The sequence below is a fragment of the Lynx canadensis genome, chromosome D1 (assembly GCF_007474595.2).
Source record: "Lynx canadensis isolate LIC74 chromosome D1, mLynCan4.pri.v2, whole genome shotgun sequence".
In the NCBI taxonomy this organism is placed as follows: Eukaryota; Metazoa; Chordata; class Mammalia; order Carnivora; family Felidae; genus Lynx; species Lynx canadensis.
Genome location: NC_044312.2, coordinates 87015467 through 87087555, shown reverse-complemented (window position 1 = coordinate 87087555; position 72089 = coordinate 87015467). Strand labels below are relative to the sequence as shown.

Sequence of the window (72089 nt, the reverse complement as noted above, 5' to 3'; positions counted from 1 at the left end):
AAATGGAGAAAATCCAGTATATTACTCATTCTTCAAGGCCTGCCTTCTTTGTTCAGACTTCTTTCATTATTCAGTATATGCTGATTGTTCTCTTTGTACCAGCCATTAATTTGCCTGCTTTTCTAAGCATGAAGTCCTGTCTCTTGACCCATGTTTAAAAAAATTTTTTTTTTATTTATTTATAAACATTTATTTATTTTTGAGACAGAGACAGAGCATGAACGGGGGAGGGTCAGAGAGAGGGAGACACAGAATCCGAAACAGGCTCCAGGCTCTGAGCTGTCAGCACAGAGCCCAACGTGGGGCTCGAACTCACGGACCGCGAGATCATGACCTGAGCCAAAGTCGGTCACCCAACCGACTGAGCCACCCAGGCGCCCCTCTTGACCCATGTTTTACTTTAGCAGTCATTTTAGTCAGTGCACATATCTAAAAGGGACATGTGAACTAAGACCAGTTAATTCTTTCTTCTGGATTTTGAACTAGGTATTGAGTTATGATTGGGTGAAGTTTTCTCTGGGCAGCTGAAGCTATAACATGAAGAACTCTGGAAGTTTTGGCAGCACTATTTTCTGCTGTTCCTTTTTCAGCTTCCTTGATATTACACTCTTGATTTTCCACCTACCTCAGTTGACTGTACTTCCTTCTAATATTAGCTTCTTCTCTAATCCATGAGTGTTGGAGTTCTTTAGGACTCAGTCATTTGCCATCTTCTGTCTTCTAACTAATAACTCTAAGTGATTGCACCTGTTTCCATGGCTTTGTATTCTATTATATACTATATTATACTACATATGTGTATATACTGTACTCTGATATGTGAGAAATGTGTTTATTTTGAAAAAAATACTAATCAGTACAATGAAGAAAATAAAAATTTCCTGTAGTCTTACCACCCTAATGAACTTTTTTTTCCCCTTCAGAAGAGTTGTTATTATTTATTCAGTTCTTACAGTCTTTTGTTTTTTAATTTTTTTAACAAATTCTTTTTTTTTTAATTTAAATCAAAGTTACTTAACATATAGTGTAGTGATGATTTCAGGCACAGAATTTAGTGGTTCATCACTTACATACAACACTGACTGCTCATCCCAACAAGTGTCCTCCTTAATGCCCATCGCCTATTTAGCCCATCACCCCATCCAATACCCCTCCTGCAACCCTTAGTTTGTTCTCTGTATTTAAGAGTCTCTTATGGTTTGTCTCCCTCTCTGTTTTTATCTTATTTTTGCTTCCCTTCCCCTATGTTCATTTGTTTTGTTTCTTAAATTCCACATATGAGTGAAATCATATATTTGTCTTTCTCTTACTTTGCTTAGTATAATACACTCTAGTTGCATCCATGTTGTTGCAAATGGCAAGATTTCATTTTTTTTGATAACCTAGTAACATTCCATTGTGTGTGTGTGTGTGTGTGTGTGTGTGTGTGTGTGTGTGTGTGTATGTATCATATCTTCTTTATCCATTCATCAGTCAATGGACATTTGGGATTTTCCATACTTTGGCTATTGTCAATAGTGCTGCTGTAAACATTGGGGTGCACGTACCCCTTTGAATCAGCGTTTTTGTGTCCTTTGGATAAATACCTAGTAGTGCAATTGCTGGGTCATAGGGCAGTCCTATTTTTATTTTTTTGAGTAACCTCCATACGGTTTTCCAGAGTGGCTGCACCAGTTTGCATTCCCACCAGCAGTGCAAAAGGTTCCTCTTTCTCTGCATCCTAGCCAACATCTGTTGTTGCCTGAGTTTAGCCATTCTGATAGGTGTGAGGTGATATCTCATTACGGTTTTGATTTGTATTTCCCTGATGATGAGTGATGGTGAGCATTTTTTCATTACATACCATCTTTTAAAAGTTGAAGTGTATTAAGATTCTTAACTGTAAGTTGATATTGTCAGCAAAAGAATTTAAAACTTTTTTAAATGGTTATTTTTGAGAGAGAGAGGAGAGAGAGAGAGCATGCGCGTGCAAGTGAGTGGAGAAGGGGCAGAGAGAGAGGGAGACACAGAATCCAAAGCAGGCTCCAGGCTCTGAGTTGTCAGCACAGAGCCTGATGTGGGGCTCAAACCCACGAAGTGCAAGCTCATGACCTGAGCCAAAGTCAGCTGCTCAAGCGACTGAGCCACCCAGTTGCCCCAGCAAAGGAATTTAGATGTTGGTCATCTCAGACTTAGAAAATGGTCAGAAAGGGAACCTATGCAGTATTGAAGAGCATGCCATAAAATCAACTTCCAGTCCTGAGTATTGTATGTTGTCACTATTGACTGTAATGATGCTGCTACGCTACTGTGGTGTCATTGTTGCCCATGGAAACTTGATGTTACTAGCATCGCCCCTGCAGACTGTCAACAGATGGATTTGCAACAGTTCTTGTTCTTTGTGGTATTAGTTTCTGATCCAATATCCAGGACAGGTGTATCTGATTAGCAGAGTCTGGCCTCATGCTCATAAAGCTAGTATCTGCCATGTCTGGCTTCTCTAGTGGGCAGTGGACTCTTGTAGAATTCCTCCAGAATTCAAAGGGAGTTCAGATACTGTGTAGTTAAGAATGTGAAAATCACATTCTTGAGAGTTTAATATAGTGAGTATACACAGAACAGCAGTATAATAAATTATACACCAATTCAGAAGTTGGTATTTCAGAATTATAATGTGTTTGGATGATATCTGTTAAGCTCAATGGATATGTAACTTCACAAATGAAGACTTCTTTTATATCCCCTGCGATTCTAATAATCTGCAGTGATGCTAGAGTTATTTTTTTGAGTTACAAATCTTATGTCTTTCTCCTACTCAGAATCCTTCAATTTTTTTTTTTTTTTTTTGAGAGGGAGAGAGAGAATCTTAAGCAGGCTCCATGCCCAGCATGGAGCCCAACATGGGGCTAGATCTCATGACCCTGAGATCATAACCTGAGCCCAAATCAAGAGTCAGACACTTAACTGACTGAGCCACCCAGGTGCCCCCAAATCCTTCAATTATTACCTCATTCACTAGAGGATAAAATTAAAACTTTTTATCTTGGCCCACAAATCCCTTTCAAAATTTGTATCTTGTCAAATTTCTAGCCACAATCACAAATACTCTACCCCTCCCCCTTACCCATAACATATAAGCTCCAACTATATCCTATTCTGGTTCCCTGAAAAATACCATGCTCTTTTATGTTTCTGCATGTTTGTACGTGTAGAATCTTTTTGTCTGGAATGTGTACTCCTTTTTTGCCTTCTTTGCAAATTTATCTTTGAAGACTCCATTCAGAAACCGCTTTTCCTAATAGTGCCTTCTTGATGCCCTCAACCAAACTCCTTCTTTCTTTATGTTTCTGTGCATTCCTATACTTTAGCAGTCATCACATTATATTGTGATTATTTCTTACAGAAACTTTTATTAGATGCTAACAAACTTGGAAACTGATAATCTTTTATTTCCTTTTTTTTGTCTCAGAAGATTTTTGTTAAATAAGTAATAAATGAAAACACCCTACTTCCGGTTGGTTAGTTCATTTGGTTTGTGTGCTCTTTTTAATAGGAAAAAATCCTGCATTCTATCCTTGTATCATTGTGTCTATGGTCATAGCCACAAATAGCATTCCCACCTTGGCTAATTATCTTGCAACAGAACTAGGGGAAATAGACCTTGATGGACCAGTAATATTGTCTTAAATGATAGGTTTAAAATGGTCTTTAAAACTGTCAGAAAAGTACCTTGCTGTGATGAAATGTTTATACTGAATTTTCTGTTTATATTTCTCATGTTAAGGAACTTAAAAAAGTTACCTCAGACTTGATAAAGTCCAAGGTCACATGTCAACAAGAGATAGGAGAAGAAAACATCCATTTAACAATTAAAGAACAAAAATTTCAAGAACTTCAAGAAAGATTCAACATGGTATTTAATTAAATGCATTCATGTTTGTATAATTGTTTTTGTAAAATTTATGGGAATTTCAGGATTATAATATAAAAGCATTACTTTGTAAAGTTAATATATCTAGTAAAAAAAAGGTATTATGAATTATTTTTCACTCTAGGTAATTTTTGCCATTATCAGCAAGAATTTAAGACAATAAAATTTGTCTATAACCATTTTATTTCCACTTTGATGTAGTGTCAGGTAATCTTATGGTACAATGGTGTCTCCAGAAAAGCTTTTGGAGATAAGAAATTTTGTAGTTTTTTTAACATTAATATTTATAAATTTGTACACCAGCCTGTATTGGGTGTCTAATACAGTCTTTATTTCACTAGAACCACTACTTCCCCAGCAAACAAAGGTTGGTACTCTGGGGTGGTAAGGGGTCATGGCACTCCTAAACTTGTTGAGCACTGAATTAAATGTAGAATTTTCTGAATTTTATGTCATAACTTTAAAATTACTCAATTTTTTAAAGGAATTGGAATTAAATAAGAAGATTAATGAAGAGATTACGCATATTCAAGAAGAAAAACAGGCAAGCAATCATAAGATATTTTGGAAGCCAGTGAATATTTTTAAAACTGATATAATGTGAGAAATAAACAAGTTCAGTAACAAATGGAATCATGTGTAGGTCAGTTGCTAGCACATAGTAAGCACTCAGGGTCATTTGAATGGATACATGTGAACCTTTATAATCAGGTCTCACATATGCTCCCATTAAAAAACAAATCAGAGAAATGGGAAGATGTTTGTCATAGGGGACAAACTTCCAATTCTAGTATGAGCAAGTTCTTGGGGTTTAATGTACAGCATGATGATTTTAGTTAACAGTACTGTATTACATACTTGAAAGTTGTTAAGAGAGTAGATCTTAAATGTTCTCACCACACACACACAAATAGGAATTATGTGAAGTGGTAGAGATGTTAATTAATCTTATGGTAATTATTTAGCACTATATACGTGTATCAAATCATCATGTTATACAACTTAATTTTACACAATGTTATGTGTCAATTATATCTTAATAAAGTTGGGAAAATATTACAATATTTAATTAATAAAAAGGATAAAAATAAATCAGTTTTTTCCTTGATAGTTTAGACCATTGGTACCCTAGCAGGTAATTACTGAAATGTGTGTATGCTTAGAGCATACATTTACAGGATGTTATACTCTCATTTAAATCTATTTGATATTTATAATTTTTCTATTTAAAAAAAAGGTCCATGAAAGAAAAGTTCTGTTTCTTTTTTTTCTTTTCTGCTTTTCTTCCATTTCATTATGAATGCATATCATGACATTTTAGCCCGTTAGCAGTATGACATTTTAGTAGTGATATGTTTACCTTTTTTAAGACAAGCCAACAATAATTTTAGTTTTGAATTCTTCACATTTTTCAGTAGTGTCTCATAATCCATGGTCCATTTCAAAAAACTTTGTTAATTATTTGAAGAACTCTTGGAAATAGTACTTTGTAACAAATTATACAAGTTATTTTAGATACTAAGTTAGTAAAATACGCTATTAGTTTATTTCAGTATCTTGTTATGGTATTTAAATTAAACTATAAAGATAATAAGTTAAGAAATTAGAGAAAGTACTTTAAGAATGAATTTAGAAACATACCTACAAAATTTTTTCAACTAATATATTATACTCTTTTAAAGGATATCATCACTTCTTTCCAACATATGCAGCAGTTACTTCAGCATCAAACTGAAGTTAATACTGAACTGGAAGCAGAGTTGAAGGTGTTGAAAGAAAATAATGAGGTTGTATATAGATACATAGATATAGATATAGTGTATTTATATCTAATGAGCTTTACCTGTTTAGTTGCATTTATCTGCCCAACTTTATCTGGGATCATTTTGAATTTTAGGGGTAAGATACGGCCTTCTTCACCAACTTGGTATCAATGTCTAAAGTAATGAATATATGTGTGTATATATATTTTTTTTTAATTTAAATTTAAGTCACTAGTTAAGTGTTAAGTTTTATCAAGTATCTGACTTAATTTTGTAACAGATTGGATGAGATTTTTTTTCTTTGTCTTAGAATTGTGGCAAAGACCAAAACTGAAAATAGAAGGTGATAAGTGTCACCATATTCTAAGAGAACAGTCAGTGAACTCCCAGAAATTGAGGCAGACCCCTCTTCATGGGTTTAGGTAGAACTGGCCCTGTTATCACAGCAATCACACCATCATCTTATTTCCATATTTTCAAAAAAAATGGATAGAGGAAGAAATTATGGTCACTGATGTTTTGGGAGTAACAGTTCCATAAGAGAGGCTTTTCTATTACATCCCTAGTTGGGAGGGGTCATACATTTTCCCTAATAAGCTAAGTGAAGGAGTCTATATGAAAATCATGTAAAGATTAGGGTACAAAAAGGGGAAAGTGCCATCTTGTTTTGTGGATGGATGCTTGAGATGCTGTAAAAACTTGAAGGTTCACTCTGGTGTTGGCAGTAGAATAAAATGTGATAAGTTCATGTGGAAGAACTGGCATATGTTTTTTGAAGTTTGGAATTATACCAAGAGCATATAGACTAGTGCACAGTTATGTTCCAGAAATTTCAAGGGGGAAAGTTTTTGAAGTGATCTTTACCAATGGGGCTTGAAGTGTATTATGCTTGTTCCAATACTGTATGGCCCAGTAAGGGTGCAGAAGAGAGACATTTGGCGGTTTCTTGGTTCCACATGAAGGAACATGGAGGTTAGTGGAAGGGCAGAAATTGCTCTGTGTCCCCCTGGCCAAGTGATTGGATGTCTAAGTCAAGAGAAGGAGGTGGGGACATGTTCCACTGGGGTGGCCAGTGGAAGATATTTGTGTTCCTCTGAAGGAAATCTTGGAAATGAAGGTAAAGCTGAACATTTTTCAAGAAAATTACAATCACACGGTACCTGGGTGGCTCAGTCAGTTGGGCATCTGACTCGATTTGGGCTCAGGTCATGATCTCACGGTTTGTGGGTTCCAGCCCTGTGCAGAACCTACTTGGGATATTCTCTCTCTCTCTCTCTCTCTCTCTGCCCCTCCTCTCTCACTCTCTTTCTGTCTCTCTCTCTCTCAAAAATAAGCTTAAAAAAATAAAAAGAGAAAACTACAATCACTTCCCATGGAAAGACCACCATCAGCAGAGGCCAAGGCCAACTTCCTGGGTATATAACCAGTGCAGTTGCATAGGGATCCATACTCAGAAGGGCTTTTTGCTTCAGGTTTAATGTTCTGTGTTCACTGTCTTGAAATTTTCATCTTTAAATTTATGTTTTGTAAATTAAGTCTGATGGGAAAATGGAGCATGCACTGGAGTCTTGGAGCCTCAGCTCAGGCTTTGCTGTGTCTCCTACTGCCTCTCAGGATGAATTTTTGGCTGCTGGTTCTGCCATACTTTGGTATGCTAGGCCCTGCCTGGCCTCATCCTCTCTGCTTCTGCTCCACCACTGTTGTGGTCACGTTCCTGGGGAGAGGTTTGTGTTCTACTGTTGCTCTTTATGTTTGGTGGAGGGCTAAATATAGCAGGGAGGGTCTGGGTCCATTGCATATGTCTGCAGCATCATCTGTCTCAGGTTGGCAATACCTTGGCACACTAGGTAGGTGACTTGGCAGGGGGTGAGTCCTCAATCCAGGTACTGAGATGTATCCCTGCCTGGCATTTGCAATCTGTTGGGGGTTATCCATCTGCCATGGGTTGGGGCAGAGGTCCCATGGGACAGGAAGATTGACTTCCTCACCCCCAGCCAGGACATACATGGGTCCAGCAGCTTGCAGGAGGTAGAACCCAGTAGTTGGTGGGTCTACTAGTGTTGAGTTGTACGGTGAGGCCCTCAGGCATCTGTGAGGATCTGAATTTGCCCTATGAGTATCCCTTTGCCCAGGGGCCCATGACATTAAATAGAAAGTAAAAAGCACGATGACATGATAAGCTCATAGGGAGAGAGAGAAAGGGGGAGTGACCATGAAGGAAGGAAAAAGTTTTGTATTTTCGTATCTTCAATAGCACCTTTTCCGTGCTTTTTAAATTTTGCACTGGGCCCCACAAAGTATGTTGAATTCATCATCATTGACTGGAGCCAGACTTAACCTGAACAATGCCAGAGTTGTCTCCTCATCATTGATATTCTATGAATAATTATGTAAAGAGAGTTTTGGCTTTTTTATTTCTCTTGCCTGCCCCTAATATTATAAAACTTAGACCTGGAGGGACGCCTGGGTGGCTCAGTCGGTTAAGCATCCAACTCTTAATTTTGGTTCAGGTCATGATCTCACAGTCATGAGATTGAGCCCCCTTGTAGGACTCTGAGCTGACAGCACGGAGCCTGGTTGGGATTCTCTCTCTCTTTCTCTCTGCACCTCTCCCTCCTCAAAATAAATTAACTTAAAACAAAAAACAAAAACAATTTAGACCTGGAAGAGAGAGAGGGAAGAGGTATGCCAGAGTCAAACTCCTCCTTCCTCTTAACCTCTTCACCTCTTCCAGTAAGACTAGTGAAAAATCTCTGAAAGTCCAGCTATAAGCAAGTATCCCCCACCTCCTTTACTTATCTACAGATAGATAGCTGGGACTTTCTCTAATATTTTAAACCTTATCGCAAGAAACATGGGATAGAATTTACCCAAATTCTTTATGAGTAGCAGTTACCAGGACTGTTTTCTAGTCCATTTAGAGGAGTTGAAACAGATTTTTAGGATGAACAAAATATTAGTAATCAGCCAATCCAATCATTTCATTTCATGATGAACTAGAGATCCGGAAAGTGTAAGCAATATAGTTCAAGGCTTCTTAATTAGTGGCAATCCTCAATTTAAATTTTTGTCCTCGTTCTACTCCAGCACTATCTCTACATTACATTGTTAATGTATTCTTCCTAGATCAATGAGAGCTGCCACTTTTGTTAGATCAGTTATTTGAAAACTACAACTTTTAAATTGCTATTCATGAGTTCTAAATGCAATGTTTTTGTGTTGCTTAATTTTGTTGGGTGTGAAGTGTATATGTATGTGTGTGTGTGTGTGTGTGTGTGTGTGTGTGTGTATAAGAAACATGTGAATATATACTAATATATATTTATATATATACACTGAATTAATCATGACCTTAACTATAGTTCCAAGATCTTTTAACTATAAGTGCTAATATGTTAGATAATCCAGGTGCCTCTCTCTGTAACTAGTACCATTATTATTTGAGCCTTGATAGTATGTAGAGAAACTAGATGTCATACAGAAATTTCATGCAAAGTATTGGCAAGAACAGGATAGAATTGTCAGCTTTTTATTTTTATAAGTAACAATATTAAAAATAAACACCATCTACCATCACTTTCATTTTATAAAAAAGAATATTTTTACACCACATATTAAGGATATGATCTCAGAATAAAGATAATCTTTTACAGGAAAAGACATTTGATGATTTATAAAGACTTTTTTTTTTTTTTTTTTTTTTTTTTTTCATGAACTAGTGACATTTTGTCATGGATCAGTACTTGTTTGCAGACTGGTGTTGGAGAACCACTGATATATAGTATAACAAAATATTAATGTCGAACTGTTGCTGCAGACTATGCTGCATAGATATCTCAAGTGTTTTCTCAAGGAGCATTCTAATTCCACCTGTATTAAAAGGGGTCATTACTCTTCATAATGGCCTACTGTTTTTCAGTGCTCTGCAATCATGCTGTCATCTGTCTCATTTTTTAATAGTAGTTTGGAGCATAGAGACCTGAATTCCCATGATAGACAATATTTCCTACTATAATTTAATCATAGTTTAGTCTAGATATGAGTCTAGTTATACTGCTATAAGCCTAGCGTTAACAAGAATAGTTTACTTAGTTTGCTCCTATAGTCGTAGTATTAACCAGAATAAGTTACTTAGTTTTTGGTATAGTAAAATATTAACAGATGGTTTATTTTGACTTTCCACAATATCAAGTTTTTCAAAATGTTTTTCAGATTTGTTAATCCAGGTGCAAATAATAACAAATAATTTTCTGAAAGAGTAAATTCCATGAGAACAGTAACATTTTCATGCATTTAGCATAAGAGCTAAAAGAGTATCTGGCACAGAGTAGGAACTCATTAAACTTTATTAAATTAATGAATGATTAACAATGAATAAATTCAGAATCTTTGTAAGTTCAGATATTGCCAGATCCAAGCTTCTGGTTAAACATGTTGAATTGAACCCACACATTCACTTCTATTTCCTTCTAAAACTGAAATAAAATGACAGTAAATCCACAAGGACAAGTATATAAGGAAACAATAAAAATTAAGGTTTGAAAGTTGGAACCAGGGGCGCCTGGGTGGCTCAGTCGGTTAAGCGGCCGACTTCGGCTCAGGTCATGATCTCGTGGTCCGTGAGTTCGAGCCCCACATCAGGCTCTGTGCTGACAGTTCAGAGCCTGGAGCCTGTTTCAGATTCTGTGTCTCCCTCTCTCTGACCCTCCCCCGTTCATGCTCTGTCTCTCTCTGTCTCAAAAATAAATAAACGTTAAAAAAAAAATTTTAAAAGAAAGTTGGAACCAGATGGAAAATTTGTAATTTACCTAGCAAATGAAAGAAAGTAGAAACCCAAGGCAAAGGTGCAAAAATGCTAAGGAATTGCAAGCATCGTGTGCCTCTAGAAACTGGTGTGCACCCGAAGCCAAAGGCTTCTATATAAGAAGCTAGAAGCTATCATACCTCCAAATTCTCTTTCCTACCTTGCCCAAAAAGGCACTGCCTGTCTCCTGCTTGACAGAAGATTGGAGATTTACACTGGAGAGTTTGAGGGACAACAGGTTGGGAAATCCAGTGGTTTGCTGGTGACCGCTTATAGTAGGGATTGCTGGTTGTCAGAGCTGTTGTCATTTGTGAGCTGCCTATTAAACTAATGGTAGTTTTGAATCTGCCCATGGTGGGAATATTTAAAAGTGCCAAATGCTGTACCAATATGCTACTGAGACTGTTATATTGAGAACAGAGTGGGAAGTCTAAACACTGATATCTGAGCCCTCCCTGCTCTGTTTCCCCATTTAGAGGACAGCTAGCCTTATCACTTCCAGGCAGGAGAATGGAAGATTCCTTTCTTGGGAAACTAACTTGCTCAAGAGAAAAGACTGTAGCTACTGCAGTTAAGCTCTCCCAGTGAACTAGCTCGGCCAGATCAACCTACAGTGAAGCCCATCATTTGACAAAACTTTCAACCAGCTTTTTAGTACTTCATTCTTAATACGAACATGCAGTTAAGGATCACTAGGCATAGTGAAGAAAGTCTCCACCATGCAAATCAGGCAAAGCAAACAGGGAGATGGAAAAAAAAGAAAACAAAACAAAAGAAAAAAACTTGGAGAAACTAAGAAAATATACTCAGTAAAGAGAAACATATTTATTAATCCACAAAACAAGAATTAGGAGTCTATAAAGAAACACTGATAGAATAAAAGAGAACCCTTAAAATAAATATTTTAGGAGACATAAAAAGTATAGTGCAAAGTTTGGAGGATAATATTGAGATAATCTTCTAGAAAGTAGAACCAAAAGACAAGAAGATGGAAAACAGGAGGGAAAGAATATTAGGGGTTCAGTCCCTGAGATTTAGTGAGTTTGAGAGAGAACAGAGAAAATGAAGAAGGGATGACCAAAGAAGTAATTACTAGAATGTAACCTAGAACTGAAGAATTTGAGTTTGTTTTGCTCAACACCAATACCTATCATTATGAAATTGAATACACACTTAGAAGATTCTAAAACTCTTTGTGGAAAAAAGAAGTAGGTCATATACAAAGGATTAAGACTAGGAATAGCAACATAATGACTTTAGACTTCTCACTGGCGGTGCTGAAAGATAGAAGATAATAGAACCATGTCTTCAGTGGTTGGAGAGAAATTGATTTCTAAAGCAGAATTGTACTGTATTCAGCCAAACAAATCACTATGTATTGGTAGAATAAAGATATTTTCAGACATTTAAGTCCTCAACAAAAGAAGCATCCTGTATCTCCCTTATCAAGAAGTAATGGAAAGTTTCTTTACCAAGACAAGAGAATAAACCAGGAAAGAGGAATCAATAGGATCTAGGAAACTGGAGACCCATCCCAGAAGAGAGAAGGAAATCCTCAGTGATCACCTGATCAGTGTAGTGGACTGAAAGAGCAATGGGTCCAAATTGTAATGGAAGAACGGAATGTCTCCAAAGAGTGGAAACTGAGAAAATATCTGATATAGGTAGTTTCTTTTAGATGAGGGTATGGGTCGGGACAAGAAATGATTGACATATGTAATACACTGTTTTAAGAACATAATGCTCTTGGTCATTTATTATTATTAGGATAGATACTGTGGTATCTCCTCTCACATCTCTTCTAAACTTTGATTTGTATATCTTCTAAAATATCACTTTCTTCAAGTGCCCAGTGATCCTTAACTACATGTTCATATTAAGAATGAAGTATTAAAAAGCTGGTTGAAAGTTATCAATATAGATACTGTATTTGTCAGAATGTTAAAATAGTAAGCATCTATTAAATATATGCATTGTAAATATTCAGAAACTGTTCTATTATTATGTTCCATGTAAATTAAGAGGAACACATGACTTCTATAAAAATATTTACATTATCGGGGCTCCTGGGTGGCTCAGTCGGTTAAATGTCTGACTTTGGCTCAGGTCATGATCTCACCGTTTGTGACCTAGAACCCTGTATCGGGCTTTCCGCTGTCAGCACAGAGCCCATTTCAGATCCTCTGTACCCTCCTCTCTGCCCCTCCCCTGCATATAGGCACACACTCTCTTTCTCTCTGTCTCAAAAATAAAAAATAAACCTTTAAAAATATATATATATTTACATTATCCTGAGGTAAAGGCAGTCAAAATAGGTATTCATTGAAAGTTATTAAAGTGAAGTTATGCTCTTTATGTGCTAAAGGAGAATTTTAAAGTTTAAAGGAATGTTTAAACTGTAAAATGCTTTTTATTAGCTATTTCCATAATTTTGCATAATAATGTCATTGTGTATTGATATTCTAGATGCAACTGAGAACAGGTGGATACAATTTAAATAGAATACTGTGAAGCCTTTAAAATGAGATAGATCTGTACTTTATGGCATGGAAAGTAAGCAAGAAATATTCATTTTTTAAGAAAAAACAGATTGCAGAAGAACACAATATGTATGGTATGGTCTCATCTGTATTTGAAAAGACATATTTTATGTACTAGTATGCTTAGAGACAACTTCTGGAAGGCAATGCAAAAAACTGCTAGAGTGGTTACCTCTGGGGAGGAGAATTGGAGAGCTGATAGAGGAATACTTTACCTTTTCTTTCTATATCCTTTGTGTGGCTTGAAATGTTTACTTTGAACATACATAGCTTTCCTAATGATAAATAAACTTAAAAATTCCAGATGTATTAGACATGTAGGTAGAGTTCTTAACTATTTTTTTTTAACAGAAGTTTACTTGGATTATCAGCAGACATTGAAGAAACCTAATAATATTGGTGACAATAATTTAATATGTTTCAAATCCTTGTGTTAGAAAACAATATTTTTTAGTCTTAAAGGTTTTTTTGGAGGGGGTGTAGTGATTATATTAATGTTAATTTATGAAGTAATGAGTTCATATGGTAAATATTGAAGCTGTACTAAAAATGTGTTAATTTGAAATTAAAAATTAAAATTGTATTTAAGGGTTTTTTAGCTAGTTAATTTCTAAAATAAATAGATATGGAAAAAATGTTCTGTGGTAGTTAAAATTTTGTAGTAGAGTTGGGCTGGATTATGCTACATTTCATATTTTTCAGTGCTGTACTTTATATTACTTTTTCAGTACATTAAAACTTATGCAGTGAAACTGAATAATGGCAATGTTTTTATACCCTTTTATAGCCATTTCTTTTTCATAACCTCCCCCTATTTCCTGTTAACTAAACTATAAGCACCTTTCTGTTAATTTATGAAAATTATTGTTGAGATAGCACATTATCACTGATCTGTATGGCACTTTCAGCATGTTAGAAGCAAAGGTCCAAGCAACATAAAACACATCAAAATTCATTAATGTGGTATTGATTATTTTTTGGATAATTAATTTTATTGCAGACCCTTGAAAGAGATAATGAGCTGCAAAGGGAGAAGGTAAAAGAAAATGAAGAAAAGTTCCTTAATCTTCAAAATGAGCATGAGAAAGCACTGGGAACTTGGAAAAAGCATGTAGGTTTATTAAATAGTAAAATATTAAAATATTTTAAATAGTTGTAGACATTTAAAATAACTATTAAATGCTAAGAAAATATTGCAAAAATCATATAGGAATAAAATCAGACACATGTTCTTCTTGCACTTGTATTTCCAGGAAGTGAATGCTGTTGAAAAGCTAAATTTAATAAAATTTCCTGTAATGCTTTCATGCCTGAAAAACCACACATATACATGTGTGTATATTTATATTTATATAAATATTGATATATATAATTTGAATGACTTCCCATATGTGACAGAGAAAAATTAATTACCTTTTCATAAAATAATTGCATAGTATTTTAGTAAATTATTAAAATAATTATATAGGTACTATTATTAGTAGCAGTTTTGTTGAGATGTATTAAAACCATGTTTAGAACGTGTACAGTATTTGAGTTCTATAGTATTAACATTTTATCATAAAGAATTGATATGTTATAGGGGCGCCTGGGTGGCTCGGTCAGTTAAGCGTCCGACTTCAGCCCGGTCACGATCTCGCGGTCCGTGAGTTCGAGCCCCGCGTCAGGCTCTGGGCTGATGGCTCAGAGCCTGGAGCCTGCTTCTGATTCTGTGTCTCCCTCTCTCTCTGCCCCTCCCTCGTTCATGTTCTGTCTCTCTCTCTGTCTCAAAAATAAATAAACGTTAAAAAAATTAAAAAAAAAAAAGAATTGATATGTTATAAACATAGATATTTCCTTAAACCACATCCATTTATTTTACACTAAATTTTCATTTTAGTAAAGTAGATAATAAAAGTATGAAATGGTACAAATTAAAATTGTAAAATATAAAGGTTCACTTTTTTTTTTAAATTTTTTTTTTTCAACGTTTTTATTTATTTTTGGGACAGAGAGAGACAGAGCATGAACGGGGGAGGGGCAGAGAGAGAGGGAGACACAGAATCGGAAACAGGCTCCAGGCTCCGAGCCATCAGCCCAGAGCCTGACGCGGGGCTCGAACTCACGGACGGCGAGATCGTGACCTGGCTGAAGTCGGACGCTTAACCGACTGCGCCACCCAGGCGCCCCTAAAGGTTCACTTTAAATATTGGTGGGCCCCAAAACTGATGATTCTATTTTAATATGTATTTTCATTTCCATTCAAATCTTTCAAAAGAATTCACACAATAGAAAGTCATGATGAGTTTATGGAAACTATATTTTGGGAAAGAAAGATTATGTTTTGGACTATTATACTAATTACACTATACTTTTCTAATACTATAATAATGTAATATATTTTATACTAATATATATATCTGAGTACCAGGTTGACAAACATTTTATAGATTTTGATATAAATTGTTACATAAGTAACTCTTGATTTTTCAATTCATTTGCAGCTAACATGTTCTCTTAATTTGTATTTTGGAGAGATCAAGTCTTCACTGATGAATTTAATAAGGTTTATCCAAATCTCAAAAAGTATTTGTAGTTAGTTGTATCAGAATACTAAAAAATGCTTACTCTCTGTACAAGTAAAGTTTACTGTTAAGCAAGAAGCATAGTAACATTCATTTTAGCTTAAGCGAATTCACATTTCATCTTAACACTTCCTTATTATTCCTGATGTTTAGAAACCTTGGAAATGGTACTGTTGGGATAAGGAAAACTGTAAAGTGAAAAGAGAATATACTTAACTATGTCAACCATACCCCTCCCCCTGCAAAAAGATTAGTTGCCCTAAGAAAGTAAGACATTCCTTTTCCCTGAAACTATAACCATGCCCTTCTCATAGGGAAAAATCAATTGAATTCCAAAAAATAAGCAGTTTCAATAAGGTGAGGCCTCCATCTGTAAATTTGTATAAAACTGGTTTTGTCTTAAGATACTTTAGTTTCTACAATCATTTCACTTCCATATGCTTTAGTACTAAACAAAACATAGTTAAATAAGAAAAAGCTGCTATGGTTCTATATAAGAGTTTTCTTGAGTGGGAGGTCAGATCTACTCTTTAATTGTATTTCTATCTCTTTGTAAGTTTTTCACCATTCTTGAGTGAAGGACAGTGCAGGTGTTGCTAGAGGATTGTATCAAGATGGGTTTTTTAAAAACTTAAAAAGATACTGGCAAAAATAAGATGGAATCATATAAACTGCTATTTCCACCCCTCTCCAAAACAACAACAGTAAAAGAAATACCGTACAAATAAAACTTTGTGACTATTATTAGATAGTACAGTTAAAATTCATTGAAATTTATAAAGAACATGTTGTATGCATCTGTTTGCATTTGACTAGTTATATAGTTAATGGATATACATAGACAAAAGATAATAAATGGTTGTTCAGAAAATACTTAGTGGAAGGGGTTGGTTATAAAAGGAATTCAATTCACAACATTTGTTGAGCATCTACTGTGTTAGGTACCATTCCAGGTACTGGATTTTCAGAAATGCCTAAAATAAATTTAGATTAATAACGAGCTCACACTCTAAAAGGGACAGATAACTATGAAATTAACCACAGTAACATGGAGTAGTTTAAGTAGTATTAACAAATTACTGTGAAAGTACAAAATAAATCATATCACTTAGCTAGGTTGGAGAAAGTTTTAGAGAAAAGATGACACTAGAGTTTGGTCTGGAAAGATAAATAGGGTTTCACCACACAATATGTGTCCATTTCCTACACTTCTCTTTCCATCCTGCTGGCATTCCACTTAGTAAAGAATGGGAAAAATCATGGAGGTGTGAAACTGCATCTTCAAGGGTGATGAGTAATCTGATTTGAATAAAGCATAGGATATGTGAAATGTGACATTGGAAAATAGGTTGAGATCATCTTTCAAAAGGCTCCTTACTAAGGAAGTTGAATTTTATAAGTAAAGGGAAGCCATTGAGAATATTAAAGCAGAGAAGCGACAGATCTTTTAGGAAAATAACTCTTGCAACAGAATGGAAGATGGCTTTATGGAAAGAGACCAGTAAGAGGAACACTGTAAATAATCTAACCTTGAGCCTATGATGGTGTCAGTGAGGACAACAGTAGTGAGAACAGAGAAGAGGAGTAGATGCGAAAAGCATTTAAAAGTGGAATTGGTAGAGTTAAGTGACATTTTACATAAAGTATTAGAAGGGGAAAGGAGTCAAACATGACTCTGTGATTAGTATAACTAGTAGAATGATAATGTCATTAAGTGATATAAGGAAGGTGGAAGGAGAAGAAGATTTGTAGATGAAAATGAGTTTAATTTGGAAGCTGCTGAATTTATACTGCCTGCAGGACATCTAGCCTGAAATGCATACCATGCATTTAGAAAACTTGAATCTAAGGAGAGGGGTTGGGAGATGAGATACAGACTTAAGATTTATTAGCATGAAGATGAAATTTGAAGGTATGGTTCTAATCATCTATGGAAGGAGTGGAGGACTTGTGACGAATCCTATGGAAGAAAGAGTAGGGTGGGTGTGTGTTGGGGCAGGGTGGGACGGGGAGCCTGGTAAGAACAGTGAGCAACGTTGGAGGAGAGAGGAAGAATAGTACCATGAAAAGAAAACAGGCTGTTCCAAGAACAAGTAGGCAACGTAGTCCTGCTACAGAGCTGTTAAATGGTATGAAACTTGGGAAAAATCCTTTTGCTAATTTGCAGGTGATATCTGCCAGCGGGGGTTGGGGGGAGGGATCTGTAGACCAATGAGGATAGAAGCAGGTTGTTAAGGAGTATGGGAGGTTAGAATTTGAAACTAGCAAGTGTGGATTTTTATTTTAAGAAGTGAGAGAGACAGTAAATGGGTCAAGGATAAAAATAAATTAGGAATGTGAGAAGAGCATATTTGTAGGCTGAGGAGAACATGCTGGCATATTGGGAAGGATTGTAAATAAGCAGCAGAGAGGAGATTAGTGCTGGAGGTAGGCTCTGAGGGAGATTGGAAAGGATGGGATAAAGAACTCATGGAGAGTTGAGCCTTGGAAGAGAAGTACCTTGCACAGATAGATTTTTAAAAGGTTAAAAACAGATGAGACGAAGGGAAAGTAATAGGTGAGTTCATGTCTGTTAGCTTCTGTAGGGACTCAGTGGCACTTAGTTTGTCTTATATTTGAGGTTCCCGTGAAAGAGTATTCCCCCAAGAAAAAGATTATGACATTTTAAATAGCTAGTGAAAGCCCAGTTTATAGATGTAAATATTAGGCTGAAGTGTCAGTTATTGTTGTACTAATGCTCACTTACTCTTCATTCAGTAGAGTTAAAATCTGTATGTCTAATTTGCAACAATAAAATAAAACTTGGAAAAAGCAATAAAGGCATAACTTTTATAGAGCTTTTATGATTAAGAGTAATACTTTTTCATTTGTAACAAGAGGTAGTTTAATATAGTAGTTAAGAATACAAACCCTAGAAATAGCTTTGGGTTTGGATCCTGACTATATCCACTTGAGCTAGGCAAATTACTTAAACATCTATGAGCTTTACATTTCTCACCTGTAAATGGGGATTTTTATAAGTATAAAATTATGTTTATTAAGTACTCAGCACAATTCAATAAATGGTAGCTCTTGATATTAATTACTTTTGTCATCTTTTTTATTTTTTACTTTTTCCAAAAACTTGTGTTAATAAAATATTCTCATATAAAACACACTTATACAACTATTTTTGGTTAAATTTTATATTAGGTTGAAGAACTTACTGGAGAAATTAATGAGATTAAAAATGAGTTATCATCACTTAAAGAAACTCATATTAAGTTACAAGAACATTACAATGAATTATGTCATCAGAAGAAGTTTGAGGAAAACGAGAACTTTCAGGTAAAATTCAAGTGTTTTGTGGTTACAAAACTGAAAGAAATTAGGACCATCACTAATGGTTTTCTTCCTGCTTTATATTTTAAGTGTCTCAAATTTTAAAATAGGAGTATAAGCATGTGGTCTATAATACATTTTCAGTTAATTTTTGTGTACAGTATGACATAAGGATTGAGGGTCATTTTTTTGGACATGGATTTCCAGTTCCAACATGCACATTTTTTGAAAAGACATTTTTTCTCTCATTTTACATTGGTATGTTCTTTGAAAGTTAATTGATCTAATATATGTATGGATCTATTTCTGAATGCTTTATTATGTTCCATTGATTATATGTTCATCATTAAGTCAATATGCAACCCTGCCTTTGTTAGTATAGCTTTGTAAGAAGTTTTAAAATGTGGTAGTGCAAATCCTTCAATTTTTTTTTTCAAAATTGTTTTGGCTCTTCTGAGTTCTTTGCTTTCCATATAATTTTTAGAATCAGTTTGTCAATTTCTGAAAAACAAGTCTGTGGGACTTTGTATTGTGTTGAATCTATAGATTAATTTGTGAAAAATTGACATCTTAACTATTGAGTCCTCCAATTCATGAACATGGCATATGTTTATATTTATTTAGACATTCTTTAATACCCCGCAGGAATGCTTTGTCATTTTCATTGTGTAGATCTTTAAAATGTTTGGTGAAATTTATCCCTGAATAATTCATGTTCTAGGATCCTATTATAAACAGTATTTTAAAAATTAATTTTCTAATTGTTTCTTGCTAGTATATAGAAGTAAAATTTGATTTTTGTGCATTGACCTTGTATCCTATTACCTTTTAAATTTATTGTAATGGTAGTTTTTTTCACCTAACTTTTGGGTTTTCTGTGTACATTATGTCATCTGTGAATTTAAAGATATTTTTTTCCTTCCTTCTGCTTTGTATGAATTTTATTTTTTTTTCAATTTATTGCAGTAGTTAAGACCTTCTAGTACAATGTAGAATAAAAGTGGTGACAGTGGGGGTGCCTTGGTGACTCAGCCCATTAAGCGTCCAGCTCTTGATTTTGGCTCAGGTTTGTGGGATTGAGCCCTGTGTTGGGCTCTGTGCTGACAGCTTGGAGCCTGCTTGGGATTCTCTCTCTCCCTCTCTCTCTGCCCCTCCCCAACTCGTGCATTTGCTCTCTCTCTCTCTCTTCTTCTCTCTCTCAAAATAAGTAACATTGAAAAAAAAAAAAGTCATGACAGTGGACTTGCTTTATCTCAGATGGAGAATTTTTAGTCTTTCACCATTTCATATGTTAGCTATAGGTTTTTTGTACGTGTTCTTTATCTGATTGAGGAAGTTTCCTTTTCTTCCTAGTTTGCTGAGTTTTTATAATGAATCAGTATTAAATTTTGAGAAATGCTTTTTCTGTATCTGTTGAGATAATCATATTTTTTCTTTATTCTGTCAATATGTTAATATTAACCAATTAATTATATTAATTGATTTCCAAATTTAATATAACCTTGCATTCCTGGGTCACCTGGTTGGCTCAGTCAGTTAAGCATTCCACTTCGGCTCAGGTCATGATCTCACTGTTCGTAAGTTCAAGCCCCTCATCAGGGTCTGTGCTGACAGCTCAAAGCCTAGAGCCTGCTTCAGATTCTGTGTCTCCCTCCCTCATATGCATTCCTGAAATATGTATTATCTTTTTATATGTGGCTGGATGTGATTTGCTAATGGTATATTAAGGATTTTGCATTGATTAGGAATACTGATTTGTATGTTTTGCTTATTTTTTCTTTGTATTCTTTTGGTCTGGTTTTTGTATTAGAGTAATACTGGCTTCATGAGTTAGAATGTGTTCTCTCCTCCTGAAAGAGTATTGTATAGAGTTGGTTTTATTTCTTTACTAAATATTAGATAGAATTTGTTGGTTTGCTCCAGACTTCACGTTGATATTTCCTTGTGATGTTTTTTTGCTGTGTATTCTTTTGCTGTAGTAAGTCTTAGTCACTAGTACAATTGTAGCAGGATTCTCACACAGAGAGTTGTGACACTGAGGCTTTTCTTTCCAGGAAGCAACTTTATTCATGTGGGCACCTCTCAGTTTGGTTCATTCCCAAAGAACTGAGCCTTGAACGCCAAGTGGCGTAGTTTTTTATATATTTTTACTTCTTTGTCTCCCATATATGGTCACACATTAACCTGTAGTCTGATTAAGTGGTCTTAGGTTACAAGGTCGTGAGGGATATTGTCATGTATGCATACCTTGAGGTCTTTCTTTTTTTCTTTCTTTTCTTTCTTTCTTTCTTCCTTTCTCTCTCTCTTTTCTTTCTTTTCTCTCTTTTCTTTCTTTCTTTCTTCTCCCTCCCCTTCCCTCCCCTTCCCTCTCCTTTCCTTTCCTTAGGGAGGGGACCCTACTACACAACTGTATACTGAGTCCTGTGAGTCTTCCTAGCAAATCATGGAACCTGGGGGTAGTCTTGGAGACTTACAACACAATCATTTTTGGTAATTTTTGTCTTTCAAGGAACTTGTCCTTTTCATCTAAGTTGTCAAATTTATTGGCAAAGCGTTGCTCATAATATTCCTTTACTGTTCCCTTTCTCTATCAGATCTATACTGATGTCCCCTTTCATTTGTGCGTCCCACCTTTCCCTTCCTCCCATTCCGTCTCCTCTTCTTCTTCCTCTCTCTCGTCAATTTAGCTAGACTCTCAGCTTTATTTGCCTTTCCAAAGAACCAGGTTTTGACTTCATTGATATCCGTCTCATGTTTGTTCATTTACTATTTCATTGGCTTTTGCTGTTAACTTTATTATGGAGCCTTACTTACATTCTACTTACTTTGGATTTGATGTGGTTTTTTCAGCTCTTTAACATGGACACTTAGATCATTGATTATTGGCCTTTCTTCTTTTCTAATATCAGCATTTAAAGCTATAAACTGTCCTCTAAACATTGTTACAGCTTCGTCCCACAAATTCTGATATGTAGTGGTTTCATTCTAACTTTTTTTAAGTTTATTGGTTTATTTTGAGAGAGACAAAGATAGCACAAGTTGGGGAGAGGCAGAGAGAGAGAGGGAGAGAGAGAATCCCAAGCAGGCTCTGGACTGCCAGCGCAGAACCCAACGCGGGGCTTGAACTCATGGAACCATGAGAGCTCATGACCTGAGTCGAAACCAAGAGTCGGACACTTAACCACCCAGGTGCTCCTGTAGTGGTATCATTCTTATTCATATTTTAAAATTCCTTTTGTGAGATCTTCCTTGACCCATGGGAATGGGTATGAACCATGGTATGGGTATGACCTATAACTGTTGTTTAATTTCCAAGTATTTGAGAATGTTCCAAGTATCTTTCTGTTAATGTTTTCAAATATAATATAGTTGTAGTCAGAGAGCATTTTCTGTAAGACTTTTATCCTTTTCAATATAAATATATCCTTTTAAATATAAATATCCTTTCTCAAAAGACTTGTTAGCCAAGCATATTGCCTATCTTGGTGAATATTTCATGTGCTCTTGAAAAGAATGCATATTCTGTTATTTGTCAGTTGAATGTTTTATAAATGTCAGATCAGGCTGGTTGATGATGATGTTCAAGTCTTTTCTGTCCTGATCTTTTTTGTGTACTTCTATCAATTAGTGGGAGAAGACTATTGAAATTTTTGTGAATTTATCTTTCCGTTTTTAGTACTGTCAGTTTTTACTTTGTGTGTTTTTAAGCTCTATTATTAGGTGTATATACATTTATGATTGTTATTTCTTGATTAACTGATCCATCTTTATCCTAGTAATATTTCTTATCTTGAAGTCTATTTTGTATAATATTAATGCAGCTGTTCCATCTTTTATGGGTAGTGTTTGCATTATATATCCTTTTCATCCTGTTACTTTTTCAGTGGGGATATTCATAATTTCTTTATGTTGAGTAATAACATGAGAAAGTCTGGGGTGCCTGGGTGGCTCAGTTGGTTAAGCGTCCGACTTCGGCTCAGGTCATGATCTCACAGTTCGTGAGTTTAAGCCCCACATCAGGCTCTGTGCTGACAGCTCAGAGCCTGGAGCCTGCTTCAGATTCTGTGTCTCCCTCTCTCTCTCTGCCCCTGCCCTGCTCACACTCTCTCTCAAAAAGTGAATAAACATTAAAAAAAAAAAATCAACATGAGGAATTTTTATATTTTCTTTTTGAGAACTGTTTCTTATATATATATTTTTTTATTGTGGTAAAATATACATAAAATTTACTAAAACTATATGTGTGCAGTTCAGTGGCATTAAGTTCATTAATAAATGGGCATGGGCATGGTTGTGTACTAATAAATTATATTTCCAAAAACAGTAGGCCAGATTTGGCCCACTGGCCATAGTTTGTCAACTACTTTTCTAGAGCTTAATTGAACATAGTCTGTTTTCAAAATTATGTTAAATTCTTTGGTTAGTAAGAAGTTTACAATACTATATTCTCATTTTCTTTTACTCAGTCTTTGTGTTATTTTTATAATACACTTTTACGTATGTTATCAACTCCACCATATATTATTTTTAGTTTAATTTTATTTTTTTAATTAAAAAAATGTTTTTTCATGTTTATTTACTTTTGAGAAAGAGACAGAGACAGAATGCGAGTTGGGGAGGGGCTGAGAGAGAAGGAGATGCAGAATCTGAAGCAGCAAGCTCCAGGCTCTGAGCTGTCAGCAGAGCCTGATGCGGGGCTTGAACTCACGGACCATGAGATCATGACCTGAGCCAAAGTCAGACGCTTAACCAACTGAGCCACGCAGGTGCCCCAATTTTTTTTTAATGTTTATTGTTGAGAGAGAGAGAGACAGAGTGTGAGCAGGGGAGGGGCAGAGAGAGAGAGAGAGACAGAATCTGAAGCAGGCTCCCAGCTCAGAGCTGTCAACACAGAGCCTGATGTGGGGCTTGAACCCATGAATAGCGAGATCATGACCTGAGCCAAAGTCAGTTGCTTAACTGACTGAGCCACACAGCCCTGTTATTGCATTTTAAATTGTTAATTACCTGGTTAAGAAAATTAAGAATTAGAAAATGTCTTTTTGGTTTTTTTAATTAAGTAGGCTCCACGACCCTGAGAGATCGAGTCACTGCCTCACTAAGCCAGCCAGGCACCCAAAAAATCAGAGAAAATATCTTTTATATTCACTCATATTTGCCATTCCTGGCCCTCTTTATTCACTTCTGTAGATCCAGGTTTCTACCTGGTATCCTATTAAGTTTGAAGAACTTCCTTTAATTGTGTGTGTGTGTGTGTGTGTGTGTACGTGTCTGTGTGTGCGTGCACAGGTGCATCTGGGTGAGGAATTTTCACAGCTTTTGTCTGGAAAAATGTTTATTTCTCCTTAATCTTTAAAGGGTATTTTCACTGGATATAAAATTCTAGATGGACAATACTTTTCTTTCATTAATTTGAAGATGCTGTTGCACTATTTTCTTGCTTATGTTGCATCTGGCAAGAAGTCTACAGTTATTATATTCACATCCTCTTTGTAAATGTTTTTGTTTGGTTTTTTTTTTTTTTATCTCTGGTGTACCTTGGTTTGGTTATTTTGTTTGGGATTTGTGGAATGAATTCTTGAATCTGTAGATTTATAGTTTTCATTAAATTTAGAGGATTTTTGGTCATTACTTCAGATTTTTTTTCTGTCCCCTTCCTTTCCTTTTATGGGACTTCAACTACACATGTTAAACTAGCAGGATAAACATCCCACAGGTTACCAGGTGCTGCACATCTTTTTGTCTTTTTTCTCTCACTTCTTCCATTGGGGTTTTCTATTTTTTCTGTGTCCTGAAGTCCAATTATCTTTTGTTCTATTTTGTTTAATCTGTTAAGCCTATCCAGTGAGTTTTTATTTCAGATACTGTATATATCATCTCTAGAATTTCCACTTCTTTTGTATGTGTGTGGGGGGGTATATATTTTTTATTATATTCATGTTGTCCTTTAAATCCTTGAACATTTATAATAGTTTAAAATTTTGTTTGCTAAATCCATCATCTCTGTCATTTGTTTCTGTTGACATTTAAAATTACAACTCAGTGGCATTAATTAGAAGTATAGAGTTGTGCAATCTTCACCATTTCCAGGATTTTATCATCATCCCAAACCGAAACTGTGTAACCATTAACCAGTGACTCTGGACTTCCCTCTCTCCTCAGCTCCTAGTAACCTCTAGTTTACTTTCCAACTCTATGAGTTTGCCTATTCTGTATATTTTATGTAAGTGTAATTGTGTAATACTTTTCCTTTTTGTCTTATTTCACCTAGCATAAAGTTCTCAGAGTTGACCCGTGTTGCAGCATGTATTAGAACTTTATTCCTTTTATAGCAGAATAATATTCCCTTGTATGGATATACGATGTTTTGTTTATTCATTCATCTGTTAATGACACTTGGGTTTTCACCTTTTGGCTATTGTAACACTCTTTTGAACACTGACGTACAACCATCTGAGTCTCTGTTTTCAGTTTTGGGGGGTATATATCTAGGAGTGGATTTGCTGAGTCATATGGCAATTCTATAATAAACATTTTGAGGAACTGCCTTGTTTTAACTCAAAGAGTGGATGTCTTTCTAAGTCAGTTGAAATTGACGTATCACAGTTCCTGTGCCATAATTTATACAGTCCTTCACTGTAGGACATCCTTGTACAAATTTTGTGTACTTTTGCAATTATTTCGTTAGGATAAATTTCCAGAAACAGTTTTGCTGGGTCAAAGAGCTTGTTTACTTATAGTTTTGACACATATTGCCTTCCAGAAAGATTGTACCAATTTATACTCCCACCAATCACATATAAAAGTACCTGTATACCCAAACTCGAATACTTTTATCAGTTAAAAAAAATTGTTTTTAATTTATTTGGGGAGGGGGGGAGAAGGGAGAGAGGGAGAGAGAGAGAGAGACAGAAAGAGGATCCCAAGCAGGCCCAATGCAGGGCTCAGACTCACAAACTGTCAGATCATGACCTAAGCCAAAATCAAGAGTCAGATGCTTAACCCACTGAGCAACCCAGGCGCCCCGTTACTTTTATCAGTTTTTATTTACATTTTTATTAAACATATTTTCATGTGTGTCAGTTACATTTGAGTTACTAGTGTATATATTCCCATTTACAAGTACACACAAAAAAACTTTTTGATCCTATGTCCATCTCTAAATACAAGTCTGTTTTCCCCTGCAGAGTCAAGTTTCTTCAAAGAGTGGTCTAAACTCATACCCTTTAGTTCCTTCCTTCCTATTTATTCATCCTTCAACATAGGGCAATCTGACTTCACCCCTCCCACCCCATCCAATGGATGGACACTACTTCCAATGGACATTTTTCAGTCCTTTTGATAATACATTGATACTGTCTCCTTCTTGAATACCTGTTCTCCTTTTCTTCTACCATATTTTACTCATCTGTGTTTCTCCCTCTCAAGCTTCTCTTTAAAGTGGAAATAATAGTTATTCTTACCATTAATTAAGCAACCATGAGTTATATGCTTTATAAACAGAATTGAATTTATTCTCCTAGAAACTACCATATTGTTTTTTGTCAATCTCCTTTGCTGATTTCTCCTGCAATGGTTTTCATTAGCATTTTATCCTATACCCTTTTCCCCCTTCAAAATATACTCTTATTAGTTTCATCAACTTGTACATCTTCTGTTGCCATCTATCTATCCATGATTTTCAAATATACACTTCCAGGTAAATTTTCTCTCGTAAACTCCAGATACATGTATCTAAATGTTCATTAGACTTCTCTACTTTAATATCTTCCTAACTCTTCAAACTCAGCAGGTTCAAACAACCCATGATATTTTCCTCCAAATCTGCTACTAACTCCTGTTTTCTAGCTGAGTAAATAACATCCACCAGTCACCTATGGTGAATCTGAATTCTGTAACCTGAACTCTGTAAATCAATCTGGACTCTCCTTCTTATCATTCATCAAGTCCTATTGATTAGCTTGTAAATACTTCTTGTATCTATTCAGTTCTTCATCTTTACTGCTATCACATGGACTGTGACACTATGGCACTCTTTTGATGCATCTCTGTCTCATGTTGTCTCCCTTTAATTCAGTATTTTTCAGACTTCTATGCACAGCCTATTAGTGGTCATGGAAATTAGTGATTTGTGGGCCAGTATTCTTTAAAAAATGAAATAAAGTGCATATAAAACATAATGCATCACATTAAGAGTAGACATTACTTGGTGTGCTTGCTGTTGTAAAACATTTATTTCTCATTGCAGGTTTTAACGAGTTTGAAACGTTATTCTTGATGCTGCAGCCAGAATGGTCTTTCCAGTCAGATGTTACTTGTCTAAAACCATTCAGTTGTCTTCCTGAAACTCCTGAGCATCCTATACTTGGCCCTTAATGACCTGGGCATAACATCCCAAGCCTCATTTCTCTCCATTCTCCCAGTGTCCAAGCTCTAGCTGAAGTAAATCATGAGTAGTTCCATGTAAAGACTATACTCTTGCTTGCTTTTAAGCATCTGTATATGCCATGTTTTCCCTGGAGTGCCTTCTTATCCCCATCTATATTATTTCTTTTCCTATCTTCCCCACTGGATTGTGAGTTTTTTGAAGCTAGGGACTATGTTCTTCATCATTGTATCCCAAAGCCTAGTGCAGTGCTTCCATGGAACAAGTGCTGAATACACAGGGGGTTGAATTGATTCATTATTTTAAAGATGCATAAAAATACCAAACACTCAAAACAATTTGCTTGCCATGACTACTTTGCTTTTAATAAGAGTGGTTCTTTTATTATATATGTGAAATTACATAATAATGTGGAATGCATGTTTGAAAACATCAAAGGGTCTCAATTTTGTTTAAATATGATAGACCATACAAAATGTAGTTAAAGTGATCTTGTTACAAAGAGTATTATTGGGGCGTCTGGGTGGCTCAGTTAAGTGTCTGACTTCAGCTCAGGTCATGATCTCTAAGGCTGGTGAGTTTAAGCCCTGCGTCACGCACTGTGCTGACAATTCAGAGCCTGGAGCCTGCTTTAGATTCTGTGTCTCCCTGTTTGCCCCTCCCCCGCTTTCTTGCGCTCCCGCACACGTGCTCTCTCAAAAATAAACATTAAAAAAAATTAAAAAGTAGTATATTAAACTTAGTAAAAAATAATAATTTGGCTTTTATTTTTTTTAAAAATTTTTTTCCACGTTTATTTATTTTTGGGACAGAGAGAGACAGAGCATGAACGGGGGAGGGGCAGAGAGAGAGGGAGACACAGAATCGGAAACAGGCTCCAGGCTCTGAGCCATCAGCCCAGAGCCCGACGCGGGGCTCGAACTCACGGACCGTGAGATCGTGACCTGGCTGAAGTCGGACGCTTAACCGACTGCGCCACCCAGGCGCCCCAATAATTTGGCTTTTAAATAGAAATTGCTGAATGGTTGACTTGAAACAGATTCCACTTTTACCAGCAAAATTTGTTCAAATGTCTTATACTTTTTAACAATATGTTTTTTACATTAGAGGTATTTTTTCCATGTTACTTTAGAATCTTCCAGAAGTAAATACTAAAAACAGTGAAATGTCAATGGAAAAACCAGAAAATACTATCATACAGAAATGTAATTCTGGACAAGAAATAAAGACAGACACTATGAGTTTTTGTTCAGATACTAACTACAGAGAAAAGGAGGAGAAGAAAGAAGACCCATTTATAGAAATAATAGAAGGTAACCTAACACATTGATATTTTCTAATTTGATGTATTGAGAGCCCCACCCCCACCTTTTCTCCTGCAAATAAAGGATCTGTCAAAGTGCTGTGCTAGGCCATCTATGGAATTTAGGGGAATATCAGTTATATATAGTCTTTGAGGATCTTGTACTGTATCTGAAGAAATACTTTTTCATTTGTGTAAGTCTTAAGACAGGCTTCTTTTGAGATGTCATTTAGAGTCAATATTTTGGGGGAAAATTACATTCCTGTCTTCCCTAATCACTTACTCCATGGCGTTTTGCATTATGGTTTCTGCCTTCGCTGCCTTGGGGAGTGTGTTCTCTGGGCTACCCATAACCTTCTGATAATCAGACCTGGAGCACTTTCCTTAGTTCAAAAGACCTTTCTGTAACCATTGAAATAATTTACTAGTTTGTCTGTCTTGAAAAAGAGTTGTTTAAAGACCATAAACTTATTGTATGAACATGTTCAAACCTAGGCTGAACAACCACTTGGTGGAGATGTTGTAGAGAGAATGAATGGACTAAAGTCCTTCAAATCCTGAATTTTGTATTCTAGGTTATTTTAACTATACAGAAAATTTAAAATCTATGGTTAAAACCCAGATGAATAAAATAAGTATTCTAAACATTTGCCCAAAAGTATCCAAAAATTTTTAAATACTTAGAAGGTAATGATCAAGTGACAACTGTCAGTCTTGAAGAAATCAGCTAGCAATTCTGGATCGTAGATAGTGATAAAAAGAAAACCACAGGCCTAAAATGGAATCACTTGTATTAAGAACCCAATGTCAGCAAGCCTTCAGTACCTAAGCAAACTGTAGTTTCAACCCCCAGGAATATAACCTTTAACCAGTTAACCTGGAATTTCCTGGTCAGCAATAAGAAATCTGGTAGGCCCCTTTCCCATTAGGAGAGTGACCTTGCCTAAAACAATGGATTCTTTGCTAATAATTTTTTTTTCCACTCATTCTCTTTTAAAACCTTTCCTTTTCTATAGCTTAGGGCTTCTATTTGCTAGGTGGAATGCTGCCTGATTGAATGGATCATTTAATGAAGCCAGTTAGATCTTTAGATTTCCTTGGTTAAATTTTTGTTTGACAGTAGTAATAGAAATTAGAGTCTAACTTGTTAGGATAAATTCATTTTTATCGACTCAGCTGTGTGTACATGGAATTGTACTGTATGCTCAAAAGGAAGTGTAACAGACTAGAGAACTAAAAACCATTTTGTAATATCCTGAACCTACTTGCCCCTTTTTAAAGCAAAAATGCTTCTGTTGTTATGAAATAAAAATTTAATATGAGGAGAGCCGAAAATATTTAGCATGCTAAATATATGACAAAGATAACTCAACATTTAAGTAAAACTGGTGTTTTGTGTAATGGCCAATGAAATATTTAAGACTAAATATGTTTTTATAAAAATAGGTCATACATTTTGTCTTATAAAAGCAGGCTTTAGTGTGTAATATAAAAATTTACTGTATTCTCATCATGACAGATTTACAGCTTTTTGAAAAAAGCTCCAAGAATGAAAGTGATCCTGCTATACCTCAGGATGAAAATCAAAGTGAAGTCTCCCTAAGCAAAACCCTCTGCATAGAAAAAGAACTAATCAGTCAAGGACAAACCTTAAATGTTACAGACCTTAGAAAAGCAGTTACTTCAGAAAAAAAAGGCAAGGTGCATTTGGAAAAAGACAATGATTGTACAGAATTTAAGTCACCAAACAATTCATTTTTAATGGCAGATAGATCGACAGAAACAGAAAAGATACACCTAGAAAGAACTGAAAGATCTAATCTTCACCATGCAGATATCCACCTGGAGGTTGAAAATACCATAGCATCATCTAACAATATCTTAAATGAGATGTCTCACCATACAAATCAAAAGAAAGATGGTTCTGAAGATGAACAATTCAAACAATTCAGATTGCTTCCAGGGATTCAAGAAAGTGCCACAGAGAAGGAAATTCCAAATAGTGACCAAACCAGAGCAGATCTGGATTCATCTCTAAATGTAAAAAATCCTGTTCAGTGTCAGAAATACAGTTTGCAGGATTCAAGTAATGTTATGTTAGATGATAAGCAATGTAAAATAAACCAAATGCAACTGTTAAGTAAAAAAAGTGAGTGCAGTGTATTGCCATTTAAACAAACTTCAGTTTTTCAGCAAATCTGTAACGATACCTCAGAGAAACCAGAACTACCTATTTCTTCTGATACAGCAGTTAACCACCCCATTTCATCTGCTTTCAGTGATAATTTGAAAGTACTTAAGAGTGCAAATAAAAATGTTAATATTATGCCTACATTGGTGAAACCCAACTCAAGCCCTAGGGAAAGAACTATATGGAAAAATCTGAATGATATGGACACTAGTCAACTAAAGAACTGTTTGGGATATTTAGAAAACAGTGTCACCATTTCCCATCTCCAGATTAACAATGAGAACGTACATACTTCACAAGCCAAAGACATGAAAACGGCTGTTCCTACAAAAACTTCCACAGAAATACAGTTTTCCAATAAAGAGAGTCAGAGTGATGAGAATCAGATAACTGAAGCCACAAAAAATGACCTCTTCCTTTTTGTGAATGTTAATGAAAGACAGCATACATTGTTAAATAATACAGAGAAAACAGAGTCATTAAATGACATCGTTTCAGGAGAAATTTACAGTGAAGGACAGCTGGAAGAATCATGTTCATTTCACATAAAGCCATCTGGAGATTTAGTAAACAGAAGTGGAAGGTCAGCCTTTGATCTTTCAACTTCAGATAAAAAAACTGAGAAAATTCCAGTATATGTGAATTTCTTAGACCCCAGTCCTTGGTCAAGAGTAAATCAAATTGAAAGTCAAACACTGAGCACTTCAACCTCTAGCATTCCTTTGTTGCTGCAGGAGAGACCAACAGGCCCATCAGAAAACAAAAATATGGTTTCAGTGACACTTTGCAAAAATGTTGATGATATCAGGAAGGATACTGGCCCAGGTAAAAAAAAAAAAAAAAAAAAAAAAAAAAAAAAAACCTTTAGGTTTTCTTTTAAAATTTGAATTTCTACTCCTTATCCTTGATAGTCTCCAAACCGTTATGTTTCAAATGAAACCATTTCGTTTAAAAACTGCCTAACCCTAAAATACAGAATACTCCATATATGTATATAGGTAAAAGTGGGAAAGGTTTTCCTTAAACATAAGTGGGACTTTTCACCTACATCTGAGCCACTAGTATCAACAGGTACTGAGGTGCACATGCATATTGCAGATTAAAAAAAAAAATTCCTCAAGGAACTGGAAATAGCAGAAATGAACACAGGCCCTGGTCATTAATTTTAAATTAGGAACAACTACCTAATCGGAGTCAAGTTGTTCCTAAGGCTTCTGCCAGTGGGCATGTTTATTCCTTTTCATTCTATACTGAAAAAACTTCCTTCCCTCACTTGCTTCCCCGAATTTTCTACTGCTTTCCTTAATTTTTCTTTTAGCTGTCCCTTCACTAGTACTAGAATCCAGCTTTGTCTTCATTTTACAAGTATTGTTGAGGTATAACATTAATACATTTCAGATCATTGATATTTGTCACTGACACACTTTAAATGGAATCCCTTAATTATGTACCAAATATTAAAACATTCAAACGTTATTTCAGAGAATAGTGTATTCTAACCACCACATGAAATAACATTATGTCCAAGTCTTGCTTTATAAAAATATTCTAGAACAAAAAAATAGGGGGGAGGCAGATGAACTACGTATGACTTAATAGTGATGGGTGTTGGGAGCCGGGTGATGGTACGAGGTTCATACTCTTTTTGTGTATCTGAAATTCTTCCCACTAAAAATACTTAAAAATAGAAATATACCACATATCATGTATAAGTGCTGTACAAATGTAATTTGAACGATAGTTTAAGATTATGAAAAAAATCTTTTGCTAACAGCAATCTCATAATCAAAGTTATGGAGGTTGTTAGAGATATCCTCAGAATTATTTGTAAATAAATTATAAACTAATTTATTTGCTGGTTTAACAGTATGCATTTAGACCCATTAAAGTAATGCAGATTACAAGGAAAGCTCTGAATGGCCCTCAGAGCTAGCTAATAGGCTTCTTTTAAAAAGACAACTGATAGAACTTTGAAGAAAAATTGGGAATTAAAAGCAAAATGAAGTGTATCAGGTTTACTAGCATAAATGGAGAAGTAATGTAGGGAAAAACAGAAAACACCAAAAACTGTAAAAACTTCCTACTTTCCTAATAAAATGTAGTAACTTCAGATTCCATTAATTTTGAATCTGTTGAATGCTGCAATTAGTCAAGTGCTGTAAGTGAAGGGGCTAATCTTCAATCTCCGTGATATAAATAAGGATGGAATGGGAGAGATCTAAAATTCTGTAGAAATTCAGCTTGTAAAACGTCCACTCATAAAAGATACAAGTGTCTTTTAACCTTCAAAGCTGACATGTTTCTCTAAATCATTTTTACCTATTTATTAAATTCCAGTGATCCCTACTAGACAGCCCTTTGTTGGGCTTCTTACTGTGGCTCATTTCTTTAAATATATTTCATAAATACGACTTTTAGTTGATTCAGACTTTTCCCATTAATCTGAATTGTAAGATGCTCACTTCATATAAATGTTTACCTCTGTGGCAATGCAATAACCAGTGGAAGAAGGATAACGTTTTATGTGAGTTACGTTATTTTAGAAGGTATTTATGCCATTTCACACATTTTAACATGAAATCAGGTTTTAGAAAGCAGCAATAAAAAATGTTTTCTGAAATGCCTATGTGTATTAACAGCAAAGTCAATGTAAACTATAAAATGTTAAAAATAAAAACAAAATAGAAATAGTTACTTTTTAAATACAAAAGCATAGATAGGATCAGAGAAAAACAAGTTCAGTCACTAAAACGAGTGTCTGGAGAATAAAATTCAGTTGTTGCCATTTCCTCTTTGTCAACCAGATACTACCAGCATTAACAGAGTTGCTGACACTTTGAATAGCTCAAGTATCCATCCAGATCCCAAGGGAGAGCCCAGCAAAGAGAGGAATGCAATTGCAAAGACTTTTTACGATTCTTCTTTTCCCACAGAACACGTAAGTCAATTAAAAATACTGCTGAGCAGACCTTAGTGAGCTAATTCTACAGATATGTGTAGAACTGTATGCATCTGGATGCTTTAAGACCTAACTGATCTCCAAAATAATATCAAGAGGGCAACATGGCACCATTTTTCACAATTAAGGTTGATGGAAAACAGCAGGAAAAAGTCACAGTGCATAAATCAAATAGATATAATCCAGCCTGTTTGGGGAAGGACAGTGTGAGGTAGTGTATTATGTATCTACTTCTATTTTTTTAGTCACCTAAATTTAGGAGTAGTGGCATTTGAGCATTTAAAATTTTCTTAATAAAAGATGCCTTAAAATAATCCAATCAATTAAATTCCGTTGTTCTTGACATTGCTTAATTACATCATTTTGAGAAACTACTGCACAGGAATTTCTTTTAAATTACTTCGGTTAGAAGACAGTATGAGAAAGGATCAAATATCCTTAATATATAATATCAAATAGGAATATGTATGTGTGTGTATGCATATACCTTTGTAGACATTACATGGCTCCAAGAGTCCATTTGTCATATGAAAAGCAAGCACAGCTGACCAGTTTTGGGGCAAAATTTTTAAGTTACTATTACCTCAGAGTACAAAACTTTAGCATGAAAAAGGCTGTATTGTTCAAAATCTAAAAAAACAGGCAATTCTAGGTGTTAACTCCTAAAAAGTATAAAGTAAAAAGGTTTGGCAAGATCACTTACAGAAAAAAATCAACTACATGGGGACAGATTTTAAAACCATTGTGTATTTTTTTTAATTTTAGAGGTACATATTAAATAACTTTCTCTTTAGCACCTATAAACTAAAAATTGTAGTACTAACACAGCATTAACAAGTAACAACTTTTAACAATGTATTTTATTTTTTATTTTAAATAGGGAAAGTGCGCACATGAGGGGTAGAGGGAGAGAGAATCTTAAGCAGGCTCCATGCTCAGAGAGGAGCCCTACTCAGGGCTCAATCCTGCAACCCTGGGATCATGACCTGAGTCAAAATCAAGAGGTGGATGCTCAACTGAGCAACCCAGGGGCCCCTTACTTTCCTTTTTAAATTAAATTATTTAAATTTTAAAATGTGAGCCCAGGCTGAAAAAGGTGGCTAGTAATCTGGCTCAGGGCAATTTTAGGCCTAAGAGTAGATCTTTTAGGCAGAAAGAGGAGGTAAAAAGGTAATGATTTTTTAGGAAAGGAAGGAGTAAAGATATGTAGCAACATCTCTGGAACTAGAATTACTGCTATAGGCTGCAAAACCTCTGTAAGTCAAATTCAGGCAAGTTTTGTTAAATGTAAACTTTATGCTCCATCTTGCTTCTCCAGCCTATCCCTGCTCCTGCCCCTCCCACCAAGTAGGCAGTTAAGGGGAAAGAAACTAAAGTAGTTATGTGTAAATGTCTTTTTCCTCTCCATCATCAAGATAAAAAGTCAAAGAATAATGAAAATCAGGTAATTTATACTTGATGACAAATGCACCAAACTGCATCACACTGTGGTGGCAAAAACAGGTTATAATTAGGTACCATCAGTGAGTTTATCTCAAAATCAGCAACTAAATTTAAATTTGATTGCTTTCTCTGCATCTATTCTCTGTATTGCATGGATGACCTACAGTCATTTTGGCCCTGTGAGCTAAATGACATATGTTGGGCACTTTTACATTCAAGACATTATCAGAAATACACATTTATGTACATTTTTTTTATCCATTACCAGTTACTCTACAGTAGCATTTTGCAACTAAATGGTGCTAAGAGTAAGGCCACAAAACTTAAATGACTTGCCTGTGGTCTCCTGGCAGTCCTGTGCTGATACTTTTGTTTTCATATGTTATTTCATAAGAACATAGGCAAACTATGACATAGCGTCACTGCAAGGAACAAAGGCCAAGATTACAAGGGGACTGGGTGGCTGACTGTAGAATTCTCAGGAGCCAAACAGACCCATCCAGAAGGAGCAACTCTTAGGAAAGGGAGGTTAAATGTAAACAGTTAAGCTCATTTAAGAATTATTACTCTGTAATCTCGCTTTGAAAACGTTATGCATATGCCACCTTTTCCAGTCAAAGTGGGAGATTTTAATGTAAGGCAGTACTCGAAGATCTTCACAAAGATCTATGAACAAATAACATTCATTATAGCCTAATTTATAACTGAACATTTCCCACCAACTTAAATGTTCAACATATTAAATTATGGAACATGGAATATGATGGAGCGATGTTGTTAACTTTTTAAGAGCAGAGGAAAATACTAAAAATATTTTTAACACAAAACAGAAAAAGACAGAAATATGATCCAGATTTTAAAAGTGTATATATACACAGAAGAGAGACCAGAATATTTACATCAAAATGTTTAATGGTACTTGGGATTTTAGGTAACTTAATGTCATTCTTATCCTGTTCATTTCTAAAATATGTGACTTTTTATCAGAAGATTTTATCTGGAATCCAAGAAGACCATCAAAGATTTATTTTTCTTCAGGAAATTAACTCAAATTTATTTTTGTGCAGCCACTGACAATGGTTTATGAGAAATTTTAAAGACTGAGGAAATAGCCCACGAGGGAAAAACCAAGATCTAAAATTCTATAGAATGATCAAATACACTAAAAATAGAAAAAAGATAGTAGCAAACAATACCAAAATGTGTTGACTGGTCTCCCTGGATAGATTACTAATGAATTTGATTTCTTCATACTTTTTCCTCTATTTTCTAAACTTCCAATAATTATCAGAAAAAAAATCTTAAAATTAAAAACTTACATAATTTTTAAACACAGTATTAGAAGTATGATCCAATGCAGTGCCTTGGAAACATGCCAACTTCCAAATACCTCACTGTTCTTTCCTGTTTGTCCAACAGTGGTGCTCTGAAGCATGAGAGGAAACATGAAGTAAAAGGCAGTTTTTATAAGGCAGTCTACCTCTGTTAGCATTTTTAATTTTCTCCTGGTTTTGATAGAAGATACAAAACATAGACATGTTTGGGAAGGGAAGGGGAGTAGCAGACAAAACAGATTTTTATCTGTAATTGTTTTAAGTATCTTTTCTTTCAGTGTAAGCTTAAGACCTTTTAGAAAAGGTTCATGGTAGTACTGGGCTCTATTAGGGATCTCAAGGAGCTACTACATAGACCTAAGCCTCCACATTCACATTTTATTGTTTTTTTGTGCCAAATTAAGGTAGTTGCTGAAAATTAGCCAAGAAAAATGATGGCTTTATCACATACTCGTAATTGCACAGCCTTAAGGATTTTAACTCTTGTTGATGACTTTAAAAAATGAGTAATTTCAACACTAAGTAAAATAAGTTTGGTCTTTCCTAGGTGAAAATAAAGCCTCTGAAATCAACTCTGCCACAAAGCCATTTTCAGGCAATCAAGATTAAAGATACTACCAATGTGGCTGCATCATCTCCTGGTGAAGAGGACTGGCAGAGCCTGGAAACAAATCAAGTTAATGAAATCGAAAAGTTCCTAAGCTTAGAAAATGACAACCACCCTAAGAAAAGAAAAACAGAAGAGATGCTGGAAAAAATGACAGAGTAAAAGGACGTTGATAAATGCTTTCAAGTGGTGAATGGACTTAATTGAAATATCAATCATATGGTTTTGACTAGAACAGAATGTTACACTTCAAGCTTTACAGTTATACACACTTTTCCAATTTCTTTTCATGTGATGAAATTATGTTTTTTTGCAAATGCTTCATCTAAGGTAGCTAAGATTGCTTGGTAGCATCCAATTCCCCTTAAGAAAATGTGCTCTCCTCTGTACATCCTTTTACCAAAAAGCTCTTGTTGCACCTTCAACCCCCTTCCTTGCAGAACACAACTTCCGTATTATACAAGATAGGTGGTGACCCTTTGTAACTTATTACTTTGTATTCTCTGAAATTTGTGACTTTTTACATTTAAGACAATAAATGTCCAGACTGTAGTCAAATTGAAGTTTATGTTTTACTATGATTTGGATTTTTTCCAAAAAGAACAAAATTTTCTATATAGCATAAAAATTCATGTATCAGAAAGACTCAAAAGGCTGTTTTTCACTTTGTTCAAGTTTTGTTTCCAGGCATTAAGTGTGTCATACAGTTGTTGCCACTGCTGTTTTCCAAATGTCCGATGTGTACTGTGACTAAAAATTGAAAAATTAAAAACAAAGTTGTTAGTCAATCTTTTATCCTTCTGGCATTCTTTTACAATACTACACACTTGTATCTAGCCAAAAACAAGGTTAAATATACATAAAAGACATAAGCTTCTAATTCTCTTACGCTTCTAAATTATTTTTTAAAAATCTTTACCATATTGATGCTAAACGTTCTATTTTCCTGAACTACATACACCAGACACAAAAGTCATTAGTATTCTAGCCAATGCTGAGCCATTAAATGAAATGTGCTGGAAAATAGGACTCTTTCATTAAATAAGCTAATCACATTCAGTCTGAACTTTAATAAAATTATGATAAATAGCAACTATTTAACTACAGTCAACTGGTAAGAACACCACCTTCATTCTCTAAACATTTAAGTTGAAATAATCAGAACAAACTAAATTGTTCCACAAAATGCTGCAAAATCTTAAGTGTCTTACCTCACAACTACTTTTCTCTGGGTCTGATCAATTTTGCAGTAAACCATTTTAGTTCTTACCGCTGAAAAAAGATGGTTTACATGATATGTTATATGGAAAATTCCCAAGAAAAACAGCTAAGATATAAAACTAAGTAAACCACAATAAAACCTTACAATTTTCAAATATTTTACAAAGTGACTCTTTCAATCTAATAACAAGCACAGCAATGTGATGGAACCAAGAGGAAGGTCATGCATTTGTCCTATGGTTGCTGGGCAGGCAAATCTACACTGAATATCACGTACAGTTTTTATTACAAATTCTAAGTGTTCTCCCCTACAATCACATATGGGGGGGGGGGAATACTAATTTCCTACCTAATATTACTTCTTTTTGGACCATTTGAGACTTAGAGCATTAAAAAGAAACCATGTCAACACTTCTGTACGTTTTATTAATCCTGACCGTACAATTCCCCTAACTTTCAAATTTAAAAAGCCCAGAAAGAAATTTCTAACAATTAAATCACTTTATAATGCAATTATTTCTGGCCATTTGTAAAAAACTGATAATGATCAATATTTACAGATCATTTAATATGTGCCAAGCATTGGGCTAAGGGCTTTACCTGAATTCATTCATTTAATCCTCACAACTACGTAGTAACTCCTACTTTTGTTTCACAGAAGAAGACTTGGCCCTCAAACTAGGTCTGATACTTAAAATCTAGGCTCTTAACCACTGTAGTATACTGCCTAAAGGCCTTTATTCTGTATGATTTCAAGGGACAGAACACCAAAAATCACATAGCAATTTATATTTCCAGTGAATTTTCACCCTGCTGCAAAAATAGTCTGCAAATGTGCTAAACATACACATCTGCTGTAAGAGACTCTAGCTTTGTTAGCATATGACTCAGTTTCAAGATACAAACTCTTCTATTCGGCAAGGTAGAAGAGAAATTCTAGGAAAAAAATGAAAATGTTCTGCCTTACCATCAATAACAAATGCTTCAACATCATCAGCTCCAATCTGAAGTTCTTGCTGCATTGTATCAAAAGAAATTTCTTTATTTTCCACTGCCATTCCCATAAAAGTAAGCAGTCTCATTTTTGCCATATTCTGTTCATGTAATAGACCTGAATAAACAGGGGTAAAGCCTGATAAATATCCACAATAGTTAAAGATCTGAAGAATCACAACTACTGTGTCAACCTCTTGTGGAAGTCACTGTTAGAGCACTTACAGAGTAATTCTGACAAAGCTGCTTATATCTGCAAACCATAAACTGACCCCATAAATAAATTGTGGAATATTACAATTATTTTTCTAGAACCACATTTCTTTACTACTACACTGCCACAGGTGATAGGTTCAAAATTAAGAACTTTGGATAGGAACAAAGTTATGGGCTACAGGGGCACCTGAGTGGCTCAGTCGGTTAAGCGCCTGACTTTGGCCAGGTCATGATCTCACGGCTCGTGAGTTCGAGCCCTGTGTTGGGCTCTGTGCTGACAGCCTGGAGCTGCTTAGAATTCTGTATCTCCTTCTCTCTCTGCCCCTGCCCCGCTCATGCTCTGTCTTCTCTCTCTCAAGAATAAAATAAACATTTAAAAAAAAAAAAGAATGGGCTATAAAATGGTATTTTTTAAGCCCTTAAAGTTCTGCACATTTTACACGTTTTAGTTATACATTTTAGGAGATAAAATGTACAAAGTTCATTTCATAAGAACATTTTTACTTAAACTTTTTATTCTTTGTTCTCTATTTAAACACAGGATTCCTTATCTACTTTTTGTCAGTATTACTAGTAAACATGAAGCCTTAAAATATTTTCATATACACTCAGTTACAAAAACATTCCATTTCCCTTTAGGTCACTTTGGATTTAACACTTAAGTCAAAACTGCAAAAGTGTGTTTATCATTTAACAATTACAGGCTGGGGAGCCTGGGTGGCTCAGTCGGTTAAGCGTCCAGCTTTGGCTCAGGTCATGATCTCACAGTCCGTGAGTTCGAGCCCTGCGTCGGGCTGAGCCTGCTTCAGATTCTGTGTCTCCCTCTCTCTCTGCCCCTCCCCTGCTCATGCTCTGCCTCTCTCTGTCTCAAAAATAAATAAAAACATTAAAAAAAAAAAAAACAATTACAGGCTACACTGATTAGTACTAGATGAAATGGAACAGTACCATTAACAAGGATACTTGAAGTAGAAAACTGTACAAATAATTCAAATTCTGCCTTATAATTTCTAATGAAACCTGCTGTTACAATTATTCAGATCACAAACAACTGCTAAACCCAAAAGGAAACTTAACAAATTACCTAGTCCTGATGCTTTCACTTTAAAAAACAAGAAAATGTGAAGAGCGAAGAGATTAAATGACTGACATGTAGTCAAAGTGACAGTACTAGGCTTAAAAAATACATTCGCTTATAACATAAACAACTAATAAGCAAATAAATATTTACAAATCCTGAATATTCCAATTATTACCTGCTCCTAAGTGGAAAAAGCGGAATTATAACACAATATCCTACTTTCCTGATTTGATGCTAATTTATTATATAAAACAAGCTTCCTAAATTAATCTAAAATTACACATTCCTTTTCTCTAAAATTTCAAATAATGTAAACTGAGCAAATGATCAATCATGTACCCTCTAATAATTAAGAGCCTCAAGTTTCTATTGTTAAAAAAGTTCTAAGCACTCCATAAATAAACTTGAAATTTATAACATATATTAGCAGAAGACAAGGGAAGCCCATTAATATAGGACATAATCGTCTGTTAATTAGCTGTAATTATGATGCAGGCTTTCTATTTGGCACAGATTCAACAAAAACATGATCATCATAACTCAAATGAATGAGGTATCCAAGTAAGTATTGCTAACCGGGTTTAATGGAAATCTACAAGCATCAAAAAATCAATTAGTGCACATTAACCCTAATTAACAAATGCAAATTAGATGCTGATTAACTTTCTGAAGCAAGAAGGTAGCAACTGTATAACACCAGATTACATGTAGACATGTTAGGGCAATTCAGTTGACACAAGATAATGCTTACTGTTGGCCCAAGTTGTCAGTGTTAATAAAACAAAGTGTTTTTGATAAACTGATGCCACCTGTAGAATCCAGATATTCGTAACCAGACTCTGAGTTGCAATAAATGTTAGTAATACATGTAAAACCAAAAATACACACATTTAATAAGATGTTTTGCCTAAAGTATCTTTTACAAATTTCTAATAAAAGATCGCTAATTTGCATACATGTTCAAGAAACTAACGGCAAAATGGAGAATTTGATTTCGAGTTGGCACCATAAATTAGAAATGTTACTCTATGTTCTTCCTATCACAGAGAACTACTACTAAATATTTTCAAGTACAAGAAAATTCTTTAACATTCCCAGTTCTCTGGGTACACACAGTTCTCTTTTAGTATGATAAAATGATAGATACTCCTAAAGTTTCTAAAATCTTTTCTGACATAAATATACATATAAATAACTCTTTTCTACTACCCTCTGTGTAGTTACAAGCTTGCCATATATTTAAAAATTTATCAGATAAATGAAGATTATTTCTAGAGTGAATTATGTAAAACCTGATCTGTCTTACACGTGGAAACTGGCATTTAAAAACATATCAAATTGATGATACTTTAAAACAAGACCCAAACTTAAAGCCATTAGAACTCTTGTTCTCAAAATCAAAACTATTAAGCCAGTGAAGTATGAGTTAAAGACTTGTAGAAAGCTGTGCTTTGTTTCATGAAACTAGAACATTACCTTTGAAGAGGAAGTCACAGTGTTCTGTGTCATATTTCAATTTTAAAGTTATAAAAAAATCTAATTTTATGGAAACATTTATTCATTACTAATATGTCAAAACCTTAATGCAGTAATAAAAAAATGTGCATCATTGAGCAATTTCTGCATTGTCACTGACCCTTGTCTTAAAATGCTGCAATATAGAAAACGTAATTTTAATGCATGCAATAGCTTATGAACCAGTGCTCCTTTGAAACAGTCAATTACACATCAATGGGGGAGTGTCAAAGTGTTAATTACTACTCCTTTTTCCTTGGTGCGTAAATAAAGAGGTTGCTGACATTAACATTCCATCACATAGCTTCATGCCACAAAACAAATTAACTGGGACAGAATGTGGTTTTCTGGGTCTAGTGCACCTGGCAAAGCATTCTACACAAACACACTTGCATCTACTTTATCTTGGTGTATTTCAAATGCCTTATTATGTTCAGAATAATTCAATCTTCCCCAATTCCAATGACTGCAGAAAAATGTACAAGGGATAGAAATTAATGATTACCAAATTGAGGACTAATAATATAATCAAAATAAATTATAAATATATTTTTCATCTATGTCCCAAACCAGGAAACTAACAATTCAATATTAACATGGAAACTATAACCAACCTCTAAAGTATTCTGATTATTGCCTAGTAGAAAAACAAAGTACCTTAGTTTCATAGTTGACTTCACTCTCCAAAAAATGGTCGTTTTAAAACAATTTAAATCTGTTCAACTACAGATTTTCTAATTTTTCTCTTTGAATTTTAGTATGTTAAAATCATGCTCCAGAAGGAAATAAAATACTGAATGTATATAGAATTTGCTCAGTGAGGGTAAGATTAAATTCAACTTAACAAACACTAAGCTCTGATTATCTAGAAAGAAAACTCAAAGATTAAAATCATATAAAGCTAAGACTATGCTGTCTTCAACAAGCTGTAGTTAAAGTTTCTCCCATCATGTAACTTCATTTCCAATTCCATCTACAGCTTCACTTAGATCTGCCTAACAATACCATACACTTCTAGAATTTGTTAATGGGTGGGGTGGGTGTGCACCAAGCATACAATATATTAGACAGGGGGAGAAAACCCATTTGCTTCAATTATGTAACTATGGCTTCTTTTTAAAAAAGCCCCAAAATGTAAGGAAAAAAAGGTCATTTACAAACAAATAATTTGATTTTAAATAAAGCCGCTTTAGTCATCAAAATTTTGTGAGCTATTAAAATGAGTACATCTAAAAGTTGCCATTATGATCAAACTAATGGTGATCCCTGAAGTTGCTTTTCTGCTCCATCCCCATCCACCATTTACAAACACATATATCAATGGAACTACTTCTATTTGAATCTCCTCTAAGCACCTGCTTCTTGCTAGAACTTTATCTCAAAGCAGGCTGGTCTAGTAGATCTAGAAGAAAGGCCTAAAGTCCAACAAGTTCTTACGGAGAGAAAAAAAGGCCCAGGTTCTCTGATTCCTAGTTTCATGTTCTTTCCAACACAAATGCTACCCTTTACACCTCCTTGGTTTCCAATTCCCAATTCATTCTGAGTAATCTTTTAAAGTGTCCACCTAGGTTTGTTGTTGTTCTATCATACATGGTTAGGATAATCTATACAAAAGGCCACAGTCGTATCTGCTGGATCTCACCGTATATGTGAGCTCAAGAACAGCATGTTCCCATTTTTCTTTATACCCTTCCCAAGAATAAACTCCAAAACTTACCAAGTGAATCAATGAAGTCTTTATTATTCTGATAAAACTTGACATACGATGCCAACTTAGCACTCACAAAAATGGTTAAAAGCTACAGACAGAAAATTAAGATATAATATTCAATACAGAATCAAGATTTATACTCAAGATATTTTTAAGGCACTAAATCTCAGCAATAAAACTCTCTATGCTTCTTTTAGTGCAGAAATATCAATCTATTTGATAAAATTACCATTTAAACCATTTGCTTTCATTAAGACACACTTAGATGAAAGAATCAGTAAATTCAGTGAGCTCGAAGTGATTTACCCTGAGTAGTAAAGGCATAGTATAAATGGAAACTAACCCAAAATGTCTTTATTTATACTTGTACTTGAAAAGTGTGTTCATGTGTTTTTAAATATCAGATTTATGCTCCTAACTGGGGCTGGCTGACACCACATACAAGAAGAAATTTGTATTATTTAAGTTCATAACAGTCAGGCAAGTAAGGAGATGAAGGAAAGGGAGAAAGAACAGGTACATTCAGTGATTGGAAAAAAAGGCTGCTCCTAAATTTCATTCTGTTCCTGATATAAAAAGAATAAACAATTGTCTTCCCAGATCTAACAGTCATGCTCATGAATACAAGGAAAAAGAGCTCCGCTTTAGTATGTTACATTTAGAAAAGAATATTTTCCATATTAAAGTACTTACATCATGAATAAGCTCGCCTTCCAAAAATTTGACTGGTTTTAAAGTGAGAAGATGGTCAAAAAGAAATGCATTTGGATCTTTCAATGCTCGTACAATACACCTTAATTATAAAACAAAAATACAAGCTCAGTCCTGAGATTCAGGAACTTTTTTCCAACAGACTGCAAAATATATTTAATTCAGTAAAATATCTAAGAGTTCAATATATACACAGCATAAAAAAGTTACCGGATTGGGATTAAAACCGGCCAATAAATCTATTTGTCAGGTATATCTGTTTTAACAAAATAAAATAATAAAGTAGTTGCAGACAAAAATGTAGCTGGAGAGAAAGCATGGCCAAAGTAATCAAAGAGTAAGCAAAACAGCAGTGGCATCTTACCATGTGCCAGACACTGAGTTAAGTGCTTTACATGCATTACCTCACTTGATCCTCACAACACCCCAGCAGACAGTATTATCATGCCCATTTTATCAATGATGAAACAGGCTCAGAAAGAACTTACCCAATAAGTACTCATTAAGAGATGGAGTATTTGAATGTAGGCAGTCTTAACCTCAGAGATCTCATCCACAAACTATACTTTCTAGCAATACCTATCATGCACAGATCCCTGTGAAGCCACAACCTATAAAGCAGCTATTTCCGTTTTCTAGATTTAAGAAACTGATTCTATTATTATTGCTACTAAATAGACCTAGGATTGTTTGAAGCCCTTATTCTCATTAGCAATGGGCTAACTTTTAGCAAGCCACCAACTTTTCCTCATCTACAGACCTTAATATTAAGGTAAACCTTAGATTAAATTCTACTTCTCAGGTTGGGGTGATGACACCCATACCAGCCATACCCTAAACAGAAAACACCATGTGGCTATTCCACATGCGATCTATGGTTATTCCAATACCAAACCATGAATTTTGGTAGCTCTGGTGGAATCACCACAGAGCACACAGTACCAAATGGCTCTGGATCGCTGAGAGATGCAAACATGATTTCTGCTGTATGAGAAACACGGATGCTCAACCTCCAAGCTCCAGGCAGCCCCCATCAGAATGTGTTTAACATTACCTGTGGGCATCAACTCGAGCCTGGGAAGCGTTGTCCTCCGTGTAACTTCCCAGCAATTCCACCATGACTTTTGAAGCAGCATCACTAAAAAGAAATACTGCTTTAGGAATTTCAGAATATCTTACTGTCATCCATTCACTCAAAAATATTTACTATGTGCCAAGTACTATGCTGATGATAAATACAATGGTGCCCCAGAGACATGGTCCCTCTCTCTATGGGAAAAATCATGCAACTTTCCTTCTAGTAGGAAAGACCAAAAACTAAGGAAAAATTACAAGTGCCATGATGGTAACCACAAAACAAACAAACAACAAAGAAACAGTAACAGATATACATAGAGTAAAGTAAAAGGAATCCAAGTAGATCACTAAAGAAAGCCAACAAACCATGAAAGAACAAGGACCAGAGAAAATCTGTAGAAACCACCAGAAAATAACAAATTGGCAATAAATACATATTCATCAATAATTACTTTGAATGTAAATGGACTAAACAAGCCAATCAAAAGACACAAGGTGACACAGTGGATTAAAAAAACAAACAAAACGGGACCCATCTATATGCTGCCTATAAGAGACTCATTTCAGATCACAAGGGCTTGCAGACTGAAAGGGGATGGAAAAACCTTTAACATGCAAATGGATGTCAAGAGAAAGCCAAGTAGCATCAGACAGAAGTCTTTAAAAACAAAGACTGGGGGCGCCTGGGTGGCTCAGTCAGCTGAACGTCCGACTACGGCTCAGGTCATGATCTCATGGTTTGTGAGTTCGAGCCCCACGTCAGACTCTGTGCTGACAGCTCAGAGCCTGGAGCCTGCTTCGGATTCTGTTTCCCTCTCTCTCTGCCCCTCCCCTGCTCACGCTCTGTCTCTCCCTCTCTAAATAAATAAATAAATAAACATAAAAAAAAAAGAAAAACAAAGACTGTACAAGACACAAAGGACACTACATAATCATAAATGGGACACTCCAAGAGGATATAATAATTATTAATATGTATGCACCCAACATGGGAGTAACCAAATATATGAAACCATTAATAACAAACATAAAAGAAAGAATCGATAGTAATACAATAATAATGATAGCAGGGGACTTCAACACTGCACTTACATCGAGGAAAAGATCATCCAAACAGAAAACCAACAAGGACACAGTGGCTTTGAATGACACACGGGACCAGATGGATTTAACAGACATATTCAGAACATTCCATCCTAAAACAGCAGAATACACATTCTTTTCAGGTGCACACAAAACATTCTCCAGAATAGATCACAGAATAGACCACAAAACAAGTCTCAACAAATTAAATTAAAAAGAAGTCGAAGCCATACCATGCATTTTTTTCTGACCACAACACTGTGAAACTAGAAATCAACCGTAAGAAAAAATCTGGGAAGAGCACAAATACATAGAGGCTAAATAACATGCTACTAAACAATGAATCGGTCAACCAAGAAATCAAAGAAATCAAAAATTACATGGAAACAATCGAAAATGAAAACACAACAGTCCAAAATCTCTGGGATACAGAAAAAGTGGTTTTAGAGAGAAGTTTATAGTAAAACAGACCTACCACCTCAAAAGCAAGAAAAATTTCAAACAAGCTAATTTTATAACTAAAGGAGCTAGAAAAAGAATAAAACCCAAACCCAGCAAAAGGAAGGAAATAATAAAGATCAGAGCAGAAATAAATGATATAGGGGCACCTGGTGGGCTCAGGTTAAGCATCCAACTCTTGATTTTGGCTCAGGTCATGATCTCACGGTTCATGAGTTCAAGCCCCACATCAGGCTCTGCACAGACAGCATGGAGCCTGCTTGTGATTCTCTCTCTCCCTTTCTCTGCCCCTCCCCTACTTGCTCTCTCAAAATAAATAAATAAACTTAAAAAAAAAAAAAGATACAGAAACTAAAAAAACAGATCAACGAAACCAGGAGTTGGTTCTCAGAAAAGATCAACAAAATTGATAAACATCTAGCAAGACACATTAAAAAAAAAAAAAGAGAGGATCCAAACAAAATCACTAAGAGGAGAAATAGCAACCAACACCACAGAAATAAACAACTGTAACAGAATAGTATAAAAACCTGCATGCCAACAAATTGAATAACTGAAGAAATGGATAAATTCCTAGAAACATATAACCTACCAAAACTAAACAAAATTTGAACAAGACAATCACCAGAAATGAAACTGAACCAGTAATTTTAAAACTCCCAAAAAACCAAAAAATCCAGGCCCAGGTGAATTCTACTGAACATTTAAAGAAGTATTAATACCTATTCTTCTCAAGCTATTCCAAAAAATAGAAAAGGAAAACTTCCAAATTTATTCTATGGGCTTGATACCAAAACCAATAAAGACATCACATATACAAAAAAGAAAACTACAGGCCAATACTGCTCATGACTATAGATGCAAAAATCCTCAACAAAGTATTAGCAAACCGAATCCAACAATACATTTAAAAAAAAAAAATCACACTCCGGGGGTGCCTGGGTGGCTCAGTTAAGTGCCTGACTCTTGATTTCAGTGCAGGTCATGATTTCACAGTCGTGAGATTGAGCCCCACACAGGGCTCTATGCTGACAGTGCAGACCTTGCTTGAGCTTCTCACTCCTCTCTCTGCCCCTCCCCTGGTCACGTGTGCATGCATGCACATGCTCTTTCTCAAAATAAACAAACAAAAAACTCATACTCCGTGATCAAGTGGGATTCATTCCAGAAATGCAAGGGTGGTTCATATTTGCAAATCAATCTGATACATCACATCAATAAGAGAAAGGATAAGGACCATATGATCGTTTCAACAGATGCAGAAAAAGCATTTAACAAAATACAACATCCATTCATCATGAAAACCCTCTGCAAAGCAGATCCAGAGGGAACGTAACTCAACATAATCAAGGCCTCATATGAAAAACCCACAGCCAACATCATACTTAAACTGAGAGATTTTCCCTTAAGGCCAGGAACAAGACAAGGATGTCCACTCTCACCACTTTTATTCAACATAGTACTAGAAGCCCTAGCCACAGTAATCAGACAACATAAAAAATAAAAGGGATCCAAATTGGTAAGGAAGGAATAAAACTAATTTGCAGGTGACAGACACTATATATAGAAAACACAAGACTCTGAAAAAACTATCAGATGGATAAATAAATTCAGGAAAGCCACAGGAAACAAAGTCAATGAACAGATATCTGTTGCTTTCATATATACTAATAATGATGCAGCAGAAAGAGAAATTAAGAAAACAATTTACAATCATACAAAAAACACTAAAATATCTAGGAATAAAATTAGGTGAAAAATCTGTATTCTGAAAACTATAAAACACTGACAAAGAAATTCAAGATGATGCAAAGATATAGAAAAGACATTACATGCTCATGGGTTAGAACAAACACTGTTAAAATGTATACAACCCAAACCAATCCCCACATTTAATGTAATCCCTATCAAAATACTAACATTTTTTACAGAAAAAAAATTTTTTTACAGAACTAGAACAATTCTACAATTTGTATGGAACCACAAAAAACCCTGAGTAACCAAAGCAATCTTTAAAAGGAAACTAGAAGTATCACAATTCCAGATTTCAAGTTATATTACAAGGTGGTAAGAATTAAAACAGTATGGTATTGGGAAAAAATGATAAAAAAATAAAACCGTACGGTACTGGCATAGACACATAGATCAATGGAAACAGAAACTGACAAATAAACCCACAATTATATGGTCAATTAATCTTCAACAAAGGAGTAAAGAATAACCAATAGGGAAGAAGACAGTCTCTTCAACAAATGGTGTTGTGGAAAAGAGCTACATGCAAAAGAATGAAACTGGACCACTTTCTTAAAACCATACACAAAAATAAACTCAAACTGGATTAAAAGTCTAAATGTGAGACCTGAAACCCTAATACTAGAGGGGACCGCTGGAAGGAATTTCTGACAGTGACTGTAGCAACATTTTTTAAGATATGTCTCCTGAGGCAAGAGAAATAAAAACAAAAATAAACTGATGGGACTACATCAAAATAAAAAGCTTCTTACAGCAAAAGAAACAATCAACAAAACGAAAAGACAACCTATGGAATGGGAGAAGATACTTGCAAATGACATATCTTTTAAATGGTTAGTATCGAAAATATATAAAGAACTGATACAACTCGACAACCCAAAAAACAAATAATCCCATTAAAAAATGGTAAAAGGCTTTCTCCAAAGAAGACATACAGATGGCAACCAACACATGCTCAGTATCATACATCATCAGGGAAATGCAAATCAAAACTACAATGAAATGTTACCTCATACCCATCAGAATGGCTAAAATAAAAAGCCAAAAAACAAGTGTTGGCGAGGATGTGGAGAAAAAAGAACCCTTGTGCACTGCTGACGGGAATGCAAACTTGGTGCAGCCACTGTGGAAAAACGGTATGGAGGTTCCCCAAGAGGTTAAAAAGAGAACTACCCTATGTTCTAGCAATCGCACTACTGGGTATCTACCCAAAGAATACAAAAACATTAATTCAAAGGATACATGCACCTGTATATTTATAGCAGCATTATTTACAACAGACAAACTATGGAAGCAGCCCGTGTCCATCAACTGATGAATGGATAAAGAAGATATATGTGTATGCATGTGTATGTATGATATATTACATATACATATGTGTGTATAATAGAATACTGTTCGATTGTGTGTTATATAAATAATACACACACAATCGAACATTATTCAGCCATAAAAAAGAATGAAATCTTGCCATCTGCAATGACATGGATAGAGCTAGAGTATAATAATACTATGTAAAATAAGTCAGAAAAAGACAAATACCATGTGATCTCATGTACATGCAGACTTTAAGACACAAAACAAATGAGCAAAGGGAAAGAGAGAGAGAAACCAAGAAACAGACTCTTAACTACAGACAAACTGATGATTACCAGAGGGGAGGTGGGTAGAAGGATGGGTGAAAATAGGGGGTGAGGATTAAAGAGTACACTTACCATGATGAAAAAGAAAAAAAATATAAATTGATAGAACACATACACACACACACACACACACACACACACGTGCTATGAAGGAAATAAATGGCGATGTAAAAGTAACAACACAGCAGAGACAGGAAAGTACACAGGGAAAGTCTCTCTCTGAAGGATTGATACAGAAGCTGAAATCTAAAGGATATAAAATAATTGGCCATGAAAAGTGCTGGAGGTGGAGGGTTAGATAATTTTCCAGGCAAAGGGAAGACCAAGTACAGTATAAAGTCCCTAGGTGGAAAAAAAAGTTTTGTGCCCTAAAAACCGTTAGGAAAGCATAGCTGTAGTAGAGCCAACACCATATATTCAAGTAACTTTACTAAAAATAGCCTTCCAATTAAATTATCCCTAAAACTGTGCAATTTTAACTGCAGTGAAAAGCACAAAATGCATTCATTCAATTTGAAGTCTTGGAAAATGTTTATCTTCACCCTTCATTTCTTCCTTTAAACCGATGAATTTTCAGACAGTTATAGAAAGCTAATTGGGAAAAGTCATTTTTTTTTCTTTGTTTTCTAAAAACACTTCCACACATCTGGATTCAACTTGGGTACAATCAGTAGGAGCTGTATCATTTATTTTAAAAAGTTAAATGGTATTTTTATTTTTTGAAAGTTAAATGATATTTTAAAACTTCCTACAAACCTAAGGTTTATTAAATCATACAAATGTAAATATAAAAGTAGTTAAATGGTAACCAGCATCTTAAATATAGTGAAAGAACTGTAAGAGTTCCAAGAAAATTTTAAAGAAAAATTGCATTTTACTCATTGTTCATTATTTTGTGACACTCTATAAGCACATGTGCATTTCATTTTCCAGTTTTAGTAGTCACAGTATACTTCAATCTAATATATCTTACCAGCTAAAGAAATCTAATTTCACAAATATTAGATAAAATAATCCATTTAAAGTACATAGTATCTGACATATAAGGACTCAAGAAATGTTACATGATTTGCACTCATCAACCACCAATATAAATAAAAGGGCAAGGTGAATCTCAGAATTCTAATTCAGAAGCAGGAAAGAAAAATTACATTTTACGTGTATTGGGCAAAACCCAAATCTTAAAATTTAAAAGAGCAGTGTGACAGAAACTTTGTGTTTAAATAAAATGGCCATCCTCTTGTCCTTCCTTAGGGTGAGTACTAATTATCCATCCAATGCCCATAATGTGCCAAACACCTGGGGAATACACAATGGTTGACAAATAAGGTTCCTAGCCTTCAGTGAGTATACAACCTCACAAACCTTTCAACAAAGGGTGTTACATGCCATGATAAAAGTAGAGGGTGCTGTAGAAGAAAGGCACCTAACCTAAACATGACAGTAGTGTTTTAGGCAGAGAAACAGAGTGGAGTATAGGTCTAGACCAAGGGCAGGCAAACTTTCTGTGAAAGGACAGACAGTAAATATTTTTGGTTTTGTAGGCTATATGGTCTCTGCTGCAACTACTCAAGTCTTGGCAAAAGCAGCTGTAGAAATATGTAAATGAGTAAGTATGGCTATGTTCCATTAAAATTTTATGGACACTGGCATTTGAATTTTGTATAATGTTCATATGGTATAAAATATTATTCTCCCTTTGGTTTTCTTTCTTAACCATTTTAAAACAATAAAAACCATTTTTAGCTTGGGGACCATAAAAAAAAAGGTGCCAGCCCCTGGTCCAGACTACGAAAGAGAAAGGTGCTTCTGCAGTTGACACAGGTTCACTAGGTCTCGGGTGTGATAACCAAGAAGAAGGCTGTGTTGGGGGGAAATGCAAGGAGGGAATATCCATATCAACAAAGCATAGTTTTTGTATGTCAAGGCACCATACAAAAATAGCATGCCACCAGCCCCAAATTACCTCAGTAGATAGGAGCCCAGGTCAGAAAGGTTTTGCATGCCTATGAATTTTGTAATGTATCCTGAAGAAAATGTGCTGGAAGTTGTGTTTCACAAAATCATGGTTACAGACTGGAGAAAATAAAAAGATTACACTTCAAAATGTCTCACTTAGGAACATAAAGACTAATTTAGAAAGTAAATAAGGGGCGCCTGGGTGGCTCAGTCAGTTGAACGTCAGACTTCAGCTCAGGTCATGATCTCGTGGTTTGTGGGTTTGAGCCCTGCATCGGGCTGTGTACTGACAGCACAGAGCCTGGAGCCTGCTTCTGACTCTGTGTCTCCCTCTCTCTCTGGCCCTCCCCTACTTGCACTGTGTGTGTGTGTGTCTCTCTCTCTCTCAAAAATAAATAAACATTAAAAAAAAAATTTTTTTTTTAAACAAAACTTTCTGGCAGCTGTATTAAGAAAAGGCTGTAGGGGGACAAGACCCCAAACAGAGACCATTTGAGAGGCTACTTCAATAATCTAAGTAAGAAATAATGGTAGCTTGGACCATAAGGTAACAATGGAAGTAGTGAGAAGTGGGTCTGACTTTAGATTTATCAGGGCTGACAGGATTTGATATTGGATCAGATATGGAGTATAAGACAAAAAGAAGAATCATGAAGAAATTCCAGCTTTGTGTTTTGAGCAACTGGAAGTACAGAAATGGCATTTCCTGAGTTGGAGAAAATAAAAACGGATTTAGAAAGAAAAATCAATAGCTCACTTTTGCAGATGTTTGAGATGTCTTTTGGGTATCTAAATGAAGCTGTTAACAGGAATAGATATCTGGAGTTCAGAGAAGAAATAGAGGAGATAAATGTGAAAATCACCAGTATATATACAGTATTTAAAGGCATGTACGGGCACCTGGGCGGCTCAGTTGGTTAGGCATCCAGCTCCTGATTTCAGCTCAGGTCATGATCTCATAGTTTGTGGGATTGACCCCCACATCAGGCTCTGCACTGAAGGCACAGAGCCTGCTTGGGATTCTCCCTCTCCCTCTCTCTCTCTGCCCCATCCCCACATTCTCTCTCTCAGGATAAACAAACTTAAAAAAAAATAAAAATAAAGGCATGCAACTGAATGAGAGCACTCAGGCCACAGCTGCTTTCTCCACCAGGTGCCCTCCAAAGCATTTGCAAGTGCATGGGAGCTACTACAGCTGTTCTAAGGACTAGGAGACACCACTAGCATATTAGTAGGTGAGGCCAGGGTTGTGAAATGCCTTGCTCTGAATGTTAACAACCTAGCAACACAAAAACTGTTTCACTCAAAATACATTTGGTACTCAGCCTCCCCCAAAATCACAGCAAAATCAGAAACAACATGCACAGGGAATGAATGTAACTGAAAAGAAAAAGTCCCAGGAATAAGTTATCCTAATGTTTAGAGAAGAAGGAACCCATAAACAAGTTGTGAACGAAAAGAAGAATCAAGAGAGAGGAGCCCCTTGTAGATAAATGTAGAATCACTATGTTGTACACCTGAAATTAATATATGGTATGTCACCTACACTTCAATAAAGAGCGGGGAGGAAGAAGGAAGGAAGCCTCAAAAACCAACTGAAGACAGTGTTTCAAAAGGAAAGAATGATCATCTCTGACAAATGCTGCAGGTATTCTCTAGTATGTTAACACTGGGACAAGTCTAGTAGAGTGTATATGTCCTATTTCAATGTCTCTGAAAATTAAGTTTGGAATTCCTTAGAACCTTAGTCACTTCCCTTCTACATATAACAGACTAAAGACCTTCTGAACAGCAATCAGAGAAATCATCCAGTGAGTAGTCATCATCTCTGATAAGCGCTAGACATTCAGAGGGAAACTGTTAACACTCATCATTTTAAATTACTCTACCAGAAAAAAGACTACCTTCTTAAAGGTGAGCTTGAAAAAGGAAAAGGAGAGAAGAATAATATCCAACTTTTAATGAGTGTTGTCTCAATAAGCACTTTAGATATATGTTATTATCTTTTCAGCAACCCCACGAGACGTTAAGTACTTCTACTATTTCCACTTTGAAATTGGAAACTGAGATACAGAGATATTAAGTAATTTATTTAGAATCCTACAACAAGTAGAAAAGCCAAGACTTGAATCCTAGTAGTCTTGCTCCACAGCCCGCACATTTGAAATGTGAATGAAAATAAAGACTCTTTCTCTAACAGCTTTTAATGTTCTCTCCATTTGAAATGGTGTTTGTTATTAACTATTTACTCTTAACAGGCTAGAATCCTGCCATAAGTGAGAACATATAACAGACAGTAGTCACTGATCAGAATGAAACAGGCTATTAATACAAGATCCCCTGCTTCTCTTCTTTTATACGACGTTCCAACTTTCACAACAAAAATTTCCTTCTATATTGTTAAATTTAACAAAAACTGCAAAAAGTTTACATTACTTAAGAGAAACTTTGTTTACCCTCTCTAATATACTAAATACCCAGCACTAAAAGTCAGTATAGAAACTGTGCAATAAAACTAAAGGGAAGGCTGTTTACTTTTTCTAAAAGTATTTAACCACTATGTGAAAAGAGAAATTGAAAAGCTAAGTCAAAAAAGTAAGATTATCTTTCAACATTAGTTCTGAAAACTGAGCCAAACCTATCATTTGGTAAGCATCCCAGAGCTGGGTATATAGAATAAGTACTTTGGGCATGAAATTAGCTAGGCTGAATTACAAGCCTTAGAAACCCAAGACCTTGCAGAAGCCATTTAAATAGGTACTCATTTAGTAGAGTCTATTGCAAAATTTGATCTCGGAAGTACTGTTTATATAAGAGACTTTGTGGAAACTTTGATAAACCCTCACTATCATTAAACAGAAGTGGGAGCACTACACCCCATACTAAGACATCAAAGCATCATTAAACACCTTAGTCTAAAGTTATATACAGCTTTCAGATGAACAGCTGTACCATTTTTTGGAACAAAAGCAAGTTTTGCTTTTTAAAAAGCTGAAAGACGGGAAAAACTTTTAAACTTTGCAGTTATGTTTAACTTAGTAGATGAAATTTACAGAAATACATTTACAGCAACTCTGTGAAGAATAAAATAGAACAAAATCACCCTACTTGTTTTTAAAAACAGCCTCAACTGCTATATTGCCTGTGAAGTTTTAAGTTAGTACACCAATTCTGAGTACCTTTTCTTACAATCCACAAGTGCCTCATAAAGGAGCCTTAAAAGGGTATGTTTCTTTTCAGTGGTGAGGTTCCAATCAGAAATCCATTTTCTAACCTACAAGATTGACAAAAGCAGGAAATTTAGTGAACACAGCTGAACATAATTTCACCATTTAAAAGACACCTTCAGAACATACATATTTGCTATTTACTTTAGCCATAAATTAAATCTATACTTCATATACGCAGAACAAGTATTCCACATAATAACTTACCTGATCCAGCTCAGTTGGAATATACTGGATGGCCCCACAAGATGCTGCCACTTTAATGAGGCTGCAATATACTGTATATCTTACAGGAGTATTCTTATCCATCCCATGGAAAAGGTTGCTTAGCCTGGTTAACAAACAAATAATAAAACAGTGTTTGAGATCAGCAATTATGATGATTAAGTTGAGATTATTTGCTCTCAGGACAAATCTAAGACAAATACTATTAATACTTCACATTACAAGGAGGGAAATGGGGCACAGAAGGTTAAATGACTTGTCCAAGGTTACACTAATAAGAGCCACAGCTGACAGCCAAGTTCCAGAATTCTTGCTTTCAACCATTAAATGATAGTGACATAAAAAGAGACCCTTGAAAAACCAACCCTCTTTCAGTTCTTAACTTACAATTGCAGTCTCAGAGACGGGCGTTCACCTTCCCGAAATTTGACCAGCTTTTCACATAGGCTTTCAATCAGAGCTTCTTGCTTGTCCGGTTCCAGGATCAATAGAAGTGATACCACGCTGTTCATCACACTTTCAACATCTATACATGTATGGATAACACAGTAGCAATGCTATCATACTTAACATGTCTAATTAAATATATATTTCCAGTGTTTTAAAACACCAAAGACCATTAAATATAAGACACTTTAGGAAGATGGACCTGGCTACTGTAAAACAGTTCAATAATGTGCATTATGCTAAAAATATATGTGAATTCAAATGAAAACAATTCTGTTATATAACTAACATCCAGAAAGCAATTTGTACATTTTATTAGAGAAAAAAGAAATTATTATGTAAGGTTTGGTTTTCAACCAGAAGACTGATTTACATGTCAAATACATGGCGTCAATTTTTATTGACAAAATATTCAATAATTTAGAAGTTATTGGTTAGGTCTTAGGCTAGAATGCTTTCCCAACTGAAAAAAACTTTTACATATAAACAGAAAATTATTTAAATAATGAAACCTGTCAACTTCCTGAGTCATTGATTTTTGAGTGTAAGATACTGACTATATACCAAGTTTAATCTCAAACCTTAACTAAATAAAGATCACAAAATTCCCAACGTTCAAAATTTCCCATTTATGTCAATAAACAGGGAACTAGCCAATTAAGTAAATGTCTTTTAGATTACTTGAAATTATATCCCATTTGATATTTAAAATTTTCAACGTTTTATTTATTTTTGTGAGAGAGAGACAAGAGTACAAGTGGGGGAGGGGCAGAGAGAAAGGGAGACCCAGAATCTGAAGAAGGCTCCAGGCTTTGAGTTGTCAGCACAGAGCCCAACGCAGGGCTTGAACTCACAAACCCTGAGATCATAACCCAAGCCAAAGTTGGATGCTTAACCGACAGAGCCACCCAGGTGCCCCTATCCGATATGATATTAATATAAACCTATAAAAAGGAAAGAAGAGCTTCATTTTTCTTCAGTTCACCCTGAAATTATCAGTATTGAGTGTATGCACCTAACATTCAAAACACACAACTGATGTAAAAAAGATGTTTTATCAATATAGCTTACTTCATAAGTATACAGATTTAGAATAAACCGAAAGTATATGCAAAGAGAAGATTAAAAACAAACAAGGTTTAACAGTTCTACAACAAATACAACTTACAAGAAAAATTTAAAAGTAGATCCTTTATGATCAGTAAGAAATATTACAAAAAATTAAAAACAAACCTTTATCATCTTCCTTCAGACATACATCACAAGCCTCAATAATCTGAGCCAAATCTACATGAAGTCCACCTTCTGCGTTCTCTTCTGAAATTTCAGCTCCTTTAGATTTCAGGTAAGCTCGAAGTTCAGCAGCCTATTGAATCAAGTAAGACTGATAAACATCTATAAAACCGGCAATGCCAAAATTCAAAATCCCAAACCATTCTTTTTCGGGGGGGGGGGGGGGAGGAAGAAGGGAATGTAAATACTATACTTAACGATGACTTTAAATTATTATGCTGAAGTGCCTCTCCCCCACCTTAGGCCTCATCACAACCCCACAGGAGCCACAGATTTTCTTTTTTTTTTTTTTTAATTTTTTTTTCAACGTTTTTTTTTTTTTTATTTATTTTTGGGACAGAGAGAGACAGAGCATGAACGGGGGAGGGGCAGAGAGAGACGGAGACACAGAATCGGAAACAGGCTCCAGGCTCTGAGCCATCAGCCCAGAGCCTGACGCGGGGCTCGAACTCACGGACCGCGAGATCGTGACCTGGCTGAAGTCGGACGCTTAACCGACTGCGCCACCCAGGCGCCCCAGGAGCCACAGATTTTCGACAAAACCAAGAGACTACACAAACCCACTATGGCCCACATGGATCACCTTCAGAATTTCTCTATCACCTATATGCTGTTGAACTTCCAGTGCATAAAAAACTTCTTTTTTGAGGAGCTTTTTTGAGGAGGGGGCTGTATGTGGAGGAGAATTAATTTGACCTGGTAAAAATTCAACTTGTTTTAAAGAAATGCAATTTTATTGCTACATAACATAGCTATCTTTTTTTTTTTTTTTAATTTTTTTTTTCAACGTTTATTTATTTTTGGGACAGAGAGAGACAGAGCATGAACGGGGGAGGGGCAGTGAGAGAGGGAGACACAGAATCTGAAACAGGCTCCAGACTCTAAGCCATCAGCCCAGAGCCTGACACGGGGCTCGAACTCCCGGACCGCGAGATCGTGACCTGGCTGAAGTCGGACGCTTAACCGACTGCGCCACCCAGGCGCCCCCATAATATAGCTATCTTAAAAAGGTAGACATTTGCCATTACCTTGGCAAGTAGGTAATCATGTGTCAATAAAATGTCTGAGAACCTGAGACCAGCATTTTGGGAGACACAAAGATAAAAGCATGATGCCTTTGAATGGTGTCTTGAATATAATACTTTTCAAACTGGATCTACTTTATAACTAATCTTTTAGAATGCAAAATACATATCGGGATCAGAGAGCACCTCTGGACCTAAAAAAACATAACTACAGTTTAGCATTCAGGTATTCAGACATTTTCTATTCTAATGCATATATATAATATTTAGTAAGTTGTTCTTTTGAGGCCTTGGTATTTATGGCAGCCAAACATGAATGTAGATGGTATTTAAAATAATAAAATGAAAAGCTGAAACAGGGAGATGAAAGAATACCATTAGTAAATGTATAGGTATCACATTTTCTAAGCCCACAAACATGTTTGGCTGCCTAAGAAAAGTACATTCTATCTGTAGGTCTGATGGTGTTACCCTTTCAGATAACAACATAGTAACTTCACCTGTGAGTTGCTATTATAAACAAGATTTCATGAAACAAATGTCACCACAGAACACAAAAACACCACTGGGGAACATGTTTTCTATGAAGGAAACTGTCCAAAAAAATACAAAAAAAAAAAAAAAGCATTCGTTCAGCTTCTGCTTTGTTGATACAAAGCAAATTCTTTCTAAGAATCATTCAATCAACAGTTTGTTTTTATCTGTCATGCTCACCGGCTCCAAGTGGCTGTAGAGAAGTACAAGTGAACGACAAAATTCTGAACTACATTTCTGAACTCTAATCAAACATAGGATTTGAAGTTAAATTTCTGAAGCAATCACATTAGCTACCTGAAAAGAATAGCTGGTGTCTAACTGTTGTATTACAAGAGTAGCATAACCTAAGTAGAAATGACACTTTAAAACTGAAATGTGGCCAATGACAAGAACTTCCTGTTCCCTGCTACAAATTCCCTCCTATGTTAAAATCAAATACTTTTTATGGGTAATCTAATAGCCAATTTGTTGCTAATATCACTCCATTAATATCCACATACGGTTTTTTTTTTCATGGTCTTCTACATTTTCCTTTCTAAGTGCTCAACTCCTTCCCTAGTCTTTTCTCCTCTCCCCCTTTCTTCGCTCTTCAGGGCTGAGAATGTGCACTTTTACCATGGGGGAGGGAGTGGGAATCCCATCTGTAATTCCACGAGATATCTTAGGGCAGTAATGGCGTTTTCTTCTATGGAAACGAAATTTCCATTTAAGTGGAGTAGCAAAAATACAAAACAACACTTGCGATTTCACAGAATACGGTTTTCAGTTCTACAAAATCAACTTAGTGAAAATAGGTTTCATGTATATTTTAACTCCCACCAACTAAAGTTTAACTTTTGTTATGGAAAAAAACTGAGAAATATTAAGCCATGCATACAAAAGACCAAGCCCGAAATAGGAAATTTTTAAATATTAGGATGGTTCACCAGATGTGAGGGTGAAACTGACGTTCTATTTTCAGTTTTCGTAACTCTCACTCCTGCACAAGAAAGAAGATACGGCCTATGTATAAAAGTAGGGTCACCTGTGCCTCTGTGATCGCATAATAAAACCATTTTCACCTTTAGTACAAAATTACTTTACCCTAGTCTGCTAACGCTGTCTAAAGATTCGCCACCTCCCACTCCGGATGTGGCTGCATTTGGGAGGCGGAAGCAGACACCATTCCCAGTCAGTCAAAAAGTAGTGTCGTCAGAAGTGAATCGGGTTGGAAAAGTCCCGACGCCAACCAGAAAGCTAGCTGGGTGTAAAGTCTCGGGCCAAGCGCTGGAACGGGCGGCCGGCGTGCTAATGCTACTCCAGGCCACAAATTAGCGCCTTGCCTCACGGCCTCCCTATTCGCGTGTGTGATGTGATGTGCGGCTCTCAGCTCTGCGGCGACTCCGCGGGGCGGCGTCCCACCCGCCTGGTCCTGGCTCAGCCCCGACTCAGCCCTGACTCAGCCCCTCACACCCTTGAGGACTCCCCCAACCCCACCCTGACGGCGGTCGCGGCCCGGGAGCACACCTGATCTTCCTCACTGATATCAATGAAGGCCGGGACGCTCATGGTGAAGGCCCAGGCACCGCGGTGGCTCCGCTCACAAAACCACGCCGACCGGAAAAGGGAGCTGCAGCGCGCGGAGGCGCCTCACAACCGCTTCCGGGTTACCCTGCGCTGATCTTGTGAGGCGGGATCACCGGAATGGGCGGGGCTACGGGGCCAATCCCACGGCACTCTGGGGGCGGAGCAGTCGCGTTGGGGCGGGTTTCATAGGCAAGCTCCCGCGGTCTTCGTCCGGGCGCCCTTGCTTCTAACCTCTAGGATGGTGTCGACTGTTACCCTTAGCGTTAACTCCCGTCTTGCGCCTTAGCGCACCTCCTTTTTGAAATCTATTCGGTCAATAAAACCTGTGCTCAAAATAGTCGTTCTTTTGCAGCCACTCCCCTCTGCCAGCCAGTCTCCCAGACCTCACTGAAGGGTGCCTCGCGTTTTGCTCCCTCCAGCCACCAAGACTTGGCTCTTGGCAGTCCTAAAGAGGTTTCAAGTTTTAAGTTTTTTTGCTGAGCCCGACAGTTTTTTTCGAGTTAAAATTTATCCCACTTTTCAGAGCGTATTGAGGGACTTGCTAGCAGGCTGTGTTCTCTAAGCTGGGGATAAACAGTAGCTTCCAAAAGAAGCGCCCTCATGCAGCTTACATTCCAGCGGGCGCCCAGAACGTAAACATTTCAAAGTAATTAGAAAGGCAGCCCTGGATGGCATCGTATTTTACCTCATGGCCTCCAGAGTAGAATTCCTAGGGATGGAATCCCCTGCTGCACCATTTCACATACGTATGATTTGGGGCAATTGCTTAACATCTGTGTTTTCAGATTCCTTTTGGAAAAATGAGAACAATTAAGCACTGCGGCTCCTGGATGGCTCAATAGGTTAAGCGTCTGACTTCTGATTTCAGCTCAGGTTCCTGAGTTAGAGCCCTACATCAGGCTCTGCACTGACAGTGTGGAACCTGCTTGGGATTCTCTCTCCCCCCCCCCCCCCCCCCCGCCTCTCCGCCTCTCCTCTGCTCATGCTCTCTCTCTCAAAATAAACAAAACATTAAAACAATTAAAGAACAATTAAGTACTTATCTCATGGTGTTGTGAGGATTAAGTAACTTAATATATAAAGCACTTAAAACATAGCACTGAATGTATTAACTATTACTAAATACATAATTCCTGTAACACGTTAACTAGCACTACCAACAAGGTAAAAGTAGAAGGGGGAGGGGAAGAAAAAACAAAGCAGGGAAAAAGGGTGGTGTGTGTAACGAGGTGTGTGCATGCCTTTTTAGATAGAGTGATGGAAGAAAATTGCTCAATTCATATTGAGAACTGAAGGAAATGAGCAAAGTATGAATGAAGAAACTTTCCTGCAGGAAAGCGTTTCATTCATAAGAACGGCAAGGAAGGGATGCAAGGTAGGGGCAAGCAGGCAGGTGGGCTGGATCTCGGAGGAGAGGAGAGAACAAATGAAATAGCCATGGCCAGGTCATGGTCTCCTTGGCCATAACAAGAATTTTGGCTTTGACTCTTAGTGAATTGACAAGGCTTTGAGATGTTTTGAGCAAACTTAACGTTTTTTGTAAAGGATCACTCTGGCAGCTGTATGGCAATTTGAGGTAAGTTGGACCAGGGTCAAAGTAGTGATGCCAGTTAGGAAGTTATTACAGAAAGTGGAGTGAGAGAAAATGGTGAGGTGGTGGTGAGAAACTGAATTCTAAATGTTTTAGTGGTAAAACTGGTAAGATTTAATGACAGATCAGATGTGGGGTGTGAGAGAAAGAGAAATTCAAGGTGACTCCAAAGTTTTGTCCTGAATTCAAGCCAATGCCTTCCATTATTCTGGGGCAAATTATCCTCTTACTTGAAAATGCAAGAAAACACAAAGAGGCCACCCACCAGAGCTGGTTATTTTTTAGGAAACAAGGGAAAATTAATTTTTTTTTAATGATGGGAGGATCAATAAGTAAAAGAACAACCCAATTTCAATGCAAATTAAAAACATGAGGAGATACTGCTACATACTTACTATAATAGCTAGTTAAAAGAAAAAACTGAAAATACCAAGCACTATAAGGATATGAAGCAGCAACTTGAACTCTAATGAATTGCTGATACGAAATGGTAAGAGTAATCAAGACAGTGTAGTATTAACATCAAGATAGACAAATAGATGAAAGGAAAAGAATAGAGAACATAGAAACAGACTCACACATGGTCAATTGACTTTTGACAAAGATGCAAAGGCATTTTAGTCTTTTAAGCAAACGGTGCTGGAACAGTTGCCCTTGGCAACTACCACTCTATTCTCTGTCTCCGAATTTGTCTGTTTTGGGCATTTCATAAAAATGGAATCATGTGATATATGGCCTTCTGTGCCATATATCTGGCTTCTTTCTTTTAGCATAATTGCTTTCAAAGTGGTAGTATGTATCGGTCATTCATTGCTTTTTATTGCTTAACAATATGTCATTGTTATGAATATACCATATTTTGTTTCTCTGTTCATCAGGGGATGCATATTTAGGTTGTTTGCATTTTTTGGCCACTATGAATAATGCTTCTATGAACACTCATGCACAAGAATATTTGTGGATGTATGTTTGTATCTGTCTTGGGCAAATACCTAGGAGTGGAACGCTGGGTTATATGGTAATTATATTTAGTTTAGGTTTTTTTGTTTTAATTTTTTAAATGTTTATTTTTGAGAGAGAGAGAGAGAGAGAGAGAGACAGAGTGCCAGTGGGGGAAGGACAGAGAGAGGGAGACACAGAACTCAAAACAGCTCCAGGCTCTAAGCTGTCAGCACAGAGCCCTCTGCAGGGCTTGAACCCACAAACCGTGAGATCACGACCTGAGCTGAAGCTGGACGCTGAACTGACTGAGCCACCTGGGCGCCCCTATGTTTAGCTTTTTGGGGAGTTAGTTTCCAAAAAGGCAGCAGTATTACATGTAACAACCAAAAATGGGGAACAACATAAATGTTCCTAAACAGCTGAATAGATTAAAAAAATTATTATATATTGACGTAACAGAAAACTACTCTGCAATTAGGAAAAAATGGACTATTGATATATACAACATGGATGAATCTAAGAATAAGTTTGCTACATGAAAGAAGCCAGACTATGTGATTCCATTTATATAAAATTCTAGCTAACACAAACTAATCTAAAGTGGCAGCACTGTAGATTATTATTGCCTGGGTGTGGGGGACTAGGCAAGGAGAGGAAGAGAAGAATTACCAAAGGGCATAAGGAAGCTTTGGGGGATTATGGATATGTTCATTCTCTCGATTGTAATGATTGTGTCATGGTTGTAAGCATATACAATATTTACCAAGTTGCACACTTGAAAAATGTGCAGTTTGCTGATATCATGATTATATCTCAATATTTTTTTTTAATTTTTTTAACGTTTATTTATTTTTGAGACAGAGAGAGACAGAGCATGAACGGGGGAGGGTCAGAGAGAGGGAGACACAGAATCTGAAACAGGCTCCAGTCTCCGAGCCGTCAGCACAGAGACCGACGCGGGGCCCGAACCCACGGACTGCGAGATCATGACCCGAGCCGAAGTTGGCCGCCCAACCGACTGAGCCACCCAGGTGCCCCTATATCTCAATATTTTAAAAAGGCAGGTGAAGGAGAAAAAAAAAGGAGGGCTGAAGTGCAGAAAACATTTGGCTAGACCAAACTTAAAAGGATTCATTCTTGCATGGAATATCCTTGATGATGTAGACACTGAACTTGAAGGCAGGGAACTTATGTGTCATGTTTGCACTGCATTCCTTGTAGCCGCCTCAGTGCCCAGCACCCAGCAGGCAGTCAGTAGATATCGGTTCGTCCTGAAGGAACAATACCTGAGTTCCTCCCTGCCAAAGACACCTTATTATAGCAAAGTTCTAAGAATGCAGACTAAGAAGTACTAAGAATACACGTACCATTTCACCAAACATTTAAAAGTCTTATCCTTTTTGTTACTTTTCTTCATTCTACAGTCCTTGTGAAGTAAAAGAACATCCTTTCAATGGAAGTTCTTGAAAGGGAGATGGTGGAAGGATATGGACAAAATTATTTGAAACTTTAACCTTTCACTCATTCATTCATACATATTTATCTGAATTATGTGTCAGGTACTGTTTAGGTACTTGGGATACCAGAAAGAATAAAAATAAACTATCTTGAATGGGGATAGGATGCTTATGTGCCTCAGCTTGAAATCCATTTTTTCTAAACTTTTCTCCTACTTTTTAAAATATATTTTTTAAAGTTTATTTTTGAGAGAGAGAGAGAGACAGATTGTGAGCAGGGGAAGGGCAGAGAGAGGGAGACACAGAATCTGAAGTGGGCTCCAGACTTTGAGCTGTCAGCACAGAGCCCTGCACGGGGCTCAAACCCATGAACTGTGATATCATGTCCTGAGCTGAAGTCAGACGCTTAACCGACTGAGCCATCCAGGTGCCCACCCCGCCCCTCCCACCCGCTAATTTTCAAAACAAGAAATTAGGTTCCATTCCTAATAGCTACTGGGTAGGAGAACTACTTTCAAGTGGGTGATAAAAACCAGCGTCATGAGAAAAGTATGTATTTTATATTCCTATGCTTTATAGTCATTTAAAAATAATATCTCAGGTCATGGGGTGCCTGGGTGGCTCAGTAACTTAAGCATCTGACCCTTGATTTCAGCTCAGGTCATGATCTCACAGTGGCGAGATGGAGCCCTGTGTCAGGCTCTGCACGGACAGTGAGGAGCCTGCTTGGGATTCTCTCCCTCCCTCTCTCTCTGCCCCTCTCCCACTCATCCTCTCTCTTTCTCCTTCTCCTTCTCCTTCTTCTTCTTCTTCTTCTTCTTCTTCTTCTTCTTCTTCTTCTTCTTCTTCTTCCTCTTCTTCTCTTTCTCTCTCTCTCTCTCTCAAAATAAATAAATAAACCTAAAAAATTATATCTCAGGTCAAATTAATTTTTAAAGGAATTGAAAATTTTTTAGCTTTATTTTTGTTCAATAAAATAAGTATTTATGGACTTTTTTTTTCTTTTTCACCTAAGTCTCCTTAACTTAGACAAGAGGTACAAGAAATATTGTCTATTTTTCTATCTATGGCATGTTCCATATGTTCCAAATATTTAAGGTAAAGAAACTTGGAGCCAATTGAAGAAATTTGCAGCCGGTGCAAATTGCAGCTGGCTGATTTCAACTTGATCCTATGCCCAAAATAAAATACAAGTCACTAGTGTGTCAAAGGCAACAAAATAAGAGTTGTCATTTATACCACCACAATAACAACATGTTATTATTATATCATATTCTTCAGAGTTTCTTTTTCTTTTTTTTTTTCTGGTTTGCATCTCTTTCTTTAATTTTTTTAAATTTTGTTGTTTTTAATTCTCATCCAAATTAGTTAGCATATAGTGCAACAATGATTTCAGGAGTAGATTCCTTAGTGCCCCTTACCCATTTAGCCCATCCCCCCTCCCACAACCCCTCCACTAACCCTCTGTTTGTTCTCCATATTTATGAGTCTCTTATGCTTTGTCACCCTCCCTGTTTTTATATTATTTTTGTTTCCCTTCCCTTATGTTCATCTGTTTTGTCTCTTAAAGTCCTCATATGAGTGAAGTCATATGATTTTTTTCTTTCTCTGACTAATTTCACTTAGCATAATACCCTCCAGTTCCATCCACGTAGTTGCAAATGGCAAGATTTCATTCTTTTTGACTGCTGAGTAATACTCCATTATATATATATATATATATATATATATATATATATATATACCACATTTTCTTTACCCATTCATCCATCGATGGACATTTGGGCTCTTTCCATACTTTGGCTATTGTTGATAGTGCTGCTATAAACATGGAGGTGCATGTGTCCCTTCAAAACAGCACACCTGTATCCCTTGGATAAATACCTAGTAGTGCAATTGCTGGGTCATTGGGTAGTTCTATTTTTAGTTTTTTGAGGAACCTCCATACTGTTTTCCAGAGTGGCTTCACCAGCTTGCATTACCATATTCTTCAGAGTTTCTTAAAAACATACTTAAGAACTTTCAAAAAATGAATTGCCAAGAAGCTGAACAAGACTCCAATCTTCTGCAAGACAATATTCTCCTAGTTGATTTTTTTACTTAAAAAAATACAACCAATTATTTATAATTTTTCTTTATTGTTTATCTGCTTTCCCTCTAGTGCTATCTCTTTGTTCTTTCTGATTAAACATTCTGGAAAGCATGGTTTGAGTTATATTTTTAATTATTCTATTTGCAATAGCCATATTAGTATATTCACTTGAAATTTTATTATTGGACCAAAACTATAATTTTTCTGTAAGGAGAATGCTTTGCATATTGATACCTAAAATTTTTCTTCAAGTCTGTATCAGGAATCTCAACACTATGGAATTATTCATCTCATAAGGGAAAGTATATTTTTTATGTTAAAATAGTACATGTAGTTGATTACCTAAATAGTAATGATATATTATAAAGGGAACCCATTTGAAATGGGCATCAATTAAATTAATAATCATCATCCTTTTACTGAATCAATGTACAATGACCTCTAAGGAGGTGAGATGTGTTCATTTTTGCATCTCTTCACTTATCAAAGTGTCAGATACAAAGAAAATTCAATAAATATTTATTACATTAGTGAATGATACTATAAAAGGTAACTAAACGGATTTAACTAAACTAATCTGATACTTGCTTTAAATTTTAGTCTTGAATGAAAAATAGATGATTATAACATTCTAGAAAGACAGGGAAAAGAGTTAAAAAAATAAAAAGAAGTGTGGCAGAGACTACTTATTGTCAACCTGCTATCCATTTTCTTATTCTTTGGTAGTAAAGGCCTCCCCTCTATAGCATAGGCGCTGCAATGTACCCTTTTATGCAACTAAGCGTATCAGCCTTATTATGGCTAGGGATAGCTAATAAGATATAAATGGGAATTTTGAGAGGACCTTTTTGGAAAGCCCTAATAAAGGAGCAAACTTGGCCTGGAAGCTGATTCTTTTACCCTTACCCCTTTCTCCTTCTCGCTGCCTAAAACATGAACTTGATGGTGGGAGCTGCAGTAACCAAACTAAAACCATGATGTGGCCTTAATGATGGAAGCCATGATGATGGAAAGTAAAGATGGAAGGAGTCCATATCCCCGATAACATCAGGAAGATGTGGTGCCTGCTCATGACTGCCTACCTCTGGACTTGTTTTACCTAAGAGAAAAATAAACCTCCAACTTATTTAATCCTCCATTATATTGGATTTCTCTTACATGCAGCTGAACCTAGTCCTGATTGACACAGAGAGAAAAATAAAAAATCTAAAGCCATAATTTTGTAACTAAAAAGTTTATATAAGTGCAAGTTAACAAATTTTTATAATGTGTATTTATGGTGGGAATCTTGGAATCTCTTCTAGTGCTGTTGTGGTGTAACACTGAATTTACAAAGCAACTATCAACTTAGGATCTCAGAGATTTACAGCTAATAATTAAATTTTATGCTAGTGATGCAATGTATGATTATAGTGACTTTATAGGTGAAACAATCTTTTAAGCCAGTTGAGTGGTGACTTGCTGGAACATATTGCACCTGAGCTGTAGATTGAGTAATAAAACAAATAAAATGCCTTAAATCTCAAACACTTTGACCATTAGAAAACATTAATCTTCCCATTAGTGTTTGTAGTAAGAGAAAACTCATGAGGTTAACTTCTTCACTTCACATGACATAGCCAATTATCGAAACTTTCATAAATCTGTTTCTAAGGAAGACACATTCATCATTTATGTTTCTTGATGACTTCAGAAAGACATGTCTATACCAGAGGGGGAAAAATGCACTCACTAGTCAAGAGGTTTATCAGCTACAAACAATGCAAATGTAAGATTAGCTTTATGAGCGATTAAGTCTTATGTTTCCAGAAAAACCTTATTATTTTGAGCTCCTACATGAACCACACTAAACACAACCCTGTGGAGTATTATTATTAACAAAATTATTTAAAGATGAAGTAACAGAGGTCCAGAGGAGTTAGGAAGTTTTTCCAGGAGACACAGCATCAACCAGCATGGATTCCTATCCGAGTCTTTCTCACTTAAAACCCACTGCTCTTATCTCTTCTTTTTTGTTGGTTGGCTATGATTTCATTTTTAAAACAAAATGTAAGAAGTCCTTACCTGATGTGGAATATGTACTTTTAAATAAACTTTTGAATTGAAGTATATTATGCTCAGAAAAATATACCATTCATAAGTGCACATTGTGATGAATTATCCCAGTGAACATACACATGTAACCACCAACCAGGTGAACAAAAGAGCATTCATTATCCATCTGGTAAATGCAAATCAAAACCAAAATGAGATATCCTTGCACATCCACTAGAATGGCTAAGATAAAAAAGATAGTAACAAGGGTTGATGAGGATATAGAGAATTTGGAACTCTTATACACTGAGAATGTAAAATGGCACAGCCATTTTGGAAAACAGTCTGGCAATTTCATAAAAAAAAAAAAAAAAGGCTAAACAAAGAGTTATCATAGGACTTAACAATTCCACTCCTAGGTGTGTATGCCAAGAATTGAAAATGTATGTCCATATGAAAACATGTCTACAAATGTTCATAGCAGCATTATTTGTAATACCAAAAACATTCATAATAGCCAAACAATCATCAGCTGATGAATGGATAAACCAAATGTGTTATACAATGGAACATTATTTGGCAGTAACAAGGAATGAATGACTGATTCATGCTCTGACATGAATATACATTGAAAATCTTATGCTAAGTGAAAGAAACCAGAAACAGCACATATTGTATGACTGCTTGGTAGGGGTAGGGGGAGAATGGGGAGTGATACCTAAAGGTAAATGTTTCTTTGTGGGGCGATGGAAGTGTTCCCAAATTATGATATTGGCTGCACAACTCTGTGAATATATATATGCTAAAACCCATTGAAATATATACTTTAAATGGGTGAATTATATGGTATGTGAATTATATCAACAGAGTTGTTTTTTAAAAAGAAATAAATAATGCACAGGAGAGGCAGATAGGGGACAAACAGCATCTTCATTCCTGATAGAGGCAGGTCCTATGGCTTTTGACCTGTTAACTAAATATTTTGGGTAAACCTTAACTCTAGAATTAGGCAGATTTACCCACCCAGCTGCAGGCAAGGCCACATAGGGAGGCCTCAGACATGCTAAGACTTACACCACGGGGGAGCATTGAACTTATGCTCTCGTGGCCAGCTTGCCCAAGAGGAAAAATAAGCAGTGATAGACTGGTTCCTTACTATGCTGGACCAGTGGGGAAAGAAACCTCCCATTTCCCAGCACAATGTTGCATGTCACAGGGGGCCCACACCCAAGTGGAAAATGGGAGATGTGAAATGAGCCTCTTGTTCTTTCCACATGCACTGATCAGAGAAAAATCACTCCACTCTTGTTTTCCAGCTACTATGTGCAGCTCGGGGTGAGGAGGGGGGCATGTGACATCTTTCGGCTGATGAGATGAGATGAAAGTTACTATGTGGGACTTTCTCAAAAGCTCTTTAAATGGAGGCATACCTAACTAGCAGGAGGCTTTATCTTTTTGTTTTTCCCCTTCTTGCTACCTTGGTTATAGACATGTAGCTGAAGGCAGAGCAACCACTTTGCAACCCCAAGGTGACAAGTCAAGGATGAATTCCACATGCCAAAAAGGCTGGGTGAGACAGCTAGAGGAAACCGGGGTTCTGATTCATTATGGAGCCACCGTTTCAGCCCTGGGAAAATTACCTCTAGATTTCTAGTTTCGTGAGTGAAATTCACCCTTTATGTGTCTAAGCCATTATATGGCCGCTTTAGTTTATTACTTGGAGCCAATCTAACCCAACAGATACCAACAGATTTGGTATCAGAAGTAGAGTGTTTCAACTAAGAGAACCTAAAATATGGGAATGGCTTACAGAAAGAAGGCTTTGACAATGAGGACACAGATTTTGCAGGCTAGAAAGAGCAGGAGCCTTATTACATGATGTCAAAACATTCTTCATGGAGAACTCTCTCCTTTTGCTCCTTGGGACATAAACCCTGGTATTTTATGTTGTTGTTGTGTTAGAGAAAAGAGTCGCTATAATTCATGTTGACATATTCTGGTTACGTCTTGCCATTTTCAGCAGAGATCTAAAGGATAGGAGTGAATTTGTGGGACCCAAGGAATTTAACAAAAATCCCCTACCCATGGACAAGCAGAGCAAGACTAACTCCATTTTGTGCTACACCCACCATCTCATGTATAACCCCCATATGACCTGCTTATTGCTTAAGACGCTCCCCCACCCTAGTCAAGCCACTGAGCGCACCCTTACTGGAAACCGGCTCATTTAGGAATGCGGAACTCCTAACCGCCAAAGAATGTAAACCCCGCCTTTTGCCCGCCAAACTGGCGCGCCAATTCTGACCAGAGTGATAGGCTAGTTCAAACAGTTACTATAGGGTAAATTGTAATTCAATTGGCCACCTGCGTGTGGACTGACACGACTATGCAACTTTCTGTGTGTGTTACAATCTCATTGGCCACTGGCCCCTATAAAACTGCTATGCCTTTTAACCTAGGGGTCCAAGTCCCTGCTCCGCTGTGTCGGGTATACTTGGGCCCAAGCTCGAGCTTGCAAATAAACCCTCGTGCGTTTGCATCGGTATCGGCTCCTTGGTGGTCTCTCTGATTCGAAATCGGGGGCATTACAAATTCAGACTAATGGATGGGCCCAGGTCAGATGTGCATGTCACAGGAAAGGAGCCCCAAGCCTAAGGAACCCAAATATTTTATAGGGGACTGTAAGCATGCTTGAACTTTGTTCTGGAGGGAAACACTATTGCTTTCTTCCATGGCTGTTTTCTACACAAACATCCTTGAGGAGATAGTTGAAAAGTAAAGGCCATCGGTGCTTCTGCATACAAGACGTGTCAGATGCAAGGACCCCAAAGAAAACCGTTTCACAACAGTATATTGCCAAAGAAACTCCAGGCTTGTCTGGCAACAGCCTCTAATTGTTGAGCCCCTAAGGCCACCCCAGGCCCTTAAACTCACACCTACTAGATAGAAGTGCGCTATGAAGTTCTGTGAAACCCCAAGGGAAGGTGTCCTTTCCAAAGCTCTTCTCACATGATGTCATGGATAATAATGGGCTAGGATTTCTCCAGAAGGCAGAAACAGAGGCTATTAGATGTACTAACCAAGATCTTCTACCACCACCAAGGCAA

General features: G+C 36.2%; 2 protein-coding genes across 2 annotated transcripts; one reads left to right on the top strand and one right to left on the bottom strand.

Annotated features, from left to right (window-relative positions):
* Nucleotides 1-28806: 28806 nt before the first annotated feature.
* Nucleotides 28807-37287, top strand: CCDC73 (coiled-coil domain containing 73). Its single transcript, XM_032595083.1, has 3 exons — nt 28807-31607; nt 33587-33720; nt 37066-37287. The coding sequence occupies exons 1-3, from the start codon at nt 30104-30106 to the stop codon at nt 37285-37287; spliced, it is 1860 nt and encodes a 619-aa protein (XP_032450974.1). The 5' UTR covers nt 28807-30103.
* Nucleotides 37288-37673: 386 nt separating this feature from the next.
* Nucleotides 37674-60938, bottom strand: EIF3M (eukaryotic translation initiation factor 3 subunit M). Its single transcript, XM_030332037.2, has 11 exons — nt 60807-60938; nt 57679-57811; nt 56386-56524; nt 55981-56104; nt 55726-55820; nt 45628-45711; nt 44556-44655; nt 43869-43950; nt 39314-39457; nt 38337-38397; nt 37674-37875 (listed from the first exon to the last, which is right to left on the bottom strand). Exons 1-11 carry the CDS (start codon nt 60846-60848, stop codon nt 37755-37757), a joined length of 1125 nt encoding a protein of 374 aa, XP_030187897.1. The 5' UTR covers nt 60849-60938; the 3' UTR covers nt 37674-37754.
* Between the last annotated feature and the right edge of the window lie 11151 nt (nt 60939-72089).

What these genes read in the sequence shown, in the direction of transcription:
- CCDC73 (XM_032595083.1), top strand. Translation starts at nt 30,104, where the DNA reads ATGACAGATTTACAGCTTTTTGAAAAAAGCTCCAAGAATGAAAGTGAT. An exon ending in CAGGAAGGATACTGGCCCAG is followed by an intron (nt 31,608 to 33,586) that starts GTAAAAAAAAAA and finishes TTTGTCAACCAG; the next exon opens with ATACTACCAGCATTAACAGA. An exon ending in CTTCTTTTCCCACAGAACAC is followed by an intron (nt 33,721 to 37,065) that starts GTAAGTCAATTA and finishes GGTCTTTCCTAG; the next exon opens with GTGAAAATAAAGCCTCTGAA.
- EIF3M (XM_030332037.2), bottom strand. Translation starts at nt 60,848, where the DNA reads ATGAGCGTCCCGGCCTTCATTGATATCAGTGAGGAAGATCAG. An exon ending in ATATCAGTGAGGAAGATCAG is followed by an intron (nt 57,812 to 60,806) that starts GTGTGCTCCCGG and finishes TTGATTCAATAG; the next exon opens with GCTGCTGAACTTCGAGCTTA. An exon ending in CCGTCTCTGAGACTGCAATT is followed by an intron (nt 56,105 to 56,385) that starts GTAAGTTAAGAA and finishes TTTGTTAACCAG; the next exon opens with GCTAAGCAACCTTTTCCATG.